This window comes from Homarus americanus, unplaced genomic scaffold (genome assembly GCF_018991925.1).
Source record: "Homarus americanus isolate GMGI-L3 unplaced genomic scaffold, GMGI_Hamer_2.0 scaffold16430, whole genome shotgun sequence".
NCBI classification, from domain to species: Eukaryota; Metazoa; Arthropoda; class Malacostraca; order Decapoda; family Nephropidae; genus Homarus; species Homarus americanus.
In genome coordinates this window covers 7865393-7929150 of record NW_024729259.1, presented here as the reverse complement: position 1 = coordinate 7929150, position 63758 = coordinate 7865393, and the positions used below count along the sequence as shown (strand labels likewise).

At 40.3% G+C, this 63758-nt stretch overlaps 2 protein-coding genes across 6 annotated transcripts in view; one reads left to right on the top strand and one right to left on the bottom strand.

Annotated features, from left to right (window-relative positions):
• LOC121866510 overlaps positions 1-5707 on the top strand; it is a 72332-nt gene extending 66625 nt beyond the window's left edge. For all 3 annotated transcript variants that reach the window (XM_042366263.1, XM_042366264.1, XM_042366262.1), the window contains exon 9: positions 3322-5707. In XM_042366263.1, coding sequence (XP_042222197.1) covers positions 3322-3420 — 99 coding nt within the window. In that variant the 3' untranslated portion in view covers positions 3421-5707. The remainder of the gene's footprint in view (positions 1-3321) is intronic.
• A 15783-nt stretch (positions 5708-21490) lies between these two features.
• Positions 21491-56259, bottom strand: LOC121866509 (galactosylgalactosylxylosylprotein 3-beta-glucuronosyltransferase P-like). Of its 3 annotated transcripts, XR_006088991.1 has the most exons (7): positions 50504-50658; positions 36735-36926; positions 28031-28292; positions 27540-27694; positions 26584-26871; positions 26216-26351; positions 24338-24469 (listed from the first exon to the last, which is right to left on the bottom strand). XR_006088991.1 is itself a non-coding variant. In XM_042366261.1 (6 exons), the coding sequence occupies exons 2-6, from the start codon at positions 36921-36923 to the stop codon at positions 24338-24340; spliced, it is 1026 nt and encodes a 341-aa protein (XP_042222195.1). In that variant the 5' UTR covers positions 36924-36926; positions 56123-56259; the 3' UTR covers positions 21491-24337. The 3 variants fall into 3 exon arrangements, 2 of the variants coding, with proteins under 2 accessions (XP_042222195.1, XP_042222193.1); XM_042366261.1 differs by lacking the exons at positions 26216-26351; positions 50504-50658 and adding an exon at positions 56123-56259 and having other exon boundaries at positions 21491-24469; XM_042366259.1 differs by lacking the exon at positions 26216-26351 and having other exon boundaries at positions 21491-24469; positions 50504-50656.
• Positions 56260-63758: the final 7499 nt, after the last annotated feature.

Sequence of the window (63758 nt, the reverse complement as noted above, 5' to 3'; positions counted from 1 at the left end):
TATATATATATATATATATATATATATATATATATATATATATATATATATATATATATATATATATATATATATATATATATTATATATATATATATATATATATATATATACAGTATCTCACTGTACGTCCTTCCCCAGCATACGTAACCCACACCAGATACATGTCTTACATTATTTAAGGATTGTATTACCTTTAAGAAACATTTGTTTATTATCTAAATGAAAAATGCCCTGAGAAAGATTGAAGAAATGTTAACAGAAAGTTCAGCTGCCAGTCAGCCAAAACAATAGTGATGGTGCTACACCCTGGTGGCAGATCGCGACAACACCAAACATAACAGCTAAAAATACGAGTTTCATATCTTGTAGGTAATTCTCTTGACCAAATATAAACAAGCCACACAGCTGCTCTGATCTGAAGTAGAGTTGGGTTAGTATAATGTTACTATGTATGATTTCCTACTTGCTTCCAGTATATATTGTATTTACATGCACATGCAATATTGTAAAATAGGGGTGCGTCTTACATGCCGGCAAATACGGTGCACTGTATGTACACACATATATATACATATATATATATATATTTTTTTTTTCATGTAAATCCAATAACAAAAAACGTGATATGGAAAATGGAAACAACGGAGTACCTTAGCTTTCGTCTTTATTCAAGACATCTTCAGAGGCAACTGAAGTTGTCTTGAATAAAGACGAAAGCTAAGGTACTCCATTGTTTCCATTTTCCCGTGTGATTTTATCAAAATATATATATATATATATATATATATATATATATATATATATATATATATATATATATATATATATATATATATATATATATATTTATATTTATATATATTTATATATATATATATTTATATATATATATATTTATATATATATATATATTTATATATTTATATATATATATTTATATATTTATATATATATATATATTTATATATATATTTATATATTATATATATATTTATATAGATATATATATATCTATATATATATATATATATATATATATATATATATATATATATATATATATATATATATATATATATATATATATATATATATATATATATATATATATATATATATATATATATATATATATATACAGTCAACCCTCACTTTACGCGGTTAATGTAACCCACAGGGTACCGCGGAAAGTGAGAAACGCGTAAAGTGAATAACATAATATATGGGATTAAATGAAATAGAGACCAGCTGACCCCCAAACTCCACTTTTTCCAACACAATACCTTTGTTCTAGTAAAAATAACATCTTAATTTTATGATGGTACATGCACACAATTAATACTTAAGAGAAATAGAGAAATACAGTCGCCAAGTTAATGTCCATTCAAATAATGGACGACTCCCTCCCCCTCTTCTCACACTACACTGCTGGCTCTTCCCTCTGAGAAATTTTTGGGGGAAAACCAGGTATAGTAATAAATAATACCTCAAACTAAAGTTAGGATAATATAATTGACATTGCTGGATTGCTTGTAAGACCAGGAATATTTTGAATATAAATGTCATATATTTTTCACAAAAGATAACATATTTACTCAGATTAAACATTTCATCTAAAATTTGTATGTCTAATGCAAAATATATGATGTTTATATTCAAAATGATCACCAAATTGTAAGAATTCCAGCAATGCAAATTATATTCTGGCCGGGTAATTTGTATGAATTTTATGAGCTAAAACAAATATCTTCAGTTAATAAAAAAAAAAATATTCTTCACGACACTATCTGTCAATCAAAGTACCCCACCTTGCCTCCCCCCCTCTTCCAACCGCGCGGTCAGTCCCAACCCTCCCCCCCACCCCCCACCAATCCTCCCTTCAAGAGAAAGGTTGGGTGAAAAAAATAAATTTTAACATTTTGTATTAAATAATACCTCAGATTAAAGTTAGGATAATATAATTGACATTGCTGGATTCCTTGTAAGACCAGGAATATTTTGAATATAAACGTCATATATTTTGCACAAAAGATAACATACTTACTCAGAGTGAACATTTTATCTAAAAATTTTATGTCTAATGCAAAATATATGATGTTTATATTCAAAATGATCATCAAATTGTAAGAATTCCAGCAATGTAAATTATATTCTGGCCGGGTAATTTGTATGAATTTTATGAGCTAAAATAAAAATCTTCAGTTAATAAAAAAAAAAATATTCTTCACACGGTAACAGATGGTCGGTCGCCGGTCCCTCCCTCCCACCCCCCACCAACGTCCCTACTAGATAAATGTGTGGGAATACCAGACTGTTTACCTTTTTAGTAATAAATAATAAATCAGACTAAAGTTAGGATAATATAATTGACATTGCTGGATTCCTTGTAAGACCAGGAATATTTTGAATATAAATATCATATATTTTGCACAAAAGATAACATATTTACTCAAGAGTAAACATTATATCTAAAATTTGTATGTCTAATGCAAAATCTATGATGTTTATATTCAAAATGATCATCAAATTGTAAGAATTCCAGCAATGTAAATTATATTCTGGCCGGATAATTTGTATGAATTTTATGAGCTAAATTAAAAAAAATTATACTTCACCCGTGTAAAGGGGTACACCCACCGCGGAATGTGAGCATCCTGGGTTCTGGCAGGGCACCGCGTAAACGTGGAAACGCGGAATGTGGGACCGCGTAAAGTGAGGGTTGACTGTATATATATATGTATATATATATATATATATATATATATATATATATATATATATATATATATATATATATATATATATATATATATATATATATATATATATATATATATATATATATATATATATATACACCTAGACCCCGACTTACGACTACGTGGACTTACGACCGCCTGAGATATAGATTAAAAAAAAAGAAAAAAAATTTTAAATGACACACGCATTTTCTATACCGAAACGTTTCCAGTTAATGTAGTTTCCATGTATAATTAGAAAATTATGGGGGCCCCATGTGCATTCAGCTGACTACATTAATGGTTAAGTGCTCAGTCACACTGTATCCATTCCTTATTATTAATTACTTTCACTGTACTGTATCCATTCATCATTATTCATTACTTTTACTGTACTGTATTTCATTGTAGATTTTTTATTAAAAAAAAATTTTTTTTTTTTTTTTTTTTTTTTTCATCTATGTCGGACTTACGACCATGTTGGACTTACGACCTGGATTTGAGTCCCTAACCCCGTCGTAAGTCGGGGTCTAGGTGTATATATATATATATACTGTATATATAATTTTTTTATCCTCAGGCCAAGGAAGAAGAAAGGACTAATGATGAAGATGAAAATATGAAGGAGGATATGGATGAAGAGGAGGAGGAAGTTAACAATGATGCTGGTAATGAATAAGAATATAATATACTGTGCACTAGGATTTATTTATGTCACAGACTTATAAACTATATTTTTTATTACAGTTACAGGCAGTGTATTACAACAAACTTTGTACTCTGTCATTTCATGCCACGTGATCCTTCAAATTGGACCAGAACTTTCAAAATAAATTTTTAAATAATTTGTTTTAGATTGTAATTAAGTGAGTGCCAGCAAAATATTATGGTTTCTGTTCAAAGAATGTTCTTCAGATAAGGACTGAACTTTGGTGCAGTTAAATATTCTTGAGTGGTCAGTTTGATTCTCAAGAGGCATAAGAGACTGTGCTGAAGCATGTGAGGATAGTACAAGAAAATAAATTTTCATAGCAATTAGATTGTCATATTACCGAGGAGATATAATACATGGCAGGTAAGTAATTCTATTTAGCAGCTGCATAATCATACAAGTTTTGTATGACTTGTATTACGTTTAGGATGTTTTACCCTCACCTCAGTTTCGATGACCTTTACAACAGAAACTCCTTTACAGATGATACGTTAACATTCGTGTCATAGTTTGTTAGTTATTACTGGATATTTATGGCATCTTCATGGGGTTTATCTTATCTCAGTGTTTCTTTTGTGTTGTTGTCAACAGTGCCCAAACCTGGCTAAAAGATTTTCATACCTGAGACATTAGTTGTATTGGCACCACACAGTGAGATAATATTCACTGAACAAATTTGTATGTGTTGGACAATAACACAGCAGACTATCTTGAAGATCTTTGTTAAACGAGACTAATGTGCTTGGATGTTCTGTGTTCACACAAGAGGCCTGTATGGTGGGAAGTATTGGTTAAAAATGCACTATTTCACTTTGCCATCATGGAAAATTTATGTATATCAGTTTTTGCAACCATTTGATTTAAATATATCTAGCATTGCACCATCTTCAAGATGGAACCTGTGTCCTCCTCCTCCCCTCCCCTTTCCACTTATCTTATGCCCCTTGAAACCCAATGCCTCCTCTTGCATCTTCTCCCCAACCCGTAAGTCCCTCCTCCCCTTTTGTTTTATTACGTTGCCAAGAGACTCCCTGTTGCAAGACCTTTCCCAGTGAGATGTATATAACTTTTGTGAAATAGATTTGCAGTTTATCTGGAACCAATATATATATACATACATACAACTTTGCTTTGTAATTCTAGATTAACTGCTTTATCAACATCTAAGGTCATAAACTTTATAAGAAAAAAAAAAGATTAGCATTTCTGATTGACCATTTGAATACTTTGTACCACTGGAAAGAAACCAGGCCTATGTAAAAGATTATTAACCCAGAATATCATGTTAGTTTTTTATATTGTTTAGGTTTAAGCTGGTCTCTACAATGCCACCATTGTTCCTGAAATAAAGAATCTCTTACATAATACTGTGCTTCACTGTCAAAATATTCAGTGAGGTATTTTTCTGGCTCTTGAATAATTAATTTGTGAAATGGGGTGGTATCCATAGTTTATGATACTGTATTTACATGGATATAATAGGTGCTCTATGGGTTGGTCACTAGTGTTCTGGATTTCTTGGCCCACAAGAAATGGATTCAGTCTCATGCCAGGCAAGGTTGGCTGGCATTATTCCGCATGCTTTGCACTGAGCTGGTCACCAGCCAAATTGGTGGATTGGACTAAGCTAACCCTTTACACTTTGGGCTGCCACCTCACAGGTTTTGGAAGATAATGTAATTTTTTTTAATGTAATATCCTACTTCATGTCATCCTCATCACTAACTTTTAGGTTCAGTCTTTTTCAGTATTTCTAATATATTCTATCTTGTACTATATTTATTATCACTGCATATTTTTCATAATTTTTTAAATTCTTGATTTACATGTTACTGTTTTTAACTTAGCAATGTTGTTTATATACATACTTCAGCCAAAGAATTTTGGGTGCATCTAGTGCTACCCTTGTTGATTACTGGTACGTAATATGAAATGTTGTTTCTGTTCAGTAACTTGGAACATTAAATTCAGTATTAAGTTTCATTTCATGAATATCTAGATAATCAGCATTACCATGGTTATTTAGCAGTAATAGCCTTTGTTCTATATTGGTGGAGGCACACATCACCATGTCTAATTTTTTGTTGATTCCATGAATGCATCTTTTTCTTTATTTTTGCATTAAATTATACTCTTTTTTTTTAAGTTAGTGCTGACAGGCAAATAATATGTGACTGGCATAACGCCAGTTGTGTTCACATAGTTGACAAATCTGAATTTCTATGATATAAATATTAAAAAGAAATACTATATGCTTCAGCCTTTTATTCTTTGTTAACTTCATTTTCTCACATTTTCCAAGCCAACTCCCTGATTTTTTAACAGTGGCAGAGCCACTGGTATAATGTATGCATCTGTGTTTTTGTTTTTGTTTTTTTTAATAAGCTCTGGTTAGTTTCTCCTGTCATCCAATGAGTGGAAGAAGCTACTTTACACTGGCCAACATTTGATCACACCTTGAATGTGAAGACACTTTGTCTGTATATGATGTACCTGACAAGTCAGAATATTTCCCTTTTACTCACTAGTCTGTTGGAGAACTGGGACCTGAGAGAAATGCCTCAGCCACTTGTGAATTTTCCTCTTTTTTTTCCACTAAGTGAAATGTATCTCATCCCAAAGTTTTTTTTTTTTCTAATAGCCTTTTTCCAGTCTAATTCTATACAATTTAGACCCACTTAGCCATTGTTTAATGCATTCCAGTTTATTACCTGTGATCCTAAGAGCTTGGAATTTTCAGAAGTACAGTACCCTTGCATGTGGGACTTCGATAAATGTTGAGAAATCTGTGTACATTTCACGGAAAACTCAAGTACATGTAGTCTGTCACCTTTTCTAGGGATACTGTATAATCAGATTTTTAAAATAATACTTAGTCTCCATGCTGTGATGCCACAGTTAGTTCGTGCTCTTTCAAGTGATGAATGATAGTACCTCTCAAAACTCTCTTGAAGAGCTTGCAGATAAGTAAGGTTAGATTGGTCAATTTGTGGGTTTTTTTTTTTTGGCAGCATTCATATTAACCTTAAGGAATATCAAGGTGATATGGAATGATTTTCAGTCCCTTGTGACTTTCCGTTTACCTAGAGATTTTCTGATATGTAGTCTTAGTAAATCTTATTTGCTATCTCTTACTCCTGTGGACTGTACTGCATTCACTCTTGGGGTTTTTAGTTTCTATAAAGTGGCTAACTGCCACTTATTGATTTCATCTGTAATTGGCAAACCTGCTAATTCTATTCCACTCCTGATTTATACATTTGTGTGAACTTTGATGTAAAGTACACTACTATATCCATTGAGGGTATTTGCAGTTTCTTTCTCATCTGCTATAACATGGTCAAGTCTGTCCAAAAGAGGGCTTACAGTATATCTTCATTTTGTTCTCATATATGTTAAGAAATTTAGGGTCTATTTTATTATTTTCAACCAGCTTCCTCTTAACTCTCAGGGTCCTGGCCACTTACCCTGTCACAAGATATTCACAATGTCTGGTCTAGCAGAGTGTGCCACTGTCTAGTGTCTGACGAGTATGAACTTAAATCATACTCAAAGCCTACGCAGTTATAAGTCCAATTTTTGCACTACATCATATGGAAAAAGGCATATGAAATTCTTGAATGGGTATGTAAATTTCCTGAGAGTTGGGTGTTTTCTCACTATAGTACTTGAATTTCTTGAATGGCCACAGTCAAGGCTTTTTCATGAACTGCATAGATAAGTATTCCTTGGTGCTTTGGTATTTCTATCACAGTGGTAAGCAGAGAATTGAGTTTTTTAAATGTAATTACCACTTTTGATTTTCAATGGGTGAATTAATGAAAAGACGAACACTGGGGCGACGAACAGTGAGGACTGCCTGTACTTTGCATCATCTCGTATACTCACTGTAGAGGAAAACCATAAAGATATTTGGCAGTTATAGGCCTGTTAGAATTTTGCTTTTATCAATACAGGGTATCTGTTAATTATGGTTTTCTACTTTAAAATTAGGTTTATTGGAGGTTTTCTGGAATGACAGTACAGGTTGTACCTCTCTAGTCCGGCAACCTCGGGACCTGACCGGTGCCGGGCCATGGAAATTTCCGAACCATGGAAATTCACCCTTTTCCTGGATAGATAGTGACTTGTGCTTATGCTTGGAAGCACTAGCACCACTTTCACTGCTTCATGGTCTCTTTGAAGATATATTGAAGGGTTAAATGATGTCCAGTAGGTTCTCAAATTTTGGGAGTTTTTAATTCAATGTTTTTTATTTGGACACCAAAAAAAAACACTACGCAATTTAAAATTTTGATGGCGGAAACTTGAATTTTGACGGGTTCGAGCGGCCCGCCAATGTTCAGACGTGCACAAATCGTGTAAACAGTGTCATTTCTCTTATGTACAAAAGATTCATTATTGTTTATTACTGAATGTCTTTTATTTAATTAATTTTTATGTGTGCAAAATGAACAATACAATTCATTAATAATTTGTATAATATTAAAACACACGAGGAAACGAGACGGGATTGTTTTTGTTGATTACAAAACCAGTGACTGACTGGATCTACATATAAAACTGAAGGAAATAAGACCCTGGTTGTAGCTGTTGTAAAATTAATGTAAAAAATTAATATGGTTGTTTTAAGTAATGTTATTTAATGTTAATAAATGGAACAATATAAGTAGCTAACCATTAATGGTAAAGGAAAAAGTGAGCTCAAGTATGTAAGTGTGCACATGTGAAAACATATCGTCATTACTCTACATAAGAATATGAAAGCAACACTTATTTACTGTTCATATATATTTTAATTAATGTTTCTGAATTTAAAAAAAAATTCTACCCACCAGTGGTGGTAAAGTTGAAAACATAAGGACAGCCAATGTTGTTGTGTGTGTTTTTACTATAATGACGTATGCTCAACTCTATCTGAAGTTGTAGAACATAAGAATTTGTCTGTGTTGTTTTTAGTTTTTATTTAATTTTATGTGTTATTCTCGTTGGTTTATTAGGATGTTGCTTTATTACCGGTAGTAATTCGCCAAAATAGTAGGGTAAATAAGGCAAAATTTTGCCAAACATCGAAAGTACCAGACTCAAAATTAATTTTCTCCATGGGCAAACTAAAATCGTTCCAGACCACGGGAGTTTCCGGACCACAGAATGCCGGACTAGAAAGGTACAACCTGTATAAAGTTTTGCACTAGTGAATTTATTCCAAGATCTTCCATGAATTTGTCATATATCCAGCTAAATATTTTTGCTTATTTTTTATTGAAGATGGGAATAATTTTTTAAATATGTAAATTTGTCTATTAGATAGTTTCTAGCATTTAGTTGGTTTTTGTTTAAATTAGGTCTAAAAACCTATATTAGACCTCTAAAATAATTGGAGTGGTTGGTATGAAAACTGCTACACTGCACACCTTATCTAAATGTTCAAGAGATGTTAATCTGTCTAAAATTAGCAGCTATGATTTTTTTCATCTTAAATTTGATAATTTCTAATGTAAAACTAATACACATGTTATGGATGGCAGTTTGAATTATTGCATTTATGATGGATGCATCCTAGTCTTCCTCCAGGATATGAAGACATGACCACATGGGAAGTTATAATGGGTCACAAGCTTAGTGTCCTGAATCTTACAACAGTGACAAAGGCAGCTCAGTTTGCATGTGCTAAGTTTTGAAGACAAGTTAGTGTCTCAGTTAATCGATATTATTGGATATTAGAGTTCAGATATTTTCTGAGATATTGTGAATTGAGTTTGTGTGGAATGATTGTACTCTGATTGTAAGTCCTAAACCAATACAGTAGTGTTAGGAATATATTGTTAACTGATGTTGTAATTATTACATTTTGAAATATTTAAACTTATTCAAGGACGTGAAATAAAGTATTTAACTCTTACAGTAGTGTACTAGTGATCCGTATAGATGCTGAAAACTACATTGATGTAATCCTATCTTCTGGAGACCATCATTGCTGTGTTTTCCCCAGAACGGTTATTTAACTAGAATCTGTCCAAACACATCAGGCTGTTTTTGTTTTCATAGAGTAATGGAGGAGATCTTAGTGATGTTAACCATGTTTTTCGATACTGTAATAAATTTTTCTAGCTTGAGTGACAAATAAAGAAATGCTGCTGCAGGACAGATGGGCCCCAGTTCTCATAGGTCAGAACCTAACCACCATTCCAAATATAGGTTATGGTGAGTCATATTAGTTAGGTAGTAGGCAACTACCAAACAGGGAGGTACTACCACCTGGGAAGATATTGGAAGTATAATGTGTTGTGTAATGGTAGACCCTGCTGCCATATGGCATCACAAAAATTGTGACCAAGTCCCAGGTTGCTGATCTGACTTTCTGCCTCATTTACACACAATTGCAGGGTCTCAATTGTTTCTCTTACTAATGACAACACAACATACTTACGTATACTGTATTCTCACTTTTGATCTTTTTTTATTTTTTTTTATTTCTTTATGGTTCTTTATTATTATTATTATTTTTTATTAATACTACAGTATTATTATTATAAATTTTATTTACTATGAATTATTATACATTTTCGCCCGCCAGGCCCTGATGTGGGCCAGTGACCTGTGCCCGGGTGGGCATATCCCCGTAAAAAAAAAAAAAAACTACCAAGAAGCTCCAGGTAATCCAGGACTAGAATCCCGATTATTTTTATTCTTTATGGTAAAGCAATTGTACAGGGGGTCCTCAAATTCCGGGTTAAGGTTCTCAAAATGGCCGCAAATCCGTGAATAACATTTGCTGATGGGGGGGGGGGTGGGGGTGTTACATTTTAACTGTGTACAAGCAAATGTATATTCTCTGTATGTGTTTTCCCTTAGGACAATTATTTTTTACCTGTATTGTAAAAATGTGTGTGTTCACACACAAAATGCATACAAGTAAATAATAATGGGAAATACTCTCACAAATAATCAGAAACAAATATATTAAAAATATGACAGTCTACCCTCAAGTCCGTGCTTTATTAATAAAGCACGGACTTGAGGATAAACTCACATTTTTAATAAATATGTTTGATTGTATTTTGTGTGTGTGTAGACAGACACACACACACATTTACAATACAGATAAAGGAAATTACTGTCTCTAGAATGAATGGCTCCCTGCCCCAGCTGTGAAAATGCCGGCAACTTTAAAACTACCCACAGACATTCTTATGGTACATCCAAAGTGTCATCCGCGAATAATAGAGGACCGCGAATTTGGGGGGCCCCCATGTACTGTACGTATTTGTTTTGAACAGTCACTGGATACTTGACTCCTAAAGATTTTGAAAAATTATTTCAGGAACACCATGTACAGGTACTAAACACCCCATTGTGAATGAGATAAACAAAGAACACTAGAGGAAAATTTGGTACAGTGGCGTCTAGATAATTTGCGGATTAGGTATCAGAAGACATTAGGAATTATAGTTTAATTGATTTAAATGGACATAAAATGTCCCAAAACTGCTATAATAAAAACTAAATATCATACATAATAAAATACAGTAATACATATTGTACAAAAGTAGTTCTATGTTACAAAAAGAGCTTCCATTCTCATAATCATCTGGTGGACACCATTACATCGGGGCTGGCTGCCTATGATGTAAACAAACCACCAGGAATTTAATACAACTCATGGCTCCTCTGGGGGTGAATGAGGGATTTTTTTCTTATCGGAAAATTTATTTTATTTTACAAAATTTTTTATTAACCCACATCAAATGAAGTTAAATACAGTACTGTACTGTAATATGGGAATTATGGTGGGATTGCATACTTTTGTTATAAATGGGTCGTGGCTGACAGCATTGCTGGGATTATACCGTGTGGTTTGAGTGTATTTATCCCATATACAAAATTTTCACTTTACAATCATGGTTTGATTGCTCCTGTTCTCTTGCGTGTAGGGTAAGAGATGGGGCATATTGAGCTATGAAACTCTCCTGTTACTCGTTTCTCTTTACTTTTAGAAATCGTTGTAGGGGCAAGCAGGATTAAAAAACTGCTGACCTGACTAACTCTTCTAGTAAATCTTTCTGGTCCTAACCAAAAACATCTGTACTAACTTCCGCACTCACTCTTTTCCAACCTGATAACTCGATTGTCAACACTCCCTTTGATAAAGCTAATCTCTTTGGCACCTTATTTTTCTCTAATTCCATCTTGAATGATTCCAAGTCTACCCTTCCTACTGAACCTATGCTTTTTCCCATAATATCCAATCATAGGGTTGCTAGTGTGTTATCCAATCTGTTTGTGAGTAAGTCTCATGGATCAGGCTCCTCTTTCTCCTTTGCCTCAAAACCCAAACTTTTCCTTTTTCTGGGAAGCATGCCAAAGTTCTGCCCATCCCAAAGAATGGTGACCATTCTAATTCCTCTTAACTATCGCCCCATTGCCCTAACTTCATCCCTCTTAGATTTTCAAAACTATCTTAAACTCTCATTTTTTACGTCACCTTGAATGCCTATCTCTTTTATCAGGTCACTAGTATGATTTCCACCAGGCAAGATCTATTGATCTTTTCTACTGCACCTATCTTTGGTCATCCTCTCTTAGGGATTATGGGGAAAACTTTGTCATGACCCTCGACATCTTCAAAGCATTTGACAGGGTATGGCACAAGTCTTTGGTTTCTAAACATCCTCCTTGTGGTTTCTCTCAACGGGAGTTGTTATTGAGGGTTCAATCTCTCGCTCTTTCTCTACCAATAGTGTGTTCCACTGGATTCTGTTTGTTCACCTACTCTCTTAATCTCTTCCTTCTTTATATCAATGATTTACTTCACACTACTACTAATTCTAGCCATTCTTATGCTGATGATTCTGCTCTTCACCCTTCTCGTTTTTCTCTTCCTCAAACTCTTAAAACTTGATCTGTTTCTAGAGCGGATATAATTTCATCTATCAATGCAAATCTGTGCAGCATCTCCAAATGGGGAGGTGGAAATTTGGTCAAATTAAATAGTAAGAAAACACAGTACAGTAAACCTTGTTATTTGCGCGGGTTAGGTTCCAAGGAATGGCGTGAATAGGCACAAAAACTGCGAATAGCAACTTATACTACCTTAGTGCACTACTGTATAACTATACCAAACAAGTGACCAGCTGCAGCAGCACTCATCCCCTTTTTTAATTTATCTAATAATTCAACTTTATTTGTTAGGGTCAACACTGACTTCTACCTTTTACTCCACTAGCATCACTAGGTAGTCTTTTAGGGGCCATTTCACACAAACACTAAAGTTTCGAGAATACAACATGAGATGCTGCGTGGGGTGACTCGTGCTCCTGGTAAAGGCTCGCAAGCAAGCCACCATCTGCTTGCCGTGAATCGCCAGAATCACGAATCGCAGACCCGCGAATAGCAAGGGTCTACTGTATTTTAAAATTACTCTTTCCAAAATAGAAGATCTCCAACCAATCACATTTCAGGATACAACCATTTTTTTCAAATATTAAAATAGATATGCCAGGTCTCTGTATTTCCTGTAATGTCATGGAAGCTACACATTTACAACATAGCTAAAGCTGGGGATGTAGTACAGATGCCATAACTACTTCACTCCTGAGCAGTTGCTTCAGGTTTGTAAGGGATTCATTCATCCTAATTTGGAGTACTGGTCTCATATCTGGGGTGGTTTTGTTTTATTAACTCTCCTCCTCAAGTCGGTAATCTCTCTTCCCCACATTGTTGTTTCACTCTCCTTTACAAGTACTTTAATGGGCAATGTTCAGTGTGCGAATGGTCGTACGGTCAGAGCAGGTCGTAAGTGCGGATTGACGTAAGTTGTTAGTCGTAAGTCGGGGACTACCTGTACTAGCACACTGAAATAACTGTTGCGAATCACATAACAATGGCACGATCAAGCAGTGCCCGGCGGGCTTTGCCCGTTTACCGGGCAAAGCCTGTGTGTTGTTGAACACACGGGGGTGGTTGGCGGCAGTCATAGTCGGGCGCCTGTAGCTAGTAGGTGGTCGGCAGTGGTGGGTGCGGTACAATCACCATGGTGTGTCGCAGGAATACTCGCCGGACAGTTAAAGCAAAGAGTATAGCGTTGTGTACTATAATAATTGCTTCTATGTGCAAAAAGAAGAACCAAATGCAGAAAAGGGAATGGTGCAAAGAGTGGTTAGGTCGAAGAAAAGTATTGGGAAGTCATGCCACGATTTTACGTGAACTGCAAGATGGACACAAGCAAGACTTCACCAATTACATGAGAATGGACCCCAACACAAAAATACAAACTTCGAGCGAAAGTGGAACCATATATAAAAAAACAGGATACCTACTGTATATGAGGGAGAGTACAGTATATATGCAGAGGCTTGTCTAGAGGCAACGCTCATATATCTTTCAACTGGGTGCACCTATACGTCACTTCAGTATAGAACGAGGATATCGAAACAAAGTTTGTCCTCATTACACGATCTCCCGTTTATTGTCACGCCAATAACGTACATTGCATAAGCTTATTTGGTTATACACTGGACATCTGGGAACATATACGTATCACATTTGCAGTACTTAACTCAGGTTTTACAAAGTGTTAGCATACGTTCTGTCAGTATCTCTGTTCATACCTCACCGACTTGAGGACCCTGACCCCCCGAGGTCAGCGGTGGAGTAGTGATCAGCTGTTTCTGACAGTCACGTGAGGTTCCAATAATAATGTGTCTTGTGTTGCAGGCTTGTGTAATGTTGAATATTAATGACAATATTATAGGAATGTCGGTTTTCCAGTTTTATCGATTATTAATAATGAAAATGATATTAAAACATATTAATATTTGTGAAGGGGTCCCAGGGTCAACTCGTTTGTCTGGCAGAGTCGTTGGTCCATATCAGGCAGCAAACCACCAGGCAGGCGGACCATGATTTCGCTCAACGACGGGCATGGGCACTACGCTGGTTTGCCCGCCAATTTTGCCCGATAACGGGCATTTAGCGCGTGCCCGCCGGGCACTGCTCGATCGTGTGGACGGGCCTTAATGCTGTCGAGTGAGACGTGACTTGACGTATTTTGGCTTGGTAGAAAATTAATACTGGTGGGGCACTTATATTACTTATAGTTATTTTAAAATTATATGTGCCTTTAACACTATATGTCATTCGGGTACACGCACTTAAATTAAAACAGTGGATGATGCAGATGACATTTATGTTAAACAATTGACATACTGTATAATGAAAATTTCTTCATATTTGTTAGCAACGTACAGTATACTGCATGTGAAATGGCGTATATTGGTACAACATATAGCAAGGCAATGAAGGTACTGTAATGAGCAGAGTTCTTAAAAGATCTGTGCATACATTTCATATACAACACTGCAGCAACAATTACTGTACTGTTATAATATTGTTTTCAAAGGATAGCTGCCCTTTTAAACTAATACATAAAACATTTATGCACATAACAATTTATAAATTTGAGACCCAACCTGCCCTTCTTTCATACAGTGTATAGTTTGAAATATTGTACTGATATTTGTCGTGTGTAAATACAGTACTGTACGGTATATACATTCAAAAATAAAATTTTGCAAGGAAAAGAAGGGAGTCAAATTAGACTAACCAAAGTTCTTCTTGGCAGGTGAACATCAAAGTCCATTAGAACAACCTATAGCACAGTACAGAAGAGAGGTAACTGTATTAAAAAAAAAGTACCTGTACTGTACAGTGTAGGGTTTCGTGATATTATGTTGTCTAGCACTCAGGATGGATGGATGGAAACTCTAAGGTGGTGGTTTTCTTATATAATATAGTTATATGGTAGACAGTCTGATGCTGGAGATGCCGTGTGGTGAGGAGCTGCTCAGTAGACACGTTCGGTGAGTAGCGTGCTGAAGGAGGTAGATGTGCAGGAGCTTCGTTAGAGAAGATGTTGCCTGTTGCTGGCCTCCAGGTTGAATGAGAGCTGGATAGCGAGGAGCTTGCTTGGAGGAGGTGTTGTGTGTTCAGGAACGTAGAGTAGAATAAGAGAGCTGGTTGGTGAGGACGCTCAGAGAAGGACAGCTGGTGGGTCGCCATGCTCGCCGGCGGGAGCGAGGACCGCCAGGCAGGCGGAGGGCAGCGAGAGTGTGCGTGTTCAGGCCAGGCGATGAATCTCAATGGAAGACAGAGCATATCATCGCAGCGGAAGTAATCGGTTTCTTGACTCCGTTGCTAGGAAGCGTAGCAGGTGGCTGGTTGCTGGATACTGTGGCATCTGGTGACGCCCCCTGGGCGCTCGTTTGGTTGCTAGGATACTGTCGCATTGGAATGCGGATCGCCAGTTGTAAGGCGTCCTCTATACTCCCCTTCCTCCAGGCGGTGTAGGAGACTTGTTGTCTGCCAGGCAGTGCATGCCTCATGAGACAACGGCGATGGCGTGGATGGGCGAGTCGCTGGATACAACTGTCTACATACACACTATCTGTGGTTGGAGGAGAAAAAAGTTGTGTGGCGATGAATGTTGCCCTCACCCAGTGATCCTGCTGGGGTGTGTGTGGGCCTGGGTCAGGAGCAAGGGCACGGTCAGCAGAAGGATGAGGACTCGTGACAGCAGCTGGCTACAGCAGGGGTGCAGGACATTAGCAGGGAGTACCTGAGGGAGAAAAGAGGGGTGTGTGGGTCCGCACTCAGGAACAGAGGCTGCGTCAGGGGCGGCAGGGGTTACTGCTGGGCTGGGGTCGGCGTCTGAGGCAGGAGCGGTGCTGGGGTCGGTAGAGAGACCCGTCCGTCCTCCATCCTGTGTGAGTGCTTTTTTCCGGGGGTCACCATTTGTAGGGTTTCGAGATATTATGTTGTCTAGCACTCTGGATGGATGGATGGATGGAAACTCTAGGTGGTGGTTTTCTTATATAATATAAATTATATGAAAGACAGTTTGGTGCTGGAGATGCCGTGTGGTGAGGAGCTGCTTAGTAGACATGTTCGGTGAGTAGCGTGCTGAAGGAGGTAGATGTGAGCTCGTTAGAGATGTTGCCTGTTGCTGGCCTCCAGGTTGAATGGAGCTGGACAGCGAGGAGCTTGCTGGAGGAGGTTGCGTGTTCAGGAGCGAGAGGTAGAATAAGAGAGCTTTGGGAGGACGCCAGAGAAAGGGACAGCTGGGGGTTGTCATGCTCGCCGCAGGAGCGAGGACCACCAGGCAGGCGGAGGAGAGGGCCGCCAGGCAGCGGCGGAGGAGGAGGTGTTTGCTGTTCAGGAACCGAGGCCAGAATGAATCTCAATGGAGAGACCGAGCTTATACACAGCAGCCGGAAGTAAACCGGGGAACTTCGCCGGTTTCTTGACTCTACTAGGAAGACGAGCAGGTGGCTGGTTGCTAGGATACTGTGGCATCTGGTGACGCCCCCCTGCCGCTGTTTGGTTGCTAGGATACTGTCGCATTGGAATGCGGATACGAGTTGTAGGGAGACGCCCACTACAACAGCTACTTCCCGACTTTCACGCATCACCGATACTTAACTCTGTAATACCAAAATTTGATCAAATTACGATTGAGTTCTGACGTTAGTGATTGCACTGTGTACTGACAAAATTTTTGTTTGTAATTCACTTAAAAATGGCTGGCAAGCTTAAAAGTGAGTTTTGTGGTGCTGAGAAGAAAAAAGAGACACCCATTTTAGATTTTCTATGTATTATTTAAGCATTTTCACTTACAACCAATTTGACTTATGACCTGGATTTGGGTCCCTAACCCTGTCGTAAGTCGCGAAGCAGCTGTATAGAATAATGAAAATAATAAAATAAAAATAGGGGATTTTAATCACAAATTGCAGTAATGAATGGGGATCCCGTTAAGAAGTGCGGATGATCGTATGTTGACGGGGTTGTAACTCGGGGACTGTGTATAGTGATTACAATATTTTATTTTATTTATTTATAGTGTATATTGTACGTAGTACTGTACAGGTATACAGTATTTTATTTTGTTTATTTACAATACCCGTTCTATTGAAGATGTATAGTGGTGTTTACATAAATAAATACAGTTCTGTGTCTGTCCGTGCAAGATTTTTAGTTTAGATTCATGGAAAACTTTCCCCAGTATTGTACCTAAAAAAATAATCCGGGGATATGAGATTTTTTCAGGGTTTGAGAAAGTAGTACAGGTATAATTATCCAGAAATCTCTCATTCTCAAAAGAGATCTGCACCAATAATTCTGGCTAACGGGTATATCACTTTAAGAGTACACTATTGTAATACAGTTGTACCCCACTTAACGCCGTCAATTGAACCCAGAGGGTCCCGCGTTAAGTGAAAACGCATAATGAATAACAGAACATATGATTAATTCAATAGAACCCAGCCCACCCCCAAACTCCACTTTTGACGACAAATAACTATGTTGTAGTAAAATAACATCTTAATTTTATGATGGTACATGCACACAATTAATACTTAAGAGAAATACAGTCGCCAAGTTAATGTCCATTCAAATAATGGACTCAACTCCCTCCCCCTCTCACACTACAGTACACAGCCAGCTAACAGATGGTCAGTCAGTCCCTCCCTCCCCCCCTCCACACCCACCAACCGTCCCAAGGAGATGTGTGGGATAACCTCAAACTAAAGTTAGGAAAATATAATTGACATTGCTGGATTCCTTGTAAGACCAGGAATATTTTGAATATAAATGTCATATATTTTTCACAAAAGATAACATACTTACTCAGATTAAACATTTTATCTAAAAATTGTATGTTTAATGCAAAAAATATGTTGTTTATATTCAAAATGATCACCAAATTATAAGAATTCCAGCAATGTAAATTATATTCTGGCCGGATAATTTGTATGAATTTTATGAGCTAAAACAAATATCTACAGTTAATAAAAAAAAAAAATATTCTTCAACACTATCTGTCAATCAAAGTACCCCACCTTGCCTCCTCCCCTCTTCCAACCGCTCGGTCAGTCCCAACCCTCCCTCCACCCCCCACCAATCCTCCATTCAAGAGTTTTTAACATTTAGTATTAAATAATACCTCAGATTAAAGTTAGGATAATATAATTGACATTGCTGGATTCCTTGTAAGACCAGGAATATTTTGAATATAAATGTCATATATTTTGGACAAAAGATAACATACTTACTCAGATTAAACATTTTATCTAAAAATTGTATGTTTAATGCAAAAAATATGTTGTTTATATTCAAAATGATCACCAAATTATAAGAATACCAGCAATGTAAATTATATTCTGACCGGGTAATTTGTATGAATTTTATGAGCTAAAACAAATATCTTCAGTTAAAAAAAAATAATTCTTCACCGGGTAACAGATGGTCGGTCGGTTGGTCCCTCCCTCCCCCCCACCCCCCACCAACCGTCCCAAGGAGATGTGTGGGATAACCACTAAATTTTAATAAATAATACCTCAAACTAAAGTTAGGAAAATATAATTGACATTGCTGGATTCCTTGTAAGACCAGGAATATTTTGAATATAAATGTCATATATTTTTCACAAAAGATAACATACTTACTCAGATTAAACATTTTATCTAAAAATTGTATGTTTAATGCAAAAAATATGTTGTTTATATTCAAAATGATCACCAAATTATAAGAATTCCAGCAATGTAAACTATATTCTGGCTGGGTAATTTGTATGAATTTTATGAGCTAAAACAGGCAGTCAGGCAGGGTGGCGGGTGGGGGGTGGTGCGAATCTAAAAATAGCTCGAATCTAAAAATAGCTCTCGAGCCGGACACTCACCGCGTTGCTGTGGAAAAATCCGCGTTAAGTGAAAGTTCAGCTTTGGCAAGGCACCGTGTATATGCGAAAACGCGTTAAGTGAAAGCGCGTTAAGCGGGGTAATACTGTACAGTACAGTACCTTATATTGAAAATTTTAACTACACACTTCCAAATTTTGGTTAATACTCTGAAGTACAGTATTGGAAGACATATTGTATACCGTGCTCGCTGGTGATTTAAAAAAATAAAATGTTTTTTTCTTGAAATAGAATTAATGTTTGTAACCTGGCCATCCAGAATAAAGAGCTTCAACAAATCTGTCATAGAAAAAACTGCAGGTGAGTACATAGCCACTTTGAGCAAGTGTAGTTTAAAATTAATAATAAAAAAAAATCTTGTTTACTAAGGGCAGTTCTGTACTACTATTACGCTTTTTGATCCCTCTTAATTTTATTTATATGCGTGGCTGTACAGGTTGATAATCATATCCGAAATGTGATTTGAGAGGCATTTTGGTTTCAAATAGTTAATTTTTTTTTATGTGTATTAGCCCACCCGGGCATAGATCACTGACCCACATTGGGGCCTGGGGGTCTAAAATATAATAAAAATTATAATAATAATACAGTGACCCCTCGTTTAACGAACGCCTCGATTAACGAAATTTCGGTGAACGAACTGCCTTCCATAAGGATCTTCAATTCGGTTAACGAATTTCTTACGAACCGACCTCAACATGTTTTCGCTTGCACTGGCCGGGCAACCAGCTTTAGTATCAGTCCGCCAATACAGTAATCGGTTTTAGGGCTTAAATTCCTTACTATTTTAGTAAATATCAAGAAGTTTATACTATTCAATAATTTTAAAAGTTTAATATTAACTTTTTTTAGTCATTTTAACAATTACTGAACATAATTGATGGTAAAGAAACTAGTTTCTGGCGTGCCATCCAGCCTGTTAACACACCAGACAGGCGTTAGTCTCTCTCTGTTTTCAGTGGAGGTAACACCTTGCTTGACTCTCTCTTCAACTAAACGCTTTTTTTCTGTGTTTCCAAGCAAATTATTGGTCATTTTGAAATATATTTTACATATTGACAATATATAATGCAGTGCAGTGTTGATTTAAAGAAAATAATCTTGAAATACACCAAGAGAACTAAAATTTTATGGGTGAAATGGTGCCATGGGGGTGACTTCTCTTCCACCCCAATGCCTTCTCTTCTTCCTTCTCCTCCACCCCCATTCTTATTCCCATCATCATCATCATCCAGGAGCCTTCTACATACACACCTCAAAGTAAGTGAACTTTTCTACCATTTTTGTTGAATTAAGGAAATTTTCGGTGAGCTGGAACCAATTACCCAAAAACCCATTGAAACAATGGTTTCGATTAACGAACTTTTCGGTTAAAGAACGACCTTCTGGAACGGATTGAGTTCGTTAACCGAGGGGTCACTGTAATTCATAGGTCTAGGTCGTGTTTCTCACTTTTGATCTTTTTTTCATTCTTGTATTTCTTTACTGTATTATTATTTTATTATTACAGTATTATTGTTATTATTATTTTTATTAATTTTATTATTATATTTTATTATTATTATTCTTATTATTGTAATCATTATTATTTTATTTTGGTGTATTTTTATTAAACATTTTATTTACTATGAATAATTATTATTATTATTATTATTATTATTATTATTATTATTATTATTATTACTATTACATTTTCGCTCCCCAGGCCCCGATGTGGATCAGTGATCTGTGCCTGGGTGGGCTAATAATTCCTGTTTTCAAAAAAAAAAAAAAAAAAGGGCCCCACAATAAACTTAAGGTTTTTAGAGCTTTTCGGTTTTCGGATAATGGGTTGTCAACCTGTATATACTGTACAGTATTGAGATTTTAACAAACAAATTTTTTAATATTTTGAGCAAAAATTTGTTAAATACTTTAGTAGGTACATCCAGAGTATCCACAAAAATGCCAAAAATCATCATAAAAAATTATAGGAAGCAACTACTTACGGCTGTAAAATGAATGAACATTTTCCAAGTCATCAAAACAAATACTGTTCTACAGCAATTGCCAAAATTATAATTTGTTTTATCCAGATCCTTAAACATACTGTACTGTATAGCTAAATATATATCCATTACCTGTACACAAATTTATGATACAGTACTCTCTTCAAATGCATTAAATCACAGTACAATGTGATTTACAAAAATAAAACATTTTATAAGATCATACAAAAATAATATTACTTGATAGCTGAAAATAGACCATATCTACTGTATATTCATAATACTAAATTATCTTAGTCAAATAATCTTTATTATACATTAATATAAAAGCAACTTGTGAACGAGATTTAGCAATTTCAAAACCCAGATTGGGAGTAATCAACTTGCACCACAGTATGACAAGTGGAACATAGACAACTACCAGCACAAGCAGTAACACTGTTTTCTGCCAGTCAAATGAACATGGTGGTTCAATTTATAAAAAACAAAAACAAAACTATGGTACACATATTACTGCAATGTATACAATAACTTAAGGTATTTTACCTACATAAAACAAATTTTCAAAACCATTTCATCCCTACTGTTGTGCAGTCCTTGCCAGGGGCATTTTAATACTACTGTATCTACCATGCCCCTAGGTGGCTAATACAAGTAATTTGCTGAAGCACTATATCCTGTACAGTACTTGTATAACAACATGAAATACTGTCCACTATTATTATGTCACACTGTGGCACTTGAACATTTTAATTGATAACTCATTAAATGTACTGAATTTTTCCCATATAGAAAAATTCACATTTGTATACTATTTAATTTCTGTTTTCTTTCAAACACAAAAATATTCTTAAAAAGTAATTTTAAAATCATAAGAGAAAACCATATCACAGTCAACAACACACTCAACCCGTAGGGCCTGAGGCTAGTAACACTTTGGACTCGAGGCAGTTTTCTCAGTGTGTTTATGGCTAATTTTTTCATAATGAAGTCCTTAAAGCAGTAGCTATTTCATGTTTTAGTATTACCTAAAATGAAGTTTATACAAGACACTCCAGACTACGACTTCCCAAGCACCAGTCTGCCCAAAAGCTATTTATTTACACCACTACATTCCCTCAGCCTTTCTCTATCCCATGGGTGAGTCAGGGAGCAGATTGTGAGTGTTGACTATTGTTTTTGCCTTCCTCTTTATTCTTATTCCTGTCTTTGATAATGCATTTTTTTTAATAATGTTGTGGGGATTTATTGAAGCTAATGGTTAACAGGAGTTTTACATATTTTTTTTAAAGGAATGATAATCTGTAATAGCAAAAAAAAATATATATATATATATATAAAATATTGGTTCAAAAGTTATGCATTTTTTTCTGTTTCTTATTTTTGGTGCTCTACAGATTGTGGTTTGGAGCACCTCATATATTTACAGACATTCGGGAACAGAACCCTTTAATATTTAATTAGTTTTGTAAATTGAATGACAATTCCCCATAGACTCCCATTATAAAATTTGCGATAGTAGTACATTCCTACAGAAAAATATACTTCCACAAAACATATATCTAATTATATGACAAATAAATTTTAAATTAGTATTTTTTGGTGTACACAATGATTATAAACCAATAATAAATATAATACCAGTTAAGTGAAATACCAGTGTAGTACTACTGTACATGCAATACAGTACAGTACTGTCCATTAATAATTTGAAACAAGTGTGAGGTATGAAACGCTAAGTCAACATCTATAATAAATATATTAATGCGGTAATATATAATGATTTCCAATCTCCAAAAAAATAAAAATCCCACGGTCAACCCCTTATGAGTTACCGAGTTATCCTAAATTCCTGCCGCTTTGTTTACATGGTGTGAACACTCATCAGATTTTCATAAACTAAACCTTTGCAGGTCAGGGACTATGTGTACTACATGGTTTCTATTGGAAATTTCTTATATATAAATCTTCATTACTAAGGCAGGTTAATGAGCCCTATTCCAAAACTCTCTTCAGTTCCAATGATGCAGCTTTCAAAAATATTTCATATAAGGTTATAAAGTCAAACAAATAGGTCATATTAAATGCAAGGGATTTAGTAAAGCTATTTTCCGAAGTGATGAATGTGTCAACATGAACTACGCAAATATTTACTGTACAACAGTGGGGAGGAAGATAGTGATAAAGCAGATTGTTTAGCAAGAGCTTTTAATAACAAATATTTCCCAGTGATAAATGGGTTTAATTTTTACCTTCCTATATCAATAAATATCAATACAATATTTTCTTTATTTATAATAAATAATATGAAAAATGCAATTTATATGATCTGGAGGAAGACTTCCCTTCTGGGGAAAAGATGAGCTGAACTGTCAGAAGGTTGTGAAAGGGATGTCAAATAGAAAGGATAGAGTATATGCTGTACTTCTACAATACAGGAATACCTCGCTATTTGCAATCCATCTCGCCTGCAATTGATATTTTAACACCCATATTCAATGTTTGCAAAGCATAACCTGCTTTTTGTATTACGTATTATTATTATTATTACATTTTCGCCCCCCAGGCCCCGATGTGGGTCAGTGATCTGTGCCCGGGTGGGCACATACAGAAGGTGGGAAAAAAAAAAAAAAAAAAAAGATAATCATAAGGTAAAAAACATAAAAAAGAATAAACATTTCTTACATGTGCAGTAGTTAGCCCACAGATTGTGGGAGGAGAGAATAGGGTTGGAGACCTCAGACACCACATGTATACATGTGACCCTGGTCTCCAATAGCCTTGGATAATGAGTGTACTGTATATAAAAATAAATATGTGGTGAAAGTTGCAAATTCGTTATTTACAATGACTTTTAGGAATGCATCCTTTGCGATAACTGGGGTATTCCTGGAATCTTTTGGCTATATGGTAAGGTCATGGATTCCTAACTAAAACAATACAAGAAAGCAAAAATATGGGTGATGCTTAAATAACCATGGTTTAGCAAGGATTATGTGAAGTCTTGCATAAATTTTTGGCATTTTAGCAAATACTCCTCCTTATTGTTTTTATTCCCTTCTTAATTTTTTTCAATTACCCTGTACTGTACTGTACAGTACAGTACAGTACTGTACAGTATATCATTTCTTGTCTTTTCTATGAATTAGTTCCAGTGCCCCTCCACAATTGTTCACTAATGATGTCAAGGTTAGAACCAAAAGTAGCTCTCGTTCGATTAACTGGTATAGCAGGTTCATTCTTCTTTGTCTGTGTATGCCACACCCATATCTGTGGATCATAATGATTGTGAGTAATTATTAAGTCAACAAGAGAACTAGAAAATGTGGGTGAACTTATATTGTTATACAAAAATGAATAATAAACTGACAAGTGGTATATCACGCAGTGAAGTATCTGTTTAGCAAATTCTATTTTATTAAATAATCTATTTTTGAAAGACTTGGTCATTCTAAATATGTAATTTAAGAATAGAGTATATTTTTTCTAATATTTAATTTTCCAAATATTGCATGCAAGTAAATGTGGAGAAATCTGACAATCAGGCAACTGGCTCCGTAACTGTGGAGTCTATTTACCCAGGTTAGTTTGAGGAGTAAGTTATATGGTGAATGTAGGAGAATGATACAGTAAAAGTACATTAAAAGCTTAGTTGTAGGCTTGATTACATGAAGTAATCAATGTACAGATATTTGCAGAAGCTAATACAGCTAGACCCCGACTTACGACTGCTACGACTTACGACCGTCGGGACTTACGACCGCCGCAGATATTTTATTATTTTTTTTATTTATTTTTTTTTCAAATGACACGCATTTTCTATACCGAAACGTTTCCAGTTAATGTAGTCTCCATGTATAATTAGAAAATTATGGGGGCCCCATGTGCATTCAGCTGACTACATTAAAGGTAAGTGCTCAGTCACACTGTATCCATTCCTTATTATTTATTACTTTCACTGTACTGTATCCATTCCTCATTATTCATTACTTTTACTGTACTGTATTTCATTGTAGATTTTTTATTAAAAAAAAAAAAAAAAAAATTATCTATGTCGGACTTACGACCTGGATTTGGGTCCCTAACCCCGTCGTAAGTCGGGGTCTAGCTGTACTGTACTATAACCAAACTGACAAAGTACCTGTACTGGTACGATGGTACATGCTCATAATAATAATATTCACTTTGTATAACTATCCATTTTACAGAAGGTTATCAGTCCCCAAATTTTTGGTTATCAAATACTGTAATTTACTGTATTGTACTGAAAAGTTGTCTCTGACCTTAAAAGCATTCCAAGACAAACAAAAAGTATACAGTATTTAAGTTATGGAACTGCAAACGTAGGTAAATATACCCCAATATTTTTTTTGGGGGTATACTGTACAATTGTTCCATCATAAGATTCCTGCAATATTTCCTTATAATACTTTATTTTTATGTACTACAGTAAATCCTTTGCTCACATATCCTCTGAGAATGAAGCTCTCAGAGGTAGCTGAGAAAAGTCAATAGCAGAGTTATTGTTTTATCATCTTATTTAAAATAGTTCTAGCAAGTAGTTTTTTCTTTATGCATACTGTACTTAATACTTTCAGTTTTATTTGTGTTCAATGATTTCCTATTGTAGCCCTCTTCTGAAGTCCTGGAACACCTACCAATGTCTCCGACATTATTTTACCCATGGTAATGAAGTTTCTGACAACGATATGGTGTCATGGAATGCATGTACTTCATTGACAGTGCTATCACTCCAAAATGAGACTTGTAACAGGAGAAAATTTCTTTACTGTGGTGTACATTGAGAAAATGGTGAAACAAATAAGTGCTGCAACTAATGTTGGAAAATGTTGCTGTATCTCAAGGCTGCCTCCTGAATTTATTTCACCTCTTTCTTTTCTGGACTCTCAATTCAAGAAATAATGGGTCTTTATTCCATGGCCAGGCAGTATTAGTACAGTCATCATCAATGTTTTACAGTCATTTTCCATGCTTACATATGTTAGCCATGGTTACCTGATGGCAGCTCTCCATGCTGCATGGTCTCTTGCAACCTCCCTTGTCAGTGGTCCTTGTTTATGGTGTGTACTGAACTGGCCATTCTTCATGTCAAAACCCTGTGCTAAAAAAGCACATCTTGCCCGAGGGAATGCTACCCCACAAATTGTGGGAAACAGGAACAATTATGCTGCTTTCTTGTTTAAACTTTTACTTTGTAGGAAGCAACTAAAATTACAAGACCAATTACTTTTGTTTCCTAGAACCTGTTACCTTCGCTTATTTATCATAGATGAGTGTCTAAAATTTGATGTTTAATTTCATATTAAAACAAATTTAAGTGAATGTGATACAGTCTTAAAGAAAATAAGGAAAATAAATCTTACCTTTGTGCAGTTAAATGCAAGTGGCTCTATTTCTGATGCTTTAATACCCAGACTCTTCATAAAGCCATCTTCTTCATAGCCAACTTTATAGGGCATAGAAGCTAAGGGTCTCTCCAAAAGGTATTGCACATTAACAGCAAACCCAGCCATGTCCACAGGGAACTTTCGCTTGGCTATCCAGCCATCATAGAAACCAACCACTTTTCCTTCTTTGACAATAGGTGTGGAAACTCCAAGTTTTGTTACCAATCCGACTGGAAACATTGATACTTTACGAGTCCATCTCATCTATAAGGAAAAATGTGAATGAAAATGTATTATAATACTTAAAACAAATACTCCTGTACTGAGCTTGGAGGGAGAGGAAAGTGACAGTAACACCTGTTATAGTACAATAAATGGTACAGAACAAAGGTAGGCCAACCTGCATCAACATATCACCATGTGGCCTGCCTGCATCACAAGCCCAAGACAACAGCATCTCTTGGTGACTAAAGTATAGTGTATACACAGCAGTACAGTATATTTTATTTATTTACAATATATGAGGAGCACAGAACCGAAGTAGGACAAGCACCAGTATGCTCAAAAACAATACATGTTATGTCTTTCGCTAGTATCAATTAAATCTGCACTATATAGTATAGTATTGGTATCCATTAAAGGTGCTGGGTGGCAACCAATGATATCATAATGGTAGCTACTTTTCAACCTAATCAGTATGTTACACCCTTCCAATCAGACTTCCAAGTTTGTTGTGCATAACAGGTGGTCACATTTCATTCACAACACCGCAAAAAGACACAGCTGGTCATACAATAGTACTTTTTAAAATAATACCAACATCATAAACACAAGTAAGAACATCTCAATGTCCTCTTTAACATGAATACATTATAGTCATCAGAACATAATTAACACATGATGACAGTAAGATACTTATATAAAAAACTGACCTGCTGAAAGATGCGAATGTCGTACGTGTTGTCATCATCTGCAAAATACAAGACTCCATCCTTGGCGTGTTCACGAATCCAGTTTAGTCCTGCCATACGGTTGGCTACTCCTCGTGGCTTATTTTTTACTTTTTTGTATTTTACTGGCATCTGAACTGAGGATGAAATGTAATGTACAATCTGAATTTATACCGACATAATTCACAGTAATATTAGCACAATACAGATTCTACTCGATTAATACACAATTGCCCAACATGGCAATATCATACTGTAATTACTGTACAGTATTTTTTTAATAGATCTTGATACATTCTACTGTACTGTACTGAGACTGTGTGAATAAGAAAATTGCTCAGGCAATCTCAAACACATACACAATGTTTACCAACATCAATTATACCATGTTACTTGAAATAAAAGAAGATAATTGCGAAGATTCATTATTCACAGTAAGGATGAAAAAAGAGTGAACACGTGTGCATACATACCACGGAGGTAAATAGTGTTGAGAATTGACTCGTTAAGGTATTGGACCACAGCCTTAGTAGCCACGGCAGCATCCTCGGAAACAATCCATACCACATTGTTAACATGCATGAGCGTCTGGCCAGTGCGTGTGAGCTCTGGCACCTGCTCTGCCCTGGGGTAGGTAGGGGTGATAATATAGAGTGGCGGTAAACCTTCCACCCACTTCTCACTATCACACCGCTTCCCACTACCAACTCTGTTATTATTACCTTCCACAACATCCTGAAAAAATGGATATTCAGACTTAGGATACAAAAATATATACATATTGTACAGGTATATGAAGGTGCACCACCAAATGGTATGACTTTGCTCAATGGTTTTGTGCTCCCATTGTACAGCATATTTGTTTTTCAAATCCACATCCCAATCTTGAGTAAGATATCTTCAGCAACCACCAAATTCAGAGCTCTTAAATTTTTTGGTCGTTTGGGGTCCATGAGAAAGCATCCGGATCCCCCCTCCCCCAGCATGGCTTGTAACTTCCTAATTACACCTCTGGATCTGCCCCTGAACAGGAAGTGAACTTTTTTTTTTTTTGAAAGTCTGTCTTTTTAAATTTGTGCTGTGTTGGCTAATGGCTATGTCACTAGACGCCCGACCACTCGACCAGTCCACAATAACACTGGTACTTGCTACATACAGTACAGGTACAACCATTCTTCAATGTTCTGTGTGATCTCTATAAGTTTCAATGTTTTGACTCATGTGAATTCCCACTAGTGAGGGTCTAAATTAACAAGTAAGATTAGGTTAGCATGGGGGTATTTAATCATCAGGTGAAATAAACAGGGGTTCCTAATCTCAATGAGATCTATGTTGATAGCTTATGATACTTGAAATTTTGTTTGTCTAATGAGTATGAAGTTAAAAAATGTCGCTTGAATGATTATGACAATTAAAATGTGTTGAAGGTTTATGACAACTAAAACTGTGTGTTGAAGGCAGGGGCGGATCCAAGGGGGTCCAGACCCCTGTAGTGGACGTCTCCCCTACAAACTGCGTATCGCATTCCAATGTGCCGCCTTCCCTAGCAACCAACCAGATGTTACCGTATCTTAGCAACGGAACCAGTCACCGGCGACTTTCTGGGTTTTCCCAACATGACTCATAGCGGCTGCTGCTGGGTATATAAGCTCTGTCTCTCCATTGAGATTCATTCTGACCATTCTTCTTGAACAAGCAACACCTCCTCTGCCGCTGCCTGGCGGCCTTCGCTTCTCCTCGCCTGCCTGGCGGTCCTCACTCCCGCCAGCGAGCATGGCGACCCACCAGCTGTCCTTCTCTGAGCTTCCTCACCAACCAACTCACATTCTGGCCCATCTTCCTGAACACGCAACACCTCCTCTCCCTCCAGCATTCATTCAATCAGGGAGGCCAGCAGCCCCAGCAGGCAACATCTCCTATGACTCCTGACATCTACCTCCTACAACTTGCAGCACTCACCGAGCGTCTTCACGGCAGCCCCTCTCACCAGACGGCATCTCAGCGCAATTGTCTCTCATATAACATATATTATTATACAAAGAAAACACATTGAGTTCATCATCCTGAGTGCCCTGAACAACATTAATATATCTCGATACCCCTAATGGTGACCCCGGAAGTTAGCACTCACACAGGATGGAGGAGAGACACTTGATCGCAGCTCTGATCTTCAAGCAGACACCGGCTCTCTTCCTGCTAACAAGCACCATCCTACGACCCCAGCACACCACGTCCTGCCTCAGGCTGACCCAGGCCACCCCGCTTGGCGCATCTGGCTCAGTACCTGCAGTGGGGAAAGCACCTGTACATCCATCGCCTCCACACCCCTCTTGCACTGCCCTCAGGTGCCTCCCTGCTAATGTCCCTGCACCCTGCTGCTGTGGAAGTGGTTAGCTGCTCTCGAGCCCAAATCCGCTTCTGCTGACGCAGCCCTGCCTGACCCAGGCCACACACACACCAGCAGCAGGCATCTGACGACCCTGTACCTGTCGTGAGGAAGCACACCAATCATCGCCTCCACACACCCTTTTCTCCCTTCTCTGAATGGTGTGTGTATCTGGGCATTCAGCGTCGGCTCATCACGCCATCGCCGTTGTCTCACATGAGGCATGCACGCCCGGTCTCTGCCTCACATGCTAAGCAACTCTGTGAACAACAATTCTCCTACTACCATGCTGGAGGAAGGGGGTATTATGATGAGCCGTCTCTAAACTCGTATCGCGACATTCCAATAATGCCGCCTTCTAGCAACCAGCAGTCTGTTGTATAACATAGCAGACAAGTCACCGGCCATTTTTTCTGGGTTTTCCCAACATAGGCTCATAGCATTTCTTCTTTCGGGTATATCTAGCTCTGTCTCTCTGAATTCATTCTGACCATTCTTCAACAAGCAACACCTCACTCACCTCCTGCTTTGCTGGCGGCCCTCGCTCTCTCTCCTACGCCTGCCTGGCGGTCTCGCTCCCGCCAGCAGTGCGCTCTCCTTCTCGAGCTTCCTCACCAACCAGCTCTCATTCTGCCCCATTTTCCTGAACAAAGCAACATCTACTCCAGCATTCATTCAATCAGAATGACAACAGAGAACTTAACATCTTCTCTATGGCCTCCTGACATCCCTACCTCCTATGCAGCTACTTTGAGGCAGTGTTGCCTGCAGCCCCTCACCAGACGGCATCTCCAGCACCAGACTGTCTCTCATATAACTTATATATTATACAAGAAAACCACATTAGAGTTTCCATCCATCCTGAGTGCTAGACAACATTAATATCTCGATACCCCTACAATGGTGACCCCGGAGATTAGCACTCACACAGGATGGAGGAGACACTGATCACGCTCCCAGTCTTCAAGCAGACACCGGCTCCTCTTCCTGCCCCAAGCACCACATCCTACGACCCCAGCACACCCGTCCTGCCTCAGACGCTGACCCAGGCCCACACACCCCAGCAGGCGCATCTGACGACTCAGTACCTGCCGTGAGGGAAGCACACAACATCCATCGCCTCCACACCCCCTCTTTTCTCCCTCAGGTACTCCCTGCTAATGTCCTGCACCCTGCTGCTGTCGTGGACCCAGCTGCTCTCACGAGCCCTAATCCGCTTCTGCTGACGCAGCCCCTGCTCCTGACCCAGGCCCACACACACCCCAGCAGGCGCATCTGACGACCCTGTACCTGTCGTGAGGGAAGCACACCAATCATCGCCTCCACACACCCTTTTTCTCCCTTCTCCCACAGATAGTGTGTATCTAGACAGTTGTATTTCAGTGATCGGCTCATCACGCCATCGCCGTTGTCTCACATGAGGCATGCACCGCCCGGTCTGCCTCACATGTGCTAAGCAACTCTACAGACAACAATTCTCCTACACCGCCTGGAGGGAAGGGGGAGTATTGTAGTGGACGTCTCCCCAACAAACTGCGTATCGCATTCCAATGTGCCGCCTTCCCTAGCAACCAACCAGATGTTACCGTATCTTAGCAACGGAACCAGTCACCGGCGACTTTCTGGGTTTTCCCAACATGACTCATAGCGGCTGCTGCTGGGTATATAAGCTCTGTCTCTCCATTGAGATTCATTCTGACCATTCTTCCTCAACAAGCAACACCTCCTCCTCCGCCGCTGCCTGGCGGCCCCTCGCTTCTCCTCGCCTGCCTGGCGGTCCTCGCTCCCGCCAGCGAGCATGTCCTTCTCTGAGCTTCCTCACCAACCAGCTCTCATTCTGCCCATTTTCCTGAACAAGCAACATCTCCTCCAACAAGCTCCTAGCTGTCCAGCATTCATTCAATCAGGAGGCCAGCAACAGGCAACATCTTCTCTTACGAAGCTCCTGACATCTACCTCCTACAACACGCTACTCACCGAACGTCTTCTACTGAGCAGCCCCTCACCAGACGGCATCTCCAGCACCAGACTGTCTCTCATATAACTTATATATTATACAAGAAAACCACATTAGAGTTTCCATCCATCCTGAGTGCTAGACAACATTAATATCTCGATACCCCTACACCCCCTTTTCATCAGAAAATCCAATACCTTTTCTTTAATGCAGTATTGTACTCAGGCGTTTTTGTGTAATAATAAGTAATTACTATTGATCTCAGAATATCTCCTAATATCAAGTACACATGCGCCTCAAAATGCCCATGATATTGATCTGATAAAAAAAAATCTGGGGGCTTTGACCCCCCCACCCCCCACAAAAAAAATGGGTGGGGTCGCTGTGCTCGCCATGTTATCTCACCCACAACTCCTGGATCCGCCCCTGGGATAATTAAAACACTGTTAAAAGCTTCTGGTAATAAACGTTTTCTTGTTTGATGCGATGATTGTTTTTGATGATTAAAAAAAATATGTTTAAAGTTAATGATAACTGACACGTGTTGATAATTTATTATAATTAAAACGTAGTGTTGAATTTTTATTATTTTATGTGTTATATGTGTTGATATTTAAATACACGTCAGCCAAAAACTTCGCGGTGTTACATGTTTAAATCTAAATTAAATGTAAATGGTTTCGTATAAAATACCCAGCAACAAGAGCTGACAAGCGGGGAGCGTGAGGAAGTAACGGGTCTTGGTGTTGAGTGACTGATAATCATTAATTGGTGGTACAGTAAGAGCTCAATAATGCCTTTGACTTTACGGTGAGAACACTCCATGACTGTCTGGGTCTCAATTCTATCCAGGAGAAGGAAGGACAAAAGATGGCTGGGAAGAGAAACAACGAAGTGTCTCAAGACGCAGGATACATCTGCGTCCAACTGACCGTAGGTAAACAAAACTGACCACCATGAAAAGTGACAAAGATGGTTCAATACACAATATTTCATATTCATATATTAACCGACAGACAGTCATCTACGGAATTAATGAAAAATGTGATTACAGTATAATGTTCGTTAGCATTAGGTACTGTGTTGTAGGCTACTTGTATACGGTTGACCAGTTTACAGGTATTACTGTATATAATGTCATTATTTATGGTTAGTTTGTATTGCAATCAGGAATAGTATTCCATTCAAAGGAGTTTTCATTACATTTCAGGTTTTAGGTGTTTCACTCAAGAGTTTTAATGTGTTTGCTTCTGGCTTCACCTTACTCGCTATGAAAGTTCCGAAAGAGGCAAACAGTGATAAATGTTGACGCAAGGGCAGTCAGGAATTCGGAGGGGATGTGTGCCTGGCATAGTATATGATGATAAATATTTGAGAAACTTCCTTACAGGGAAAAACACCGTCAATCAGTTTGCCAGAAAAGGCAGGCATAAGTCTCACTAACTTAACCAGAAATTCCATGAACAAGAACACGCCCTACTTTACTTTTTAGACGACACGAATAAAGCTAGCCTACCAAAAAACTTCACTAAAATCTTTAAATTACGTTTGGTAAAGTTCGGATGGCCTTCTCTAAAAATGAATAATATTGTAGTGATAAAAAAAAAGTAGCTGTCAGCCAACTTTTATGACTGCAGGTCCTGAGTGATTCATCCACTTACCCATTCTGAAAGAACTTTTAATTGACCTACAGCACAGATACTGGAGTTGTTCAACCAGTCACAAATACTGAATACATTTTACAGGAGTTATCGGTGCAGCTAAGTCAGTTAATAATACGTTTAAGAATAGTTTAACTGATTCCAGTGAAAATTTGTCTAGCAGTTGATCATACTCGAAGCATAAACAGATAAAATTTGGCATAGTGTAGGACTCGGCAGGTTATGAATCGATACCGAAGAAATACGTGCACTAATGACAGCATTTTCTTAATGATGCTGACTGCTGTTGTTGCTTTTGCTAGAACCGATAGCTGTCACTGGTTGTTAGTTGATATGCTTCTTATTGTTACTATAACATGTCGCTACTGTTGTTTTTGCTGCTGTTACTGTTGCCTTTGCTGTTATTCACTGTTGCCTTCGTTGTTAATGTTACGTTTCCTGTTTTCACTGTTATCGATGTTACTGTTGCTCTGCTATTTTCACTGTCGTCACAGCTGCTGTAATTGTTACATCCCCACCCCTCCCATATTGTACAGTGCACACATTCATTCACTACACGTAACTTAGTGCTAATAAAACCAATGGCCCCTCAAGGCACTCATGCCCACCCATCATCTAAGGCAGGGGTGTCAAACTCATTTGCCAAGGCGGGCCAGATTTAATACGAGTACACAGTATGCGAGCCAAGTAACATAATTATGAGCACTTCACAATCACCTCTTAGGTGAATAGTACGACAAAATAAGAAAGGTGGATTTAGTCTGCGCTCGTGCAAAACCCTTAAGAACAAACACATCAAGTGTTTACTTACCCTGATCAATCTTATTGTTTGCTACTGCTGCTTCCTGATAATTGACACCTCTTGGTATGGACCAGTGCATCAAAGTTTGACACTAACGACTGAGCTGTAGCAACCTTCAGTATTGAATTAAGGTGCGCATCAGTAATTTGAGACCGAAGCCGAGACTTGTTCAAGTTCATCACAGAAAAGAGTTGTTCACAGACATATGTACTTCCGAACATTGACATAATCTTTGAGGCAAAACATTTAATCCTGGGATAATTTGGTCCAAAATATTGATAAAATGTGCCAACATCAACATTCGAAAACTTGTTCCTCAACACAGAATCACTCTGGAACTCATTGGTGATGTTGATTGAGTATATTGTTCTAGGAAACCGCAGACTATTTTATTCAGCTGAGGGATTCACTCACTATTTAGTTTTAGCTCCTCAAGGTAAGGCTGGAGCAGCAAATGGGCAGCGGGCCGCATGCAAGAGTGTGTCGGGCCGCATGTTTGACACCCCTGATCTAAGGCAAGCGTAAACCCAGGGTGCTTTCCTATTGGACGCTGTAATACTTCCGCGCTTGCCGTAAGAGGATATCCTTAAAAAAAATAGCGTGAGGCAAATCTGAATCTAAAAACTTTTTTTTTGGGGGGGCACCCCCCTACATCCTTGTGTAAGATGAAGCGCAGAAGCGTTTACAGCGCCCAACAGGGAAGCATACTAAGTTCATGCTTGCCTTTATGTCTCATGAGTTAAGGGCGTAGAAGCCTGAAGAGTCAGTGGTTTATGTCATCAAGTTATTGGAAGCTCCAACAACTTTCCCTGAATACGAATTCGCAACTTTCGACTTACAACAGGTACCTACTTTACTGCTAGGTGAACAGGGACTAATGGGGGCTAGGAAGTAAGTCCAAACAACTTCCACCTGCCCGGGAATCGAACCCGTGACATCTCATCTCGCTTGGGAGGTAAGAACGGTACCGCTTCTACCACCGATCCCCCTCTAAAAACTTTCTGTTCCAAGTGCCCGCATTAATGACCTTGACTCCCCCTCCCCGTGCAGACACTCACTCCCCTTCATGCCGGCAAAGATGTTGGGGCAGATGGGAAAATTTATGGGGTGGGGCGGGAAGAGACATGTGGGTGGGTCGTGGAGAACCATGAGGGTGGGGCGGGGAGAGGCATGTGGGTGGGTCGTGGAGAGCTATGAGGGTGGGGCGGGAAGAGGCATGTGGGTGGGTTGGGGAGAGGCATGAGGATGGCGCTGGAAGAGGCATTAGGATGGGGTGGGGAGAGGCATGGGGGAGGAGGGTAAGATGAAGTTATCACGTACGGCTTCCCGGCACTATTTACATAATTGTGAGGCGGGCGGGAGGAAGCACCACCTCTACCACCAACATCACCTCACTACCATCATTACAAATACCACTAGTCACTACCACCACTCCATCCATCTTACCAGAATCACTACCACTGTTACCACGATCACCACCACTACCACCTGAAGATCACCACCACTACCTACTACCATCAACACAACCACCATTATTGTTACTACTTCTACTACTACATCTTTGCTGTCACTCGGAATTAAGTATGACGATCATCCAACGACGACCACAAATTTTGTACGTGTAGAAGGATACATTTAATGCACCGGGTGGGCTACTAAATTATGAATGCTTGAGTGCTTGGCCAAATGACTGACATTATTTCCCGTTATGAGCCGCCGAACAGGAGAAATAAGGCGCAAACATCGTATTGACTGCATAAAAATTAGTAAACTCATAAAACTTGCCGTTTGGCAACTTTACTTGTATAAATTGATAAGTAGAAATTTAATTTTCCCCCAAGTTTATATTATTTATTTGGTAAATCGTCAAATGTGCCATTTTATAAAACGAAGCACATCAGCACTTCTTGATGTGCGACGTCTCACACAGGTGAGGAAAACGGTGTTGTAATAGGTGTATTTACGCGATCTACACGAATATCGTTATGCCCGTAAACATTTTTTTACACCTGTTGTGCTAGAAATACTCGTATAGTTAACCATTTATCACATAGTTCCTACGAGAATGCAAATCCTTTACAGTCAAGGAAGTTGTAGACTACCCTGCTACTTACACCCAAAGAGATCACAACACAGTATGAAAAAGATAAGGAATATTCTGGAGATAAACTAGCCAATATGGCGGTGTGAACAAACAAGCAAATGACCTGCACCACAGCTTCTCAATTACTAGGCTATAAAAAGTGGGTAGAGCTTAGTCGATAGATCAATTAAGCTTGGAAAGTGTAGTGTTCCCTTTGCAAAGTATTGGGAGACGTTATAATGCGTGAATAGACTTGTAAAGTAGCGTGAAGGAGACTACTGTACTCACTTGTTGGCGAGGCTCGGCCAGAGGCTCTGGTGGTACACGCTGAAGGGCGTCAAGGGGTCTGGCGGCGGTCCTCAAAAAGTTACCTTCCACCTGGTTGTTGTTGTGTCTCATGGCTAGTCCCACCAGCACCAGCAGCGTCGCCGCCACCGACCACGTGACCACCACCCGCAGGTTCACTGCCCGCACCATCACCTGCCCCAAGATAATGAAGTAATGTATCTGCAGCTCGTAATGTAATAATAATAATAATAATAATAATAATTAACGGTTTATTGAAAGAGCTTGGCAGCCAGAAGGCTGAAAATATACAGTTACTGTACCTGTAGCTTGTAGGTGACACAAGGTTCATAGCCATTATCACCACCACCACACAACATTACCACCAACACATTCACCACACAACACTACCACTATCACCACCAACACATCCACAACGCTACCACCAACACATTCACCACACAACACTACCACTATCACCACCAACACATCCACAACGCTACCACCAACACATTCACCACACAACACTACCACTATCACCACCAACACATCCACAACGCTACCACCAACACATTCACCACACAACACTACCACTATCACCACCAACACATCCACAACGCTACCACCACCACACACTATCACTACTACTACCACCACCACCACACATCTACCACCACATCTGCCACACAACACTACCACCACCACACAACACTACCACCACACACTACCACCACCAACACATATACCACATCCACCACTGTTTCCACCATGATAACTTGAACAAACACAATACTATTAAAAAGGTCACACCCACTACACCCTCAACCCCACTAAGCCCCCGGCCCACAACACCCCAGCCCACACCCACTACACCCCCTGCTACAATAACAACACCTAACCCCCACTCAATGCTCCAGATAGAACCTTGACTCGTATAAGACTTTCATACACCCAGCGCTGTTTTTCCACTTACTGGAGGGAGGAAGAGAAAGGGGGAGCATCCCATAGAATCATAGATAATCCTCGTCTTCTCTAATGCCACTCAAATAAAGGAAACATACACAGTTATACCCCTGTTCAATCGTCTATCGACCATAACTTTTTAGTAACAGCAATTCCAAAACACGAGAAAGTTGGTTGTTCCGAGTCCTTGAAGTTGGCAGGTCTGGGCAAGTCGAATATACTGTAAATTTTGACCTCACACGGTCAATATTTATTGACAATAAGATTGATCGTGTGTGGATAAGATTGAAGGTATTGACAATACAAAATATTGATGGAAACTGGATTGATGAGTTTCAAAATATTTCTGATATTGTCAATATTTATTGACAGTGGGAGGTTAGTATTGTCAAATGTCAATAAAGAACCAGTTTGTAACGGTCGTCCATGGCGTGCACATCTGGTGAACGGAAATAAAGTCACAAGAAAAAAGTCACACGACTTGTACACATTGACAGCACAATATATACATGATCGCAGTGCACGTAGGTTAAGTTAGGTTAGATTTTTCTGTGCCATGTTTTCTCTGACTTTTTTTTTTACCTTTTTCCTGGATTCACACATCTTCCGGTCTTTCTGATAGCGGCAGTGGGCCAACTGCCCAAACAAAGTGACACTCTGGATGTGTTACTACGATTCATCCATACATACAGATAATTACCAGTGTTGTGGGATGTTACTTCAAAGGATTACATGAACAAATGAAAGAAAAAATCAGCTATGAGGAGTTGTTGATTACTTTCAAGGAAATGAAGATACGATCCGTGAGGATGTCAAAACGAAGATCCATTCACTGAGGACAAATAGGAAGGAGCTCAAGAAAATCCAGGCTTCCAAGCGATCAGGCCGTGGGATGGATGAAGTTTATGAACCAACATGCTGTTCTTTAGAAGAACTGAGCTTTCTTGGCGATCAAAGTACCCCTTGCTTCCGTTTTTCAGGTAGATTGTCGAATGCAAAAGCCAAGATCACAGCTACCCAAGCTTTAGGAGCAAAAATTTTCGTCAGGACTCCTTCTAGGCCTCCTTGGTACAGACTGACAAGTTTGTCCGAAATATTAAACGTGTGAGGTGGCGGTTGTCAGTAATTAAAATATTGACAATATAATATTGTCAATAAATATTGACCGTGTGAGGGTCGCTTAAAACTGGTTAAGTTCGAACATTTCCTCTAAAAATATTTAATGTAACCTAATAATCACTGGTTGTACCTAAATTCCACCGGAACAACTAGTCCCCCACCCACCCGTCTGGCCTCTACCAGTCCCCCTCCCATCCACTTGGCCTCTACCAGTCCCCCTCCCATCCACTTGGCCTCTACCAGTCCCCCACCCACCCATTTGGCCTTTACCAGTCCCCCACCCACCCATTTGGCATTTACCAGTCCCCCACCCACCCGTCTGGCCTTTACCAGTCCCCCACCCACCCATTTGACCTTTTCCCCCACCCACCCATTTGGCATTTACCAGTCCCCACCCACCCCGTCTGGCCTTTACCAGTCCCCCACCCACCCATTTGGCCTCTACCAGTCCCCACCCACCCATTTGGCCTTTACCAGTCCCCCACCCACCCATTTGGCCTTTACCAGTCCCCACTCATCCGTCTGGCCTTTACCAGACGGATCTTCCCCCCCAAAGTATCCAACTGAAGATCCTCCCCCCAGGCTAGATCATATGAAGATCCTCCCCCCCAAGTAGGTTTGGGGGGGGAGGTTTGGTTTGGTTAGGTTAGGGGGGGTGGATCTTCAGATGAGCGCGACTGGGCTTGATCATATGAAGATCCTCCCCCCCCAGGCTAGATCATATGAAGATCCTCCCCCCAAGTAGGTTTGGGGGGGAGGATCTTCATATGATCCATATATATATATATATATATATATATATATATATATATATATATATATATATATATATATATATATATATATATATATATATATATATTATTTTTTTGTTTTTTTTTCTGAATGACGCAAAGTTCAGGCAGTCACAACTGACTCAGACATGTGTATGCCGTGACGTCACATCGGGAGGGAATGTAGCCACCAACCTCAACACACATTCGCTTCCCATATTTTACAGTCGCCACCGATGCTCTTCATTAATTGTCTTATTTTAGTGTTATATTACATTTTCTTTATTTCGAAGCCACAGTAGAGTATTGTTATATTTTTTCCCACAAATCTTAGTTTCATTACAAGTAACAATATACTAGGCGGCTGGGTTGGCGAGTCGGCGACGTAGTTTATAGGCAAGGCCTTGGCTAAGCCTCCACACACGTTCACTTCCCACACATACACACCCATGCTCTTCAGTTTTCTTATTTTATAGTTCTATATTATATTTTCTTTATTTGTAAGTTACATGGTCTATATAGAGTGAAATAAGTGTTAAAAAAAGTCAGTTTTTTTAAGACACGTATTTGCGTGGTCAGTCATTTCTACACATTTACTACTTGTGTATGTTTAACTAGTGTTTTTTTTTTGTGCCATATACTTGTATATGTGTTTTTCTCGTTACATTATGATTACCTTATCTTGCTTGGGCTGTGGGTCCATTTGGGCCTGTCTCTCAGTTCGGATGTTTTAAGCATTTTATTTGTTTGCGTATTATTGCCAGAAGAGTTTTGTTGGGCAGGCCCAAATCATAGTCAACAGTCTCCTTAGAGGTAGCATGTTTGGTTAGTTCATCTGTGTTGTCAAGTATTCATAGATCTATGTGACGATACTCAAGTAACTTCCGCTGGATTCCCTTCCTCATAAGTATGTAGTTAGGGCCTACACGTGTCTGGCTTTATGCACCAACATAACTACAATCAGGCTGAAAGGAGGAGAACGACGTGAGGGATTAGAGGAAGTCACGTACAACCAATGCAAGTATGTCAGAAACTTGCGCCCACTTGGAGAGCACAAAAGCCGTCATGACAACTGCATTTGCCGCTCTTGTCCTGGGCATGTAGGGATCCATCAGAATAGATTACTTGAGGTCAGGCATGGGGTGATACACTGTATTGTACTTGGTACTAAAAGCACCAATTTTTAGGTACTCGTACAAGTTTGGCATTTCAGTTTTTCGTTCTTGTACAGGAGAAAATAACGTTTTCCATGATCTAATAGCGTATGTAACAGTACAGTAATGTTCGATGCATTTTTCATTTGAGTGTTAATTTTCACCTCACAAATGACAACGTGAAGCTTTCCTTAAAACCAAATTTACGTCCGACCCTGAATTTGCCAAGACTGGAATACGCCATCATTAATTATTATATTTCATATGAAAACCATCATATAGTAAGTGTTAACGCTCATAGGAGTGTTATTGGTTTGTTGCTGGAGAAATAAACCCTCAACGTTGACGCGTACCATATAATTCGGTCAAAACCTGTTAAAGAACATTTCTCATATAACAAATGCTGTTATCTCAGGACACATCATATGAATAATACAATCAATATACAGTACATAGCCTGTTAACATCTTAAATATAACTCGCATGTTATAACTATTGATACAGGAGACAATTGGTATAATATGATCAAATTGCAGTACACAAATATACTTATTAAAGTTATTTAGAGTTTCTTAGCAGATTCTAATACTTCACGATCACTCACGTTTTAGGGTCTAGTGGTCTGAACCAACGTGTTGTCTGTCCTGTAGAAATCAGTAGACTACCCTCGAGGGCAATCTCAGCCCGGAGGCGAGGGCCATGTGTTTTCGTATTGAAACACCTCAGCAGATTGGTCAGCAAATTCGTTGTCAACACTATATCTCTTATCTCATCCCTTCTCTCTCTCTCGCCAAGTTTATCTTATTATGGTTATCCCTCTCTTTCTCTCTCTTCTAGCTTATCTTACTGTGGCGGTAACAGTAAGTATCGCATTCAACCCTTGCCAACTTTTTGTTGACTTGCAGGAAATAGCAACTATTTTTTTAATAAAAAAATAAGTTTTCTATAACTCATAAATTATCCTTTGTTTGTCTCTAAACTTAAGATTTTTGGGGGTTTTAGATTTTGTCGTAAAATTGCTTTAGGTTAGTGTTTTTATCTAAGAGCCTGATACCATAATAGGCCACGTAGTAACTCCATTTTGCTATTGTAGTGTAATTATCATCACTTTGTTTTGTCGTTTAAATTCTTATATAATCTAGATTCTCTTATCGCAACGCCTCACAAGACAAACTCATCAAACTTAATCTGCTTAATTAGTATGTGTCAAACTGAATACTAGTTGGGTATATATATATATATATATATATATATATATATATATATATATATATATATATATATATATATATATATATATATATATACTGAATATTTGTTTTAACCTTGTAGACTACTGGCCATTCAACTGGATTTTGTCTTTACTTAATTTAGCTGATCGTAAAAGTGTTCACCAGGCAGAGTTAGCTACTGAACCTACAGTAGATTTATCACAAGACGTCTGTACACCAATTTTTGGCCTCAGGAAGCTGCCAACGATTCAAGTCTGCCGTATATTTCATAATATGTGTTGTATATTATATATTTATGAAAAGTCCAATTTATTACGTCTCTTCCAGCAAAATGTGACAAGAAAAACGATCTCATGATAATACTTATGTATGTTGGAAGCCAGAGGAACAAAGGATTTTCACCGAGCCGATATACTGTATGTTACTTTTCACGACCCAAAACAAAATAGTTTAAAGTTAATCTTCTTCTGCAAGACGGTCAGTTGCTTGTTTAAAATTCAGGGGAATATTTCATCTAAAGTTTATGATAGTGAACAAAAGGCGAGTGGTAAGCGTCTTACTGATGCATCACTGTCGGTGTAAGGTGACAAGTGTGTAGTGGACGTCTCCCCTACAAACTGCGTAGCACCGCCACCACCTGCTATCACATTCCAACGTGCCGTTGCCGTTTTCCCAACATGACTCATAGCGGCTGCTGGGTATATAAGCTCTGTCTCTCCATTGAGATTCATTCTGCCCATTTTCCTGAACAAGCAACACCTCCTCCAGCAAGCTCCTAGCTGTTAACATTTATTCAACCAGGAGGCCAGCAACAGGCAACATCTTCTCTAACGAAGCTCCTGCACATCTACCTCCTTCAACACGCTACTCACCGAACGTCTTCTACTGAGCAGCTCCCCACCACACGGCATCTCCAGCACCAGACTGTCTTCATATAACTTATATATTATACAAGAAAACCACATTAGAGTTTCCTTCCATCCTGAGTGCTAGACAACATTAATATCTCGATACCCCTACAATGGTGACTCCCGGAGATAAGCACTCACACAGGATGGAGGACGGACGGATCTCTCTGCCGACTTTCAACCACAACGTCGAGGACTGGCTTGACCATGTGGAAGCAGCCCTCGCCGGCTCACGAGCGACCGACGGGCAAAAGTATTGCGCCCTGCTCTGTGCCTTGCCCACGGAAGTGGCCACGCGGGTCTCCCAAACCATTTCCAACCCTCCAGATCACAACAAATTCGCTACCCTGCGGGCTGCCTTGAAGACGTGTTATCAACAGACCAGCCCCAATCTCCTGCAAGATCTATCCTCTACCTCCCTCGGGAACTCAACCCCGGGACGTCTCCGGGAAGAGATGTGTCGGCTGAACTCCCGTCACACAGACAGACTCCCCGACTCTATCCTAATAATAAATAATAATAATAATTAACGGTTTATTGAAAAAGTTCTGCAGCCGGAAGGCTGAAAATATACATTGGACATAAATGACTTATTACATACATTGGTGGTTTAACAAAAGCCTTCATTAGAGAAAGGTAAAGGAACATACAGTGAACATACAGATTAATGTAGGTGTTGAACAGCAAAAACGTAGTGTAGTAACTCCCTCCCAGATGGTATTAGGAGGGACCTCACGTGGTGTAGTAGTTCCCTCACAGATGGTGTTATGAGGGGCCTCACGTGGTGTAGTAATTCCCTCACAGATGGTGTTATGAGGGGCCTCACGTGGTGTAGTAATTCCCTCACAGATGGTGTTATGAGGGGCCTCACGTGGTGTAGTAATTCCCTCACAGATGGTGTTATGAGGGGCCTCACGTGGTGTAGTAATTCCCTCACAGATGGTGTTATGAGGGGCCTCACGTGGTGTAGTAATTCCCTCACAGGTGGTGTTATGAGGGGCCTCACGTGGTGTAGTAACTCCTTCACATATGGTGTTATGAGGGGCCTCACGTGGTGTAGTAATTCCCTCACAGACGGTGTTATATGAGTGAGGTGTGGTTCCAGGCCTTCCTATCGTAGACGGATTAACACATCGCTGGCTGTTGGGTCTCACGTTATCACTGGGTACCTGGGACCTCACTGTGTGAAGGTCAACTTGGGTACCACTGTTACTGTTGAGTTGTTCTCACTGACTTAAGCACTGTTCACCACTGTTCACCTCTGTTTAACACTGGTTCCACTCCTTTTCCAAATGAAATAGTAACTTCTGGCAGAACATGTTGATATTCCGGTGGGGAGGAGGGTTCAGGGGAGGGGGTTGGTATGGGCCAACATAACAGTTGACCTGGCTGCTCTGAGAGGAGCGCCAGCTTCACACACAAAAGCTACCCACAGAAGTACGCAACATCCTGTCCGCAGTACATTATTCTACGACACCGGAACTATATGCAACCGCGGCAGATAGAATTTTTAACGAGTGCACTGCTGCACCCCTTGCCTCCACGGTCACACCAGTACCTACCATCGAACTTGTAAGCCGGGTCAACACCCCTCAGCCGAGCAATACCTCACAAGACATCAAGGACCTGTTGCAAATTTTGAACCGCAGGATGGACACCATTGAGCAGTTCTGCTCCTCCATACCCGCTGCTGCGCTGGTTCCTGACTCACACACTACGCCCTACAAGTTCCGACACACAGCAGCCAACCCCCAGCACAGCAAATTTACCCTTTGCTGGTATCACCAGACTTTCGGCCGCAATGCTCGAAACTGTGAGCCCTATTGCACCTATTCGGGAAACGGCAACACCGGAGGCTGGTAGACGCCTCAGCCTCCGTCCCTCCAGGCGTCTCATTACTGCGCGTCACCGACCGCACCTCCAGCAAGAAGTTCCTCATCGGCACCGGTTCATCGGTCAGCCTCATCCCTCCCTCACTACGAGACAAGTCAAAGCAACCCTCGTATGACCTGTTCGCTGCCAACGGTACCTCCATCGCCTCCTACGGCGTACGCACCCTCGCCTTAGACCTCGGTCTGCCCAAGACTCTGCGTTGGTTATTCGTGATAGCAGACGTGTCTCACCCCATCCTTGGTTTCGACTTCCTCACCTTCCACAAGCTCGACGTCAAACCAAGTCATCTATGCCTCATTCATGAGCCTACAGCACGCAAGATCCAGGGTTCTCGTGCCAGACACACGGACGCTATCACCTGTCTTGCGCCTTCCAACGAGTTCTCCTCCCTGCTCGACGAATTCAAGGAGCTTTTCTCACCCCGAGTCTCCCTACCCCCACCACCTACGTCGGGAATTTTCCACCACATCGAAACCAAAGGACCACCAGTCTTTTCACGCCCTCGCCGCCTGCGCCCTGAGCTCCTGTACACAGCCAAAGTAGAATTCAACAAACTACTGCAAGACGGCATCATTCGCCCTTCAAGGAGTCCCTGGGCATCGCCTCTTCACATGGTTCCTAAGCGAACACCCGGCGAGTGGAGGGTGTGTGGCGACTACAGAGCCCTGAATCTCGTCACCAAACCTGACAGGTACCCTATTCCGCATGTCCCGGACTTTCACCACAAACTTCATGGCAAGACTATCTTCTCGAAGATCGACTTGGAGCGTGCTTTCCACCAGATCCCAGTAGCACCGGCAGATACCCAGAAGACAGCCATCACCACTCTGTTCGGACTCTTCGAGTACACTTTCATGAGTTTTGGCTTACGCAATGCAGCACAGACTTTCCAGAGGTTCATGGACCATATGCTTCGCGACCTCGATTTTGTCACCGTCTACATTGACGACATCCTCGTCGCATCTTCGACGCCTGCCGAGCACCGCCACCACCTACAACTCCTTCTCCAACGCCTGCAGAACAACAACATGAAAGTTCATCCTGCTAAGTGCGTCTTTGGAACCTCGGCCATCGATTTCCTCGGTCACAGAGTCTCGCCAAGTGGCATACAACCCCTACCACAGAAGATAACCGCGATTAGGGAATTCCCCAAACCTGAAACGGCGAAGAAACTCCGAGAGTTCCTGGGTTTAGTCAACTACTACCACCTCTTCATTGACAAAGCTGCCACCGTCCTAGCCCCCCCTACACGACCTTCTCAAGGGACGCCCAAAGAAGTCTCACAAGTCTCTCATGTGGACTCAAGAGGCTACTACGGCATTCACCACTATCAAACAGCACATCACACGCCTCACCCTCCTGGCCCACCCCGCACCTAACGCCCGGACCACTCTCACAACAGACGCTTCTTCTACTGCAGTGGGCGCCGTCTTACAGCAGGAGATCAACGGAATTTTCATGCCCGTTGCTTTCTTCTCACAACGGCTTCAACCACCACACCTCAAGTACAGCGCTTTTGATCGAGAACTCCTGGCCATATACTTGGCTGTCAGACATTTCCAACACTTCCTCGAGGCCCGTCAGTTCACTATCTTCACTGATCACAAGCCCCTCGTCCACGCCTTCGCTTCAGCTTCCCAGTCACATACACCTCGTGTCCTGCGCCACTTGGCTTACATCTCGGAGTTCTCCAGCGACATCCAACACATTAAAGGCAGCCACAACGAGATCGCCGACGCCCTCTCTCGTTGTATATCCACCATTCTTCCCTCATCTCCACCCATTGATTATGGGCAGCTAGCCGCGGCTCAAGAGAAAGACGAAGACCTGGCAGCATACAAGACATCCCCCTCAGGCCTCATACTCCAAGAACTCCCTGTTCCTGGCACAAAGATAAAATTGTGGTGCGACGTATCCTGTGGACAGCCTAGACCGTTCGTGCCTCACGTCCACCGCCGCGCTGTTTTCGACCGCATCCATGGTCTCAGCCACCCGGGTGTGCGGGCCTCCCAGCGCCTCCTCACGCAACGTGTCGTCTGGCCCGGCATCAAGTCTGATACTAAGAAATGGGCTGCCCAGTGCCTGGCCTGCCAGTCCTCCAAAATACATCGTCACATACGGGCCCCCTTACAAGCCTTTCCTATTCCCAAAGGACGTTTTCAAGTAGTACACCTCGACATCGTGGGACCTCTACCATCATCCTACGGTAGCACCTACATCTTCACCTGCATCGACCGTTTCACCAGGTGGACAGAAGCAATTCCCATGCCCAACGCTACAGCAGAGACTACTGTCCGCGCCTTCATGTCCGGTTGGGTTTCCCGTTTTGGCCCCCCCGCAACCGTAATCACTGACCGAGGAGTACAGTTTGAGTCACAACTCTGGCAGCACCTCCTACAGTTCCTCGGCACGTCTAGACAACGCACTACAGCATACCACCCTCAAGCCAACGGCATGGTAGAACGTTTTCACCGGCAGCTGAAGGACGCACTCAAGGCACAGCACGACCCTTACAGCTGGACTGATGCGCTTCCCTTAGTGCTCCTCGGCATCCGTGCGTCACACAAGGAGGATATGGACTGTAGCCCAGCAGATCTGACACTAGGCGAGCCCCTTCGGCTACCCGGGGATTTCTCACTCCCTCCTGATCCCAACCAAACCACTCCAGCCGTTCGTCACGACTTACTCCAAAAGCTACGACAAGCAGTTTCTGCATTCAGAGCTACTGCTCCACTCCAGCCTACTCGGCGCCCTGAACACATCCCTCCTGCACTACTCACAGCCGAGTATGTTTTCGTCAGGCATGATGCTCACCGCAACCCATTACAACGCCCCTACGATGGACCCTTCCAGGTGGTTACCCGTTCGGCAAAGTTCCTGACAATTATCCGGAATGGCAGACATGACACCGTCAGCATAGACCGAGTCAAACCGGCCGCCTTACCCGTCGGGCCCCCAGCCCAGCAGCACCATCAACAAACTACGCCTGCACCAGTCCACCCGCAGTTACCACCGGCAGCAACACCACGCCCACGACATTTCTGGGCACCCTCTTTTCACCCTCATGTACAACCTGCTCCTGTCATAGAACCTGCACCTGTAATAAACCTCCCTTCTATCATAGAACCTGCTCCTGTCATAGACCCTCCTCCTGTCATAGAACCTGAACCTGTAATAGATCTCCCTTCTATCATAGAACCTGCTCCTGCCATGGACCCTCCTCCTGACGCAGCCCCTGCAGCAGCAGGAGCACAACAACCATTGCTTGTACAACCTCCTCTAATCCCAAACCCTCTTTCTCCTCCTAATTCTCCCACAGGTTTTGTGTCACTGGATGGAGTTGTTACACGTAGCGGTCGAGTCGTACATACACCTGCCCGGTATGTGTTATGTGTGGGACACAACCCGGACAACATCCAGCCTCCCGCCGCGCCGGGAGGGGAGGGGGAGTATTGTAGTGGACGTCTCCCCTACAAACTGCGTAGCACCGCCACCACCTGCTATCACATTCCAACGTGCCGTTGCCTAGCAACCAAGCGAGAGCTGTCCCCAGATGTTACCGTATCTTAGCAACGAAACTATTCACCGGCGACTTCTCGGGTTTTCCCAACATGACTCATAGCGGCTGCTGGGTATATAAGCTCTGTCTCTCCATTGAGATTCATTCTGCCCATTTTCCTGAACAAGCAACACCTCCTCCAGCAAGCTCCTAGCTGTTAACATTTATTCAACCAGGAGGCCAGCAACAGGCAACATCTTCTCTAACGAAGCTCCTGCACATCTACCTCCTTCAACACGCTACTCTCCGAACGTCTTCTACTGAGCAGCTCCCCACCACACGGCATCTCCAGCACCAGACTGTCTTCATATAACTTATATATTATACAAGAAAACCACATTAGAGTTTCCTTCCATCCTGAGTGCTAGACAACATTAATATCTCGATACCCCTACAAGTGTATACCATCTACACTGAACAATTGTTATCAGCATGTGAACAATAAACATGGTACTGGTGACAACAAAAACTCTTCGTTCTCTTCCTCACCCGCCATAATACTTTAACATTATTTTATCCGTTAATTTGGTCGGCGCCCAAAACCTTCGTTTTTTACATTTTTTTACAGGGATTAGCCCACCCGGGCACGTCACTGACCCACATCGGGGCCTGGGGGGCGAAAATGTAATACTAATAATAATTAGTTCATAATAAATAAAATTTATAATACAAAATGCAAAAATAAAAATAAAATAATAACTGATATTAAAAAAAATAATAATAATAATAACACTGACATTAACAATAATAATAATAATAATAATAATAATAATAATAATAATAATAATAATAATAATAATAAAGAACCATAAAGATATACAAAAATGAAAAATGATCCAGTGCGAACTGAGAAACGATATATGCATGTTGTGCTGTCAAAGTAAGAGAAACAATTGAGACCCTGCAATTGTGTGTAAAAGAAGCAGAAAATCAGGTAAGCAACCTGGGACTTGGTCACAATTTTCGTGATGCCATATGGCAGCAGGGTCTACCATTAGACAACACCTCATGCTTCCAATATTTTCCCAAGCGGTAGTACCTCCCTGTTTGATAGCTGCGTACTACCAACTGTATATCTGAAAAAAAAACTATTAAGAGTGTTGCCTTTACCAACACCCGAGTAACAAAATATCCACCAGTGACCGTCTGCTCTCCGCCCCCTCCGTCTATCTATATGAGTGCACCACCCTGCTGTATCTAATCAGATTGCCGTAATTTTATCAAATCCAAGTAATGTCGGTGAGGCTCCAACACTCCCCACTCCCCGTACCCAAATAACCGTTTTATTAAACTTTATCAACGACATTTTCTACATCAAGCACACAATATATAATATGTACAGTACATAGTTTATTAGTTAAATATGTACTATTTTGTCACGTGTCACAATAGGAAAACAAATGTCAAGTTGGGGATTAATCTATCAGCGAGTATAAAAACATCATCAAATGCGAACATGTTTAACTTAAACAGTTCAAGTACAATCGAGAGCCTGTGCTGCACACGTCCAGCATCGTACACAATGGAGGTCAAAATAAAGTTGGCACAGAGGGTAAGTACCTCTAAGTACACAAGAATCAAGGAATGTAAAGTAGTTTATAGAGCCTCAGTAAAAGCAAAATGAGGAATAATAGAAACATCCTGCCCTGCTGAACGCTTTTGTGACCACGACGGCTACTAAACAGATCCATGGCTACTGCGTTGTCTGGCGGTCTCTTATTTATAGAACTGTACTCGTTAAACACACTGGACAGCTGGAGTTATATCTACCATTACTCTTAATATAAACAAATTATGTAAATCCAAGACATACAGAACACAAATCCTTTAACTCACAAACCTCGATTGGTCATTTCACAAGCAGTTACGGAAGAAACTTTACCCGGAGTGAATTTCAGGACAGCGTGGGATCAACTGTCGTTAAATCTACCGGCACCTTGTATGGTTATTTTCTTAGCATTGCAGCCTTCTTTCTTCCCTTTGTTCACACTCAATCAATGCCTCAAGATTCTCAGGTGCGTCGTGAACCATCGTAACGACACTGAACAGTGAAACAGGCAAATTTAACGTTTTCGCCTTCGTGATATATTAAACAAGTTATCGTAGAGGTCTTTTATCTTCAGAGTTGTCATGTTCAGCAGGGTTATATATAGAGGGACACAAACACTCACACGTGCAAACATCCTTAACTTCCTGTAGACCATGGCTGAGGTTTCTACCAGGAGCCATATATGGGAGATCTGGGGGAGGAAAGCCGGCCTGCTGGTTACGACACCTTTGCGTGACTACGTCCACTCGAGCACACTGTGTGACAGTGCCCGACTGCTGTTTGCTGCGTCGTTTGGTGTACACTTCCTCACTCTACACGAAATGAGTGGTGATGGTGGAGGACAGTGGTGGTGGAGGGGGAGTGATGGTAATAGGACAGTAGTGTTTGTTTTAATACATATTTTACACACTGGGTCTTCACCCCTTCACAATTAAACAACAATTGAACCTATTAAAGCAACTGTAAATCACTTCGTAACAATAAGTATCGTATCATACTTTTCTTACGGACTTAGATCTGTAATATACATTGGGTTACAGAAGGTTAGGTTAGATGAGGTGAAATAAGCAGGTGCTCCATTTTACCTGGTGAGCGTCTCTACATGACTACTTTTGTTATTTTTTACTCTTTTTTTATATTCTACCTAAAATCAACTTCTTGGGTGCATCATTACTCTTTCAATTTGGAGGAATACCAATTTTGATGGAAAACTAAACACAATCTTTTTAATATTGTTGTTCAAGTTAGTTCAATAGTAACGAGGACTATTATAATAAATTCAGCCATTGAGGACAGTCTTCGTACATAATGAATATTAATAGTTTTACTTTTGGTTTTTCCTTAAGATTAGTGAGAAACAGACACTTTAGTGGCTGTACCGACAGATGTGCGTCGCTCGTCTAATACAATGAGTCATAATTTTTTTATTTTTTTTATTGGGCACCCCCCAACATCCTTGCGTAAGGTGAAGCGCATAAGCGTTTACAGCGCCCAACAGGGAAGCATGCTTGCCTTTATGTCTCACGAGTTAAGGGCGTAGAAGCCTGAAGAGTCAGTGGTTTATGTCATCAAGTTATTGGAAGTTCCAAAAACTCCCTGAATACGAATTCGCAACTTTCGACTTACAACAGGTACCTACTTTACTGCTAGGTGAACAGGGACTAATGGGGGCTAGGAAGTAAGTCCAAACAACTTCCACCGGCCCGGGAATCGAACCCGTGACATCTCGCTTGCGAGGCAAGAACGGTACCGCTTCTACCACCGGTCCCCCAATGAGTCTTAATGTAGTAACTGCAATACAAAGAGTGCGCCTGCCTGCCATTGAACGAGTGCATTCTGCCTCCCAACCATTGAACGAGTACGTCTGCCTCGCGACCGTATAACGAGTGCATTCTGCTTCCCGACCGTTGAACGAGAGCTTTCCGAGAACTCGGCGTTTTGGAGTCAATAACTTGTATTGTATAAGTACAGTGTATTTGCACATCACCGTCAGCATAAACTTGTACTACGTTAGGTTAGGTAATAGAAGTCTTCTACTACCTCCTACTTATTCTCTCTATCATACCTATCTATTCCTCTATAAATATTCTTTTGCTATTCCTTTACTGCTCACACACGCGCGCAACTAGACAAATAGCTTCATCTATACCACCTGTAAGGATATAATATGAAGGCAACACGTACACGGTTCATAGTTATATCCTCCCACACTATATTAGTCTGGATTGCGGCACTTATCAATCTTTCTCGTAGTCTACAATTTACCGATTCATAATCTACCACGTCTATCAATTTATATTCTATCCCTCTATGTTTAATATATAACTCTCTCTACCATTTACTTTTATTCCGTCATTGTCACTTATAACTTCTCTCATTAAGAATTCTGAATATGTATTATACATTGTTGAAGATAGAACACAGCCTGTCTGACCTTGAACCAATTTATAAGTTCATTATTTACTAACACTACAACCTTATGTTATCCAGTTAGATGCATTCTACGGTAGTCTCAGTGCCATTTTGTAATTTACATGAAGTTAACCCATTCTTACATCTCCAATTAAGGGAAATTATTTGACGTTCATACCTTCGATAACTGTGAAACAACCCACGTCTCCAGAACTAATAGTCTCCTCCCGTGACGTATTCAGAGTTTAATCTCGTTCATTATTCTCTAAATGCACAAGCAAGTAACTCCAAACTTAAAATTCCCCAAGTGAGGGTAGGGCCTCTCTAGCAGAGCCCAACCTTCCTCTATACCTGAGCCGCATGTCATCCTATAACACCCTCGAGTCGATTTCCCATTGAAGAACACACCTATGCTGCATTCTACCTCGAGGCGGCCCATGGGCGTAGGAAGGGGGGCGGTAGGGGAGGGCAATGGTGCCCAGGCTAGGATAGTTACAGAGTATGTGTATATATTACAGATGATATACTGTAATTTATGCTTGACTTCAAAGACACATGTGACGTTCTAAGACTACACTTGTCATACATTGAGCGTATTGATGAAGATACTGAATTCAGTGGTCTAACTTTATATGGTCAAATCAGCTGTGAGAAATAGGGGGTTATTTGAAACTGGAACATTCAACCTTGGTTCAAATGGCCGCGGAGGTAACTTGAACTGGTGGGTAATCTGAAACTTTTACACTGGTATGTATCCTTTCAAGTGGATTACATATTTATATAGCCGGTATTCCTATATATATTACCTGTACCCTTGATAATGTCAGTGTCACACGTAAAGAACTTCAGTGATGTTTGGTATGGGTTTCACAATGATGTGTTTCCATATACGTAAAGGTATACACGAAAACCGTTTTCTAATAAAAGCTGTAGCTGTCCATTCTATTAAAACACCTGAACATTTGGTTGCTTGATGCACATTACCATTTGCTTGTTAAAACCACATCACATCACATCACTTTTCTCGTTGTTTCATAGAAATCCTGTCAATATGAATTTAAAAATGCCTTCTAAGTTGAGTGGTGCACAGAGAAGAAAGAAAAGAGGAGGTTATTGCTGAGAAGGAAGCTAGTAAAGCAAGCAAAGTTTTTAAAAGATTTTTCACAGCCAAGAAAGATGACTGATAACATACTGATAATGTACAGAAGACAGTGTGACTTTAATAACATAGATAAATACCGACAAGAACGAGGTGTCAGAACAAGAGCATATTTGATAATTTGTGAAAATGATGCTGTTGCAGACAAACTGTAGGAAGCAAGTGATGATAAGTATGAAAATAATGAGAAGGAAGCGTGTGAAAACCCCAATGGATCATTATACATGCGAGACAAACAATAAGATAATATTAACACACATCTACCCCCGATCCACATGTTACTGGTTTACTCCTATTTGAAAATGTAAACTTGCAACCGGAAATGAGTGGCCCAAGTGCTCTTGAGACACGTATACGTCCCTGGCTGGAGCAAGGCAAATAACTCACACCTGCAGCTATAAATACGGTATGTAGTTTGCATATAGAGTTTCCTGCAGCAGTATCTCAACACCTCGATCCACTAACAATACCTTTTGCAACACCTGTAACCAACGAGTTCACTGCCCTGTGGGTGACCAGTTATATTTCTTCCAGGTTCGAACATGAAGATGAGCATCAAAACACAAGTCAATCATTACGTTCTTGAAAACCTTTTGTTTTTATTCAAATGACCTCAAATGGATGCGCCACTAGTGACACCTGAACTGCCGGATGTGGTGGCATCCAGTAGTGATTAAAGTAATTAAATAGTGACTGCTGTACAGTACATAGTTTTCTGTGATTACATTTAAGTTTAGTGTAACTTTGCCAGCGCAAACTTTTTTTTTTGAGTGAGAGTTGTGAATTCTTGGAACAATCTGCCAGAGAGCGTTGTGGCGGTACCGAGTGCGAGCTCATTCTGGGCCAGAATTCACCAACACTGGCGCAGGTAGATACATTCTGGAGCCAGTACAGTACATGCCCTGTACTTACCAACAGTGTGTAACAGAGACGTGACGATCCCCAAGCGGCTAACAGGCCGATCAATGATGAAGAGGATAAAGTAAAAGTACAGTACAGTATATAATTAAGAATTTTCATAAAAAACTTAACCCAAACTTCCCTTACCTAACTAACCTACCTCAAGTATAATTTGGCTCTCATACGATAGTAAACGACGTCTTAAATGGAGCAGAGCAAAATTTCCATTAAGTTACAGCAATAAGAATTGTTATACTTTTATCCCGGTCCGAATAATTACCCAAATGTACCCAAATATAGCCGCAATGAAGTCAAATAATGGTCCTACATGAATAAATCGGACTGCTAATCACTTCTCGACTAGTATTTGGTGACAGAAAGTCACAAAAAATTGGAAAACTTACTTTAATCTGAGTTAATAGATCGCGTGCATGTACCGACGGAGCGAGGAATTACCCAAATGTAGCCGCAATGAAGTCAAATGATGGTCGTACAAGCGTAATTCGGGCTGTGAATCACTTCTCGATTATTATTTGGTGTCATAAAGTAAAAAAAAATTGGTAAACTTAATTTAATCTGAGTTGTGTTGTGTTAGGTTAGGTTAGGTACATGCACTTGATCTATTAACTCAGATTAAATTAAGTTTACCAATTTTTTGTGACTGACACCAAATACTAGTCGAGAAGTGATTGGCAGTCTGATTTATTCATCTAGGACCATTATTTGACTTCATTGCGACTACATTTGGGTACATTTGGGTAATTCCTCACTCCATCGGTACATGCACGCGATCTATTAACTCAGATTAAGTAAGTTTTCCAATTTTTTGTGACTTTCTGACACCAAATACTAGTCGAGAAGTGATTGGCAGTCCGATTTATTCATCTAGGACCATTATTTGACTTCATTCCGGCTATATTTGGCTACATTTGGGTAATTAGTCGGACCCCTTTTATCCTCTTCCCCACTGATCGGGTCGTTAGCCGCTTGGGCGATCGGTCACGTCTCTGATTACTTTTCCTTTTCATTTATCCTCTTCACCAAAAGATCGGCTCGCTAGCCGCCCGGGCGATCGGTCACGTCTCTGCCACGCACTGTTGGCAAATACTGGACATGCACCGGCATACAAACACCAACGGGCTCAATACTTTTACTTTTATCCTCTTCCCCACTGATCGGGTCGTTAGCCGCCCGGGCGATCAGTCACGTCTCTGTCACGCACTGTTGGCAAATACTGGGCATGCACCGGCTCCTGAATGTACCTGAACTCGCTCCAGTGTTGGTCAAGTCTTGACTTGAAAGAGCTCACACTCGGTGCCGTCAGAACACTCTCTGGTAGATTGTTCCAAGAGTTTACAATCCCTAGCTGGCAAAAACATTAGTTGCCAGTTAATAGCCCAATTAGCGATTAGACCATTTTACTGAATAAATATATATATATTCTATAATGGATAGATAAAACTTGCTCAGAAACATCGAATTGCAAACACAAGTAAGAAGTATTTCCCATAAACAAAAATATGTACAATAATTGAGGCTCGTTCTCTTTTTTAAATCATTTTTGCATGTAAGAAGAACCAGAATTACAACAATTAAATGCACTGTGCTCAAGCACTTTAAAGAGTAAAACGAACGATCTAGGATCCTACGCTCTGTCAGTGTTTACAAACGCCCTTTGTAACACACGCCCTTGAGTTACATTGAAATCTCCTCCCGACATCACTACAGTTCGACCAAATTTTAGATCATATATCTGTAACTATCACTCACCTCCCTAATATGTAGTGGAGTGTCCAACAACGATATACATGGGGTGGTTACCGAGCTTAACCACACAAGTTTCCCCTGCGATTACCGCCACTTTCACTAGCGCAGGATTGCTCTGTTACTGAGCTGCCGTGTGCAGAATGGAACATGAAATAAGCGTTGCCAACTGTCACTTAGGTTGTTCACAGCCCAAATATCGTACAGTGCTATCAGGACATGCTGTAAGGAATAGTATATTAGCTTGATAAAAACTTGGCATGTAAATTATAGTAGAAATGAATAGCAATTATAACAACATTTGCGTTTTAGCCTCATTATATTCAGTTTGGCAAGAGAATACATTCACTGACTAGAGAACTGATAATTTATACTTTATTCTTTATATGAAGGCATGATCCAATCAAATAGTTGTTTGACAAAAATTGGAAATCCACAACTATAAATTTGAATGTCGACCAAAGACTTCAAAATGCTCATAATGTACTTCATACTTTTCGTGGAAGGACTTATTCGAGAATATTACAATTTGGCAACTCACTGTCGTGGCCATTGGCAGGACAGTTGTTTAAAAAGGTATTTATTAAGTAAAATCGCTATGCAATTTCACATCAGTCAAGCATATATTGTGGTGTAGGTGCATAATGTACAATTGGCTCCACTCCCGCGTTTACCACTTAGCATCGCCAATGTTCTCTTTCAGAAGTATGAATTCGAAGGCATCGCAGCATTCATTTGTGAGCAGGAGGGGTGGTGTCTTTCGGGTTGCCTTTCTCACTACTACTCCTACTTGTTGAGTTACCTTCAGTGATTGGTCTATCACGACACCTAGATTTTTCTTCCTTTCTCAACAGTATTAATTAAGTATTATTCACATAATATTTGATTATTTTTATTGTATCCCAGGTGCAGGGTCTTGCATTTTGTAATAAACCAAACAAACATTCGCCAGTCCTGCGGCCAGTTGAACAGTTCGCTTTTTTGCTTTTGTCCTCTTCACCACTGATCGGCTCGTTAGCCGCTTGGGCGATCGGTCACGTCTCTGATTACTTTTCCTTTTCATTTATCCTCTTCACTAAAAGATTGGCTCGCTAGCCGCCTGGGCGATCGGTCACGTCTCTGTCACGCGCATGTTGGCAAGTACTGGGCATGCACCGGCATGCAGGTGTTCATGCGTGATTGCGACATTAGCTTGACTTGTTATCTTCCCGAACATTTGACAATGTGGCTCGACATATTTTCATCGATATCGTTAATGTAGATCCCAAACAGGGTGGGTCTAATAGGATAGTTCCTTTTGGTACTACAGTAACTACACTGAGAGCCATATTTTCCATTCTGAATGTACTTTGTTGCCCGTCTTCAAACCAGTGCAAGAAAGGTAAACAAGAAAAAGAAAAGATAATTCATCAAGAAAAAAGATAGCAAGATAAATCAATAAGAAAAAAGATAACGAGATAAGTCAACAAGAAAATGTCAACAAGATAAGTTAACAAGAAACTAAGTCAACAAAATTAATTGCATAAGATAACGATAATAATTATAAGTAAACAGTCATAAGAGTTTTAGAGAAATATGAATAAGATAAAAATAGGTAAATAAAAATAAAAAACTCGACAAGTAAATATGAAAAAGATTATTTATAATATAAAGGCGTGCTTGTCTGTTCCAGCCATAGTTTCAAAACGGAAGGAGTTAGACCTGAAACGACACACATATAATTATTACATTGGCACTGGAGTCATGAGTTATAAGGTGAAAGAAGATTATGAGGGATTGAAGAAAAGTGGTGAAACTGAAATACAGGAGTAGAAAGAATCTGGGCTCAACCAGATCGCTTCATCTTATCTATTGTTTTTTTTTTATCTATGTTTTGCTCCCTCGGGTCGTCAGACCTTTTGTATTGGTATTAGTTTACTTATATGGTGCTGCTCATTATATTTCTTACTTCGTATTTTTTACTGTGGTGGAGTTAGTGAGCCCTCCCAGGTCCTTGTGAGGCTGGGAGGGTAGTCACATTTTTTTTAATTGCTAATGTGTTAGTTAAATGTCAGCTGTGTTAGTCAATTCTAAAGGTACATTGTATGGAGAGGCCTGCCAGGTTCTTAGTGGAGCTGGTAGGTCACTCCCATATATTATTCTCTCTAAAAATGTTTTATGTGTTTATTAGGGGTAGGAGGTGGTTCAATTACTTTATTTCTGGCTGATTTAAACCAACCATGTTCTTGGATTTCTGCATTAGTTCCAGTGGCGTAGCTAGAGTGTGTGCCGCCCGGGGCGGCCCTTGAGTTTGCCCCCCCCCCCACAAAAAATACATATTGCACAGTGACTCACTCTATATATATATATATATATATATATATATATATATATATATATATATATATATATATATATATATATATATATATATATATATATATATATATATATATATATATATATATATTAAATAGTTTGTGTACCATTATAATATTACTGTACTTTCACATACTCAAATATAGTATGCTTTAAATACACACCAAACATACTTAAACTTTATAAGTAACAGTTAAACAAAAAGCAAAAACGACATATAGGATAGGGAAAAAAGTAAAAAAAGTGTAAAAAATTAGGACCATCTTTATTTCTGAAATGAACCATCTTTATTTCTGAAATGAAAACTACAACTTTCTACAAAGTAACTTTTCTTGTTTTTTTGTTGGCAAATTCTTCAATGACATTGTCAAAAACTATTTCATCTGTCAATTGTCGCTCTATAGACAGTATGGCAAGATTTCTCAACCGCAAGGTGCTCATAGTAGATCTTAAGTAATTCTTGATCAGTTTTAGTTTCGAAAAACTCCTCTCACAGGTAGCAACACTAACAGCAATTGTGAGGAAAATCCTCAGCATTATTACTATATTTGGAACCGAGTTCCCAAGGTTATACTTTTGAATAAACTGCAAAAGTTCAAGGGGGCCTTCTTTCCACGTCTGGGTGGCTTTCGTCTGGGGGGCTTTTGTCTGGGTGGCTTTTGTCGGGGGGGCTTTTGTCTGTACCCCAGTGAGGATAGTGTCTTAGTATAAAATCGCAATGCTGTGAAACAAAATCTTAATATTTAATCTCAGTACCGCAGCAAAAGTCACATCAATATTTTTTAACCAATACTTTAATATTTCTTACCTTATAGTATTATGTCTTCCAACGAAGTAAATAACTGGATCGAAAACACAAGAGAACTTAAAAGTCGTCTAGCCTCCCCTCGTCTTGTCACGATGGAGACTTGTGCAGAACTGAAGTGAATTGCTTGTAACTGGTGGATTGGTCGGCTGTACATGAACTGATATGACCCGAGACTGCATGGTTTTGCAGCTACTGGAGACGTTAATCCTTCCCTTTGTATCGGCGGCAAGTTAATCCTCGTCGTGTCTGACCTAACACCTGACCCACACCACATGAGCTCACTGGCGTACTTGTTTGAAGTTGTTTCCTTAATCCTCAACAGGTTACAGGTTGTGTGTGTGGCGGGGGGCGCATAGCAAGGGTGTAGCTCATGACGTGGCCGTGATGATGTGGGTCAGGTGTTAGGTCAGACACGACAAGGATTAACTTGCCGCCGATACAAAGGGATGGATTAACGTCTCCAGTAGCTGCAGATATGGGTGATGAGCAGACCCAAAAGTGCCGCCCGGGGCGGACCGCCCCCCCTAGCTACGCTAGTGATTAGTTCCAAGGTTGTTCGCCTTGGTATTGCTGTTGACTACGGACTCCCAGGTGCTCCGGGCAAGAAAGCAAAAATTTTCCCCTACTGAGTTAGTCACGGCGATTGCGAGAAGTGGTTAATCGTGTCAGGGAGGACAAATTGTGGCAGTCTAGGTTGGGTTTGATTAGGGTAATGTGGTTACCCATGGCAGGGAGGACAAACTGTGACAATTAAGGTTGAACAGTGTACAGTATATGTTACGCTCCATTTGTGTAACTGCCCGGTTCATGAACTGAGCAGCAATTTTGCTCAGTTCGTGAAATGGCCCCCCAAACTCGCCTAAACCAATCCAACCCAACCTTACCGCTAACATAACCTACCTAACCCGAGCGAAGCCGAGTAATTTCGCTAATACAAGAATATAAGTAAACCAAAATATGAAAATTAACCCAGAAAAAGAAGTTGAGAACTGTGTCGCTGAGTAGCCGACCCCGCGAATTCCCCAGTGTATGCCTCGTGGTCTAGGTCAACCAGCGCCGCCTTACATGACGGAGGTCAACTTCTAAGCCACGCCTACCTCCGCTATTTAAGACCTGACCTCGTGGTGACCTCTCTCTTTTCTACCTACACCAACCAGCAAGCAACACCTCCTCCTCCTCCGCCGCTGCCTGGCGGCCCTCGCTCCCACCGGCGAGCATGGCGACCCACAAGCTGTCCTCCTCTGAGCATCCTCACCAACCAGCTCTCTCTACATCACGCTTGTAACCACGCTGCCACTTCCCAGCACCAAGCTGCATTGTACATCCAATACAACATGTATACAGAGAGCACATTGTGAGTTTCCTTTCTCCATCCCATCCTGTGTGAACCAAACATCTCGTACCCCACAGTGCATCCACAATTCAACGATGGTGATTGAGAGCAATATAAATAGGTAGATAGTGAGCCATTTCTTACATGTTCAAAATTTAGTTGAGAATGCTCCAGTACTCTAAGTCACATCATACACTGAACATCGACTATCAAAGGTTCAAAGGTTAAGAAAAGCGTTTCAGTTATATCAAAGGAGCATACTCGCCTAGGTCCTGTATGTAAATTTATAGATTTGGCGAACATCATACATCTGGTAGCTGGAGGAATGTCGATGAGTTCCTTTCTATAATAGATACATAAAAATATTACATTTGAAACGCCTTTATGTTAGTATGAAATTATTTTGAGATAATGACAGCGAGATTTATAAGTTAAATCATTTCCACAACTGTAAGAGGAAGGTTGAAATCATACGCCTGGCAGTAGCAACGTATACTGTAACAGAAGGATTTTTATACGCAGAGGGATTTCCGAAATGTAGATTAATACAGATATATATATTTATTTAGTACAATATTGTCATATAAGTTCACACTCGTTCAGCATGTATACACACTGTTTAGGCATACAACAATATACAGCGACATAGACTGATGGCAAATACTGGGCATGTTAAGGAGAACATGTTCCAGAATTTCTCAAGCATGGATTGGGAGCGATATCGATATATTTTTAAGAGTTGACCCTCCTCCCCAGTAACATCATATAGTGTTGCGTACTGTACTCCGGGGGTCACCAATTGTAGCGTACTGTACTCCGGGGGTCACCAATTGTAGCGTACTGTACTCCGGGGGTCCCCAATTGTAGCGTACTGTACTCCACCAATGTGTGATTGGGGGTCCCCAATTGTAGTGTACTGTACTCCTGGGCGTGTACTCGGGGTCACAATTGTAGTCCCTAATAGCTGTACTGGGGTCCTAGCCGGGTAGTCTGTACCAATTGTAGCGTACTGTACTCCGGGGTCACCAATTGTAGCGTCTGTCCTGTAGGCGCAGGGGTCACAATTGTATGTACTGGGGTACTAGCCTGTACTCTGGGGTCCCCAATTGTAGCGTACTGTACTCCGGGGGTCCCCAATTGTAGCGTACTGTACTCCGGGGGTCCCCAATTGTAGCGTACTGTATGTGGCCAGCTGTCAAGATCTCTGTTTGTCTTGTAGTGGATCCTCTCCCCTACTTCCGCCGTTTGTCTCTGACCAGCCGGCCCTCTTCGAATTCCCCAGCTTTCGCCTCGTGGTCTAGGTCAGCAACCAGCGCCGCCTAACAAAGCGGAGGTCAACTCTCAAGCCACGCCTACCCCCGCTATATAAGACCTCAGGTGGCCGTGACCTACCTCTTTCTTCTAGCTCAGCCGCAGCAAGCAACACCTCCTTCTTCTACCTACAGCCACCAGCAAGCAACACCTCCTCTGAGCACGCTTCTCTACCAGCTCTCACTACTCCAGCTTGTAACCACGCTGCCACTCCCAGCACCAAGCTGCATTGTACATCCAATATAATATGTATACAGAGAGCACATTGTGAGTTTCCTTTCTCCAACCCATCCTGAGTGTGAACCAACATCCCATAACCCCACAGTCTATTTCTCTTTGTATGGGCTCACATACGTACGTGCATGTAAGATATCTCACACTCAGGATGGAGGAGTTGCTGTGTGGTGAGAAGCTTGCTCAGAGGTCCTGTTGGGTGAGGAGCTTGCTGAGGGAGCTAGTTGGTGAGGAGCTTGTTGGGAGGTCTTGCTGGTTCAGGAGAGTAGAGTAGAATGATCTCCACTTGACTTGCAGTCTGACTAATTACCCAAATGTAGCCGCAATGAAGTCAAATAATGGTCCTTCATGAATAAATCGGACTGCTAATCACTTCTCGACTAGTATTTGGTGTCAGAAAGTCACAAAAAATTGGAAAACTTACTTTAATCTGAGTTAATAGATCGCATGCATGTACCGACGGAGCGAGGAATTACCCAAATGTAGCCGCAATGAAGTCAAATGATGGTCGTACAAGCGTAATTCGGGCTGTGAATCACTTCTCGATTATTATTTGGTGTCATAAAGTAAAAAAAAAAAGTGGTAAACTTAATTTAATCCGAGTTGTGTTGTGTTAGGTTAGGTACATGCACTTGATCTATTAACTCAGATTAAATTAAGTTTACCAATTTTTTGTGACTGTGACACCAAATACTAGTCGAGGTTAGGTTAGGTTCGGTACATGCACTCGATCTATTAACTCAAATTAAATTACGTTTTCCATTTTTTTTTTACTTTGTGACACCAAATACTAGTCGAGAAGTGATTGGTAACCCGATTTATTCATGTAGGACCATTATTTGACTTGCGGCTACATTTGGGTAATTAGTCGGACCCCTTGACTTGACTTGACGTCTGTAGATAAGGTAGAAGGCTATTGCTTGTATTGCTGGGTGGGAGGGCTGGGATTAGGATTGGAAGTTCTTTGGTGGCAATTTGGGGGTTGAGGGATTGGTTTAGGATCAAGGAAAAGAGGGAGGAAATTTGAAGGAAAGTAAGAGATTGACAGTATCCGGGCTCAACCAGATATGCTGAGGTTATAATAATTATATTTGAACTTACATCTTGCGTGATTTGGTTCTAGCTCTCAAGCCTTTTTCATTTAGTTAAAAGTATGTTTATTTTGAGGTAGCCATTGTTTCAAGGAAGGGGTGACGACCTCTGGCCAGGTTCTTGTGGAGCAGGCTGAGCAACGTATCTTTTGTTTTTATTAAGAGTGGAAGGAAGGGGCAAGAAAACAAGGGTTGGAGAGGCCAAGGATAGTGTCCTTTGATCACTCTCATCTTTTAATGAAGCGTTTTGTTTATAGTAGGGAAGTTTAATTTCTAAGAGGTGTAGGATCAGTTCAAGTTTAGAAGCAGCCCAGCCTACGCGTATTTATACGGTTTGTCAGGATCAGGAAAGTGAGGTGAAGGCGGTAACGGACCAATCACCACGCAGTCCGCGAGAGAGGCCTGGTTTGCTGAACTCACCGCTGATTGGCTGGTAAGTGGACGGTCAGAAATCAGTCAGCAGCTGTACACCTGCGTCCGCACCTGAGACCTAGTCTGTGGACGTCG

Bases quoted from the DNA above. Each gene is read 5' to 3' on its own strand.
- LOC121866509 (XM_042366259.1), bottom strand. From the start codon at position 50,536: ATGGTCTACAGGAAGTTAAGGATGTTTGCACGT. The intron at 36,927-50,503 runs GTGAGTGTTTGT...ATCTTGGGGCAG, and splicing joins AGTTAAGGATGTTTGCACGT to GTGATGGTGCGGGCAGTGAA. The intron at 26,872-27,539 runs GTCAGTTTTTTA...TTTTCCTTATAG, and splicing joins ACATTCGCATCTTTCAGCAG to ATGAGATGGACTCGTAAAGT.